Raw genomic sequence first — 72,089 nt, forward strand, 5'->3', positions numbered from 1 at the left:
TGCAACACAATGAAAAACAGATGGATCGTTAAAAGTGCTGTAAAAAAAGAAAACAACAAAACAGACAAAAATTCTAAGTCACAAGATCGTTCAGAAAACAAACTGTGGGATTTCTTTTCAGAATTTAAACTGTTTTCTTTAAAACATTTCTTGGATTTATGTTGTTTTTTTCTGTTTTTCATAGCTGTGTTTTGCACCGCTGCACCACCACAGATAGGAGATAACAAGATTTAGAAAAAGACAAAACACAGTAAAGTGAAATAAAGAGATGTGATAAGGGAAGAGAACGAACAATAAGTGACCATGGGAACGATAAACAAGTGTGGGATTGAGGATGACAGGCTGCAGGAAAAACTGAACGAAGCACAAATAATCTTATATCCCTTGGTCACTTGAAAACAGCAGCTGGAACAGGTGTGCTTTTACTGATGTGTGCAGCGAGCTAACTCCCTCCCTGTAAGCTTTCCGTGTATGTGTTGTAGATGCTGATGCACACTTTTTGCACACTTTGTGCTAGCCTAGGCCTTGCTGTTTGTAATTATGGTGAAAACATTATAGATCGGAGGTTGTCCTTAAAGATATATGCATGTTAATGCACATTCTGTGTTAGTAATGGGATCTAGTCTGAGTTTTTCTGAGACACAACATACTGCACAGATAAAGTTTGTAAGACACATTTTAAAGGGATCTGTTTGTGTGTGTGTGTGTGTGTTTAAAGGGGCATCAGGAAACAGAGGGATCCTGTTTTGAAGGTTCTCATTGTTTAGCTACTTATCCTCCCCAAGACCCACCTCACACACACACGCACATATGTCCAACAATCTTCAAGAGGTCCTAGTATTGACTTTCAATTATTTCCCATCCATTTCTATGGACTAACCCAGACCCTAAGCCTAACCATTACCAACATATACCGCACCTAAACTCAGTTCATACCTTATGCCTAAACTTAACTCCCAACCCAAGATCAGAACAGTTTTCCATGGGGATCAGTTAACTGGTCCCCAAAAGTACCTGTGAGGCCCCACAAAGTAGCATATTCCTGGGAAGTTAGCCTTACACTGTCCCCACAAGGTAACAAAAACCTGGCTATACACCAACACATACACATCTGTAGTCACAAACTGGCTGTGGACCAAAGACGTGCACTGATCTGCGTAAAGACTGCTCTTTGATTTCCTGTCCAACACTTAGCATGCCGTCTCTTCAGAACAAAGTCACGCTGTCTGATGAGGGGAGGGTCTGAGCAGTCTATCTGTCTCCTGTGGTATTGTCCCTCCGACATCAATGATCCTTATCTCTGTTCACCAGAGAAAGAAGCACAATCAACTCGCCTTTATCTTCTCCAGGGCTCATCATTAGCTGATTTTACACAGCTACACCTCCTTTCCTTTTCCTTCTTAACGACTAATTTCTTCTTACAAACCTCCTCATAGAAATCCTAGCTCTGACTTAGCCATCTGCATCATCATGCCCCATCTTGTTTATCCCCCTGCTAGGTTTTAGTTTTTTCCAGACCTTTTTTTAACTAAGCTATCAGCTTGACCTATATTTGGAAAACAAAATGTCACATTAGAAGAACGGTCTTAAATCCAGTCTTTATGATGATGTTTATAAAGTAATTTTAGTTGTGATATTTGATGTTTACCAGTAAAAGATACAAGCAGGGGCGGTCTTACCATTAGGCAAACATAGGCAGTTTCCTAGGGCCCCAAGTTCCTTGGAGGCCCCATAAAACTTATTTTAAATGTATGGTTAACATAGCTATTACTTTTTTGTGTACATTAATTATGGTTTTGATAAAATTCTTTTTGCATTAGAATGCTTATATTAAGTGTGTCTTGGGGTCCCCCTCTTGAGTGTCCAACACATTGGATCGGTCCATTTGCCGCGCATGTACAGAAAAGGTCCAGACCCATGAAGCAAACCAATTGTAAACAGACTGCACACAGAGACAAGACAAGCAGAGAAGAGCAGAGAGGAAAAGAAAAGAAAGATGAAACGAAGCTACCCTAGCAGTGCTGAAAAGCAGAGAAAAAAGGAGGAGCGCAGGAAGCTGCTTTCAAAGTTACCGACAATGACTGATTTCGGCTTCTTCACTGCGGCAGCAGCTAACATCAGCAGCAGCAGCAATCTCAGCGGTGACGTTGGCACCTGTGGAGGAGGGTCTGTCGTGTGTAGATGAACTACTGGTGCGTATTAAACCGTCGTAGGGGACGTCCTCTCTGTATTGATAAGTATTGTTTGACCTTATTGAAAATGGGTCATTTTAAAGTAAGTTTTGAATTTCATTTGTATTTGCTAGTCCAGCATCATCCACTCAGCTAGTAAGCAGTGTACTTCTGGAAGATGCGTATTTTGCAATAAACGATGAAAAATCTATTTAGGTGTCTTTGGTGTTTTTTCATGTTAAACTTCAGGAAAACCTCAAGCTTTTAGTTTTAGGTGTTTTAGTCCTTAATAATCTAAGTTATTCATTAAAAAACATAAGGAAGTTATTACCAACGTCTCCGTATTAGCTACAGTTTTGTATTAACATTGCTTTAATGTGTGTTATTGTGTACAGCTATGGATGTTGAGGGTGGAGTAAATTATAGATTAAATAATTTACTGTTCAGTAGTTTAAGCTATTGTCATATTTGTATGTGCCCTGTGACATTTATCATATATATGTGACTTACAATGACATAGACAAAATTCAAGTTCCATGACATTCTCAAATTTCTACTTTAGCAATTGAGTAAATATACTTATACTGTGTTTTATATGTGACTGTTTTCAGTATGAGACAGAGATAGGCTGCAACAGAGAAAATTACGGAATTTCCAGCCAAGCTTTCATATTGATGTTGTTCCACCAGACTGCGAGAGTCCAGCATCATCCACTCAGCTAGAGAGTAGTGTACTTCTGAAATATGACTCAGCACTCTGGCCAAAGAAGCTGTCTGATCGAGCACGCAGGTCAATACTGCGGAGAGGACCACTCCAGGTGAAGGACAGGATCTTTCCAAAAAATCGAAACAGGCGCAGATTTATTTCCAGCTATTATTTTATTCAAATGAAAAATGGAGAACAGATAAGCAGATCATGGCTTGTCTATAGTGAAAAGAAGGACTGGGTTATTTACTTTTGCCGTCACCTTTTTGGAAACACAGGAAGGAGCAATCAGCTAAGTGAGCTTAGTGCTTGGAAAAAATTGTCATTCCTTTTGACACAGCATGAAAAGTCAGCTGAGTAAAAAACATAGAGAGGAAAACAACAAGAAGAGAGGGACACAACCTAGAACAAATAATGTATGTCCATTCTATTAAAATTTCTCTATCTATATAATGGGTCTGTGTTATGTGTTGTCAATTCAGAGGGCCCCCTGCCTGCCCAAATTTCCTAAATTCGCCTCTGGATATAAGTCTTGTTTTTCCTTAGATATAAAAGGTTTCACCAATCTGACTGTATTATCTGATTGAATTGTTTTTGTAAAGTTCCTTGAGATGACATGTGTTTATTAACTAGTGCTTTATATATAAACCGATTTGAAATGTAATAGAATTGAAGAGACTTAAAAACCCTAATTCATCAATCTGTTTCAAATTTTCTTTCATCCATCCATCCATCCATCCATCCATCCATCCATCCATCCATCCATCCATCCATCCATCCATCCATCCATCTTCTTCCGCTTATCCAAGGTTGGGTTGCGGGGGTAGCTGCTTCAGTAGGGAGGTCCAGACATCCCTCTCCCCAGCCACTTGGGCCAGTTCCTACGTAGGAAAACCAAGGCGTTCCCAAGCAAGCCAAGAAACAGTCCCCCCAGCGTGTCCTAAGACTCCCCCTGAATCTTCTAACCAGATGCACGAACTACCTCAACTGGCTCCTCTCGACGTGGAGGATCAGCGGTTCTACTCCGGATCCTCCTCAGATGACTGAGCTCTTCACCCTCTCTAAGGAAGAGCCCATACACACTGCGGAGAAAACTAATTTCGGCCACTTGTATACGGAAGCCTGTTGATCCCCTACTCCATCTTCACCTCACCCATGAACAAGACCCCAAGATACTTAAACTCCCCGACTAAGGACAGAAGATCCTCCCGAACCCAGAGAAGGCACTCTACCCTTTTCCGGCTCAAGACCATCGTCTCGGACTTGCAGGCACTGACTCTCATCCCTTCTGCTTCACACTCGGCTGCAAACCGCTCGGGTGAGAGCAGTAGATCACGCCCTGATGAAGCCAATAGAACCACATCATCTGCAAACAAAAGGGACGCAATCTTAAGGCCACCTAAACGGATCCCCTAAACATCTTGGCTGCGACTAGAAATTCTGTCGATAAAAGTTATGAAAAGAATAGGTGACAAAGGGTAACCTTGGCGGAGTCCAACCCTCACCAGAAACGAGTTTGACTTACTGCCGGCAATGCGGAACAGGCTCTGACACCGGTCATGCAAAGACCTAACAGCCCTTATTAAAGGGCCCGGTACTCCATACTCCCAGAGTACCCCCCACAGGACCCCCCAAGGGATATGTCAGAATGCCTTCCCAGATCCCCAAAACACATTTAGACTGTTTTTGGCAACCTCCAGGATCCTGCTGAGGGTGTAGAGCTGATCCAGTGTGCACAGCCAGGAAAACCACACTGCTCCTCCTGAATCCGAGATTCGACTATCCAATAGACCCTCTTTTCCAGAATCCCGGAATAGACCTTACCAGGTAGGCTTAAGAGTGTGATTCCTCTGTAGTTGGAACACACCCTCCAGTCTCCTTTTTCAAATAGGGGGATCACCACCCCAGTCTGCCAATCCAGGGGACCTGCCCCAAATGTCCATGCAATGTTGCAGAGTGGCTTTAACCAACACAGCCCCACAACAGTTACTCAGGGCGAATCTCATCCACCCCTGGGGCCTAGCCACAGAGGAGCTTTTTAACCAACTCTGTGACCTCAGCATCAGAGAAGGGACAACCCAACCAAACCCTTCCCCTTGGACCCCTTGGAAGACATGTTGGTGGGATTACGGAGGTCTTTGAAGTACTCCGCCCACCGACACACACAATGTCCTGAGTCAAGGCACACCACCCCCACTATAAATAGTGTTGGTACTGCACACCGGATTGTGGACCAGAATTGCTTTAAAGCCGTATGGAAATCTTTCTTCGTGGCCTCTCCAAACTCTTCCTACGCCAGAGTTTTTGACTTAGAGACCAACGGAGACACCCGCCGCTTTGACTGCTGGTACACATCAGCTGCTTCTGGAGTCCCGCCTAATAAGACTCCTTCTTCAGCATGACAGCTTCTCACTTGACAGTGTCCACCCCTGGTACTTATCAAGAATCACAACTGAGTGGTGAGTTGGCACCATCGAGCCAACTCACCACAAGGTAGTTGTCGGTGGAGAGCTCCAACCCTGTCTTTACCCAAGTGTCCAAGACAGGCGGCCGCAGGTCAGATGAAACAACTACAATCAAACTAATTTTTTGACAGGAAGCGTGGGCTGTCTGCCTTGGTCTTGATCTTGCCTTTGTCTTGATCGTTCTTGACTCAGGTTAGGTCGTTACGTAGGTAGTCTTGACTACAACACTGGCACAAACTATCATTACTCAACACTGCTTGATAAGATAAATTATATACTAGTCTGAGCATTATTCACAAAACCTCTCAACTGTGCTTTTATTTTTCTTTCAGGTGCAACAGCCCTATCCATTCTTGTTCTGTCAAGTTCTAGCTGGAACTAGTCAAACGAGCCAAACTTGTCCAGTTTCTTTGTTATCTCCATCATTACTATCTCCCACTGACAGCAAATGTTGCAATTTCACACTTTGCAGTGTGACCTTTAGGATTAGCTATGGTTTTTAATAGGTTTTTGCTTAAATATATATTTTTTTATTTAAGTTTGATTTGACTTTGAATCAACTTTTACCTTTTCCAAATCAACTGGCAGTAACAGGTGCTTATCGAGATCACGCACTCTGATGTTTTTCTTCCTTGTTGTTTTGTTAGAAATCACCTGAATGCTGCAGACGATCAAAGCACCAAAACTTTTGCTTTCATTGACGTGATCATACTTGTTACTCATTTGGCCAGCCACATGTACCTGTTATTCACCTTCTAACCCTTTTGAAGCAGTAAGAACAGACTGTTTTTGTTGTAAAGATAAGTACACTGTAATATCTATCATTTAGTTCATCTTAGTTCTGCAGCCAATGTCAAGCAATAGTCATGCTACAGACATGTTCTTTTTATTAGAGAAATAAAAATATTATTTTAAAATCTTTTGTTTGACTTTCATTACAAACATTTTGACTATTTGTGTATTTTTTTTTTGCAGGATAAAAAAACTGTAAGACTGTATTCTCACCCTCTGTAAAAACTATAACAAAGACATAAAATGTATTCTGAAGCTACCAAAAAAGTCACATATAAAATCTTAAATTGTGATGTAGAAATCACAAAATATTTGTTGTTTATAAGTTATTGCTAATGCTAAACTGCAAGTATCACAGCAAGGTAGCATTAAAGGGTTGGTTTCTATTACTGAGAAAATCCATCAATTTCAATTAAACAAAAATGAAAAGAGTAAAAGTGGAGAAAAAAGAAAACTGCTGAGACCTGTGGTTTAAATCCAAGGTCAAGTAAAGTGAAGCAAGATAAAACAATGTCTGTAAAACCTGGATCTCCAGAGTTAAAGTCTTCTATTCCGGCAAAGTTTTAAGCATACAGGTAGGTGGTTTAGTGTTTTTTTTTAACCTCTCAAATCCCCCCCGATCATCCGTGACAGTTTTTATAGCATTTATGACAAATAACTCAGAATGCATGAAAATTACAACGGTAACATTTTTACCAAAATGGACATGTTAGACATCGTTGGAAAGCTTAGTTTCTTAACCAATCAACCAAGTTCCTTTTATGGACACAGCGAGCACCAAAGCACTATTAACACAGATATAGCAGCATGTCAAAATGTAAACATTACAAAAAGCTGCCATAACAACATACATTTTAAGGCGCCCAGAAGCCGTTTTATAAATCCAGTCTTAAATTGTTTATATTCCATTGCTCCATAAGTGTCCACAGATTATAAGTAATCCAAAATATTTATAATAAAAATATTTCATGATGAGAAAATCACCACATAACATCTGTTTTTTGACATCAGAAAAGTAAGCTGGTCAGAGCTAATGACTTTTTTCCTCAAATGCTTGTCTGCGATGTTTGGTATGTTTCTTTACATCATCTTCTTACCAACAAGACAAAAGTGTCCGCGTCTTTGTATGACTCTATTTGAGTCAGGGACAGCTGATGAAGTCTCACAAGCGCTCCTTGCTTGTCAGCCAGTGACGGACCAAGTAGAGTGATATCACGCCTCATAGAGTCCTGCTGTTATTGGTTAAGACCAATAACAGCAGCAATCATCTAAGTGGCTTTGTAGCCAATGAAATAAGGTTTCAAACATGGCTGGGCTGCATAAAGCAGAGCTGTGTTACAGGCTTGCATAAGAAATACACTGCTGAGACTGGATCAGTGAGCACAGCTCGAAGCTGTTTACTAACAACGATATTTTTGAAGTTGGGACAGTGATTTTGTGTTGTTACAGTGTCAATGCTGTAAAAACAAACAAAATACAGCTCAGAAAAAGCACTGGAGCTAATTTTAGCTTGAAAAACAGCAGTTTCACCATTCTTTATAGATTTTGATGTTATTTTAGGTTTATATTTTACATTTTGTTATGTAGACTGATTCTGAAAAAAGTGTAAAAATACTTGCTTTATTAATCTTTTGTGGCCATCAAAATGCTTTAGTGCTATTCTATAGGTCAAATAGTTATGTTAACGCATTTGGCACAATTTGGCAAATTTGGAGAGATTTGGAGACACTGGTGACACCAAAAGTTAAAAGCCCCCCAGCTCTGGAACTGTTGAAGCTAGAGGTCTGAAATCTTCAGCATTTGTTGTTGACATGAAGTAGAATACATTTAACAAAATGAGACATGCCTATTCTCAAGCATGTCTTTATTACTGCTATTCAAAAACTACCTATTATTTTCGAGAAGAAAAAAAGTACTCTGACTAATGTTTGAACTGATGCAGCTTAGGTTTTGTATTACTCACTATTTTCATATATATATCCAGAACCTAAAAGATGTTAGGTTTCAAATTATGTATCACACATGAGTTTCTCGGTTATTTGCTTTTCCATTTGGGTATGCAAAATCGGCGAGGATTACTTCAAATTAGCTGATCAAACAATAAAGTAATACATCTGGTCATTTTATTGTAAATTATGGGTTATAGCATATCACAGTGTAATGGTAATAAGTATGATACCTGAACAAATAAATAATTAGGTAAAGAACCATGAACCTGTATTATCCAACTGCTTCTCACTCAAAATTATTTATTATCTCTATGTTTTACTGTTAAGATCAAAGGCAGTTACAAGTGAGCCAAATCAGAAAACAAAGAAACAAAATGAAGAGAAAGACTAAAAGGTGCATATGAGATAAGCTCTTTAGAGGATCACAGTTGGTCTTTTTTATTTGTGTCAAATCATTTTCAGGAGTTAGTATTCATTTTTTTATTACAAGAGAATATAAGATTAGGGAATATCCCCAATATAAGTAACTATTTCCATTAAATAAAATTCTTTATTTAAAATGTGCTAAGCTGCTTACTTGACTTTAGGAGAGTTTAAAACGCAAAAAATTATCTGTGATATACACGGGCCCTCCTTTTGTACAATTAATGTGTAACAGGACAAAACTTGTAAAAGTTGAGAAATGTCCAATGCACTATGCTGTGATAGATCTGTAAGCTTCTTGATGTTGAATCAGGTTATTTGTGTTATTGACTTCTAAATTGACAAAGCAATGTAAACATAAGAGATAAGTTGCTATGGAGGTTAGAAAGGGCCATAGTGTTTACTTTAAATTCTGCTTTTGTCACTTTTCTTTGCAAGCAGGATTTATGTTAGGTTCTTTAGATGTAAACTAAACAAGATTATAATACCGTAGGGTATAATCAAATAGGCCCTGTACCAAGCAATCTGTTAAGAATATTTGTTCATAATTAGATGTATTTATTTAAATCAAATAAATACAAAAGGCCACTCACACTGAGCCTGGTTCTGTTGGAGGTTTCTTTCTGTTAAAATGGGAGTTTTCCTCTCCACTGTCGCTACAAGCATGCTTGTTGTGAGGGATTGCTGAAGAGTCAGTGAGTCGATGCAATTAGCTGATTTTCCTTAGATAGAAAAATTTAAACCAATCGAACACCATGATCTGGTTAAATTGTCTCTGTAAAGTGCCTTGAGATGACGTGTTGTGAATAGGCGATATATACATTGAATGGAATTGAAAGGAAAACATTTCCTCAGTGACCTCTAGTGGTGCCTGATATGTAAATTCTTGGTGTCCCTCTTCTGATGAAAGAAAACCCACAATACTAACAGAAATAACATGAATCTGGCAAAGCTAATAAATCAAGAAGTTGATGAAAATTAGTAAATTAAGTCAGACATTACTTTCCAACTACATAATTACAATAAAATCATGAAAAAGGCATGGACAAAAATGATGGCACCCATAACTTACTATTTTGTTGCACAACTATTTGAGGCAATCACTGCAATCAAACAATTCCTTTAACTGTCAATGTGACCTGTGCTCCATTAAGTATTTTGTTTCATTCCTCATGATTAAACAGCTCCAGTTGTCTGAGGTTTTGAGGGTGCTTTTTCCAGACCGCATGTTTCAGCTCTTTTCAAAAATGCTCAATAGGATTTATGTAGAGCTGGTGTGCCTTAGAAAAAAGTTCAAATTTTTGTCTCATCTGTCCATAGAACATTCTCCCAGAAGCTTCATGGCATGTAAACATGTTGCTGGACCAGTCTGGCTTTTTAATTATTTGTTTTCAAAAATGCTGTCCTCCTTGCTCATCTCCCTTTAAGTTAATTTGGCTCAAACAACAATGTATGATGCAACCTGACACTGATGGTCCTTGAGCTTGAAGTTCACCTTTAATCTCTTAAGAAGTTGTAACAAGCTCCCTTGTTACAATTCATATTGTACATCTTTTTGGTTTGTTATCAATTTGTTTCCTTCAGCCAAGTCCAAGGTGGTTGAAAGAGGAGGCTCCATGGAACTTAAATGTCTGAATAAAATGTGCAGCTTTAGTCAGAGGAACATCAAGGTCTTATAGCTTTCACCTTTATGCTTCTTCTCAATAATTTTCTTTGTACTCTCCTGAGGCCTAGTTCCTTCACTTCCTCTGATACATGTTGAGTGTGGTACACACCAAATTGCACAGTGCCTACCTGTAGCCCTATATAAAGGCCCACTGATTGATTACAATATTGTAGACACCTGTGATGCTATGTAGTTGATACTTAGGCATCAATGAGTTGGGATATTTCCAAGTCGACTATTTGGCAGTGAAAGTCGAGTCAATGTATCTTTCTATGACTGCACCACCTTAAGTCAAGGGGGATGACAATTACTTACGGTACACCGTTTCTTGCTGCAGCGACAGTCTTGATTACCTAAGGTGGGACTAACCCAGCTTTTATTGCCAACTGTAGCGTCTGCTTCATGAGTATGTTTTTGAAAACCATGTTATTGAAGCAGGGTTAAAAAAGCAATCTTTTATTTGTTAATTTTCACAGATTTTTTTATTTTTGATTACTTTTGTCAGATTAAAGTGATTTCTGTGCCCATTGTGGGTTTTTCTTTTATAATACGATGGGTACTAAGAATTTTGTTCACTTGTGTAGCTTTTTCTTTAAACATTAGAAAATGTCCCTTCTTCCTCCACTTTTCTCCTAGATAACAGCAAACAGTTCCAGGACAAGGCTAAGCAATCTGTGTGTACTTTTTGTCTGGCTTTTAAACTCAGGAAGGGAGCCCAGTATAACACACACACACACACACACACACACATATGAGATGAGAACCTCTGGCGTGGCCTTTCCCACCGCTTCCCTCTCTGTATCAACACACTCACACAAACAAGCCTCCCTGCACTGCTCCACAATCAAAGGGCCTTTGTCTCCATTGTATAGCCGCTCCAAAAACACACATACTTATCTCCACACATGTGCATGGACGCTCATCACATCAGGCAAAACAAAAATGACCAAAACAAGGCACACATCCTCTTAATTAAAAGGTCAAGTGCAACTGTATTAGGTGGACTTTTGATGAATCTTTTATAACAATGTTAGGGATCAGCCTTATATTAATAATGCATTAAAAAGTATCCATCCAACACTAATTCTTCTACAAAGGAGATCATTGCTGTGGCAATGTGATTCATGGTTTATGTTTTGACAAATGTCAATCTAAAAACTGTTGTGTGCATTATAGATGCTGTGTAGAGCCACTATTCACTCCAATTTAATCTGCAAGTCTTTTGCGGCCTTTATCTACCAACCACCCTGTACTGGTATACGTTTTATTTTTAAAAACATAGCACTCCGCAAAAAAGCCAGAAGCTCAATCTTAGCCTTTGCTCACACGATCCTTCTCTTTCAAACCTTTGCTATTCTCAACACAATTTGTCCTTCTTCACGTCAATCCACTATAAAGGCTACTTGGGCAGAGTGTGCCACAAATAGCTGACATGCCAACAGATCCTCCCAGGTGTCTGGTACTCCTAAAGAGTTACCATGGACCACTTAGCTGTCTGAAAAAGGGACAAACCATTTTCATACCTCTCCATGTTTTTTCCTGACCTCCCCGTTATATTTCTCGAGCTTCTTGGCGCCATTTGTTTACTAATGCCCCCCCCCAGTCCTTGGGAGAACTGCTCCAATTACTCTGAGATAATATCGAACACAATATATACGAGTTAGCTAAGTGTTTGGATGAAGGCAGCTTCAAGTAATGGAAGGTATGTAAGGGACCAGAGTAAAAGGCAGACGTTAAAACTGATTAGAAGAAATTATAAACTCAATCCTCTAAGGTGTTGTATTGAACAAACAAGGACGCCATTACAGTCATCAGAAAAAAAAAAAAAAAAATATATATATATATATATATATATATATATATATATATATATATATATATAAATAATCTCCAGAAAAAAAGCCAACTAAAACATCCAAATTGAGTCAAATGTGTCAGAAAGTTTATTAAATTCCATATACAAACCATAAAAATATACCAAAAAATATTTGTAAACTATTTGGCCTTAAAGAATGTGCTCAATAAGCACTTATAAGGGTCTTATAGAACTTATAAGGGTATATATATATATATATAAGTTTAGGTCCAAATATTTAGAAAAGAGTCCTGGACAAATATCATTGCCACAATAGAGATAGAATCTATATACATGGTTACATAAAAAGAAAGGCACAAATATAAAGTCTGAAGAGATACAAACTCATCTCGACAAGCTGTGCAGGAAAATATGCAGCAATATATTCCATAATGGTCCCGAAATAAGTACCAGGGTACAAACACAAAAATATACATAAATATGTATATATTAAAAATAAAAGTCAAGAAGGCAGAACTACTTTAAATCTTTGGCTATAATTAAATGATGCTGAAATCAGATATTTAGATTGTTTCACAACAAGACAAAAGGTCGGCGAGTGCCGGTAATACTTATCAGCATACACAACCATGTGAGACTTGCTTAAAGGCAAAAAGCAAAGAAAAGCATCACTGAATGAAAATAACAGTTGAACCCCATGTAAAACATACAAATTATTTGTTATTACTACTTCATAATTGGTGTCACTCCATGTATAAGATTCCCTCTCCTCCAGCAGGAATGAGAAAATATGTAAAACCTCTTCTTTCACAAACTGACATGTTTGAACTGTCTTTCTCCCTATTTTCCCCACCTCATATATGCAAAGGCTTATAGGAGGGTGAACTTTGACCAGTGGATTCAAATTTCCAGAACAGATAAAATCTGATCAGGCTGGTGAAGATTCCTGGCATGTTTGGAACCTGGAATGAACAGAAAGAACACGAAGCAACACAACATGTTATTTTTAGCCATAAAATAGGATGAACACTGTGGATATAATACCGTAATGTAGTAGTCGTTCAGCTGCAGGCCATAGAGAACCCAGGCAGTTGAAGTAAAGAAGGTGGCAACAGTTAGAGGGAAGGATAAGACCTGCACGTTACCACTGCGGATTATTGCTACCTAGAAACAAGAACAGGAGGAAACATTTGATTAAACCAATTTAAATACTGTGGGGGTAAAAGTGTCTGAAAGGGACATTCAAGTAGGTTATTTGTTCTTTTCCACGACTACCAAGTTTAGATCTTTATTCTAAAAGCACCTTGCTTTAGACCTATGACGTTGTGATCCATAGACTGCTAATGGGGTAAAGAGGCAATGTAATCATTCAGTCTGTTTGTTTAGAAATTAGGTTCCTAAAATTATAGATGAGAGGAAAAAAAAACTCTGAAACTGGATTACCAAGTGTGGGAATTAAACCAATTTCAATCAAGGCCTTGTGTATAACTACTATTATTATAAAGTTAACTTTTTTTCTCAGTTAGAATTATAGTTCAGCAATTCTTCTATTATTTGTTTAAGATTTACTGTGGGCTGAGAGTGGGAGTGAAGCCATGCAGCAAAGGTCCCAAGGTCAAGAACAGAAGAACTGCCCACTGGCTGCATCAAGGACTAATAGCTTCCATATATGGCCCACTCTACCTCTAAGCCAAACTCGCTTCCATTTATCAGGACTTCTGTTTGCATCACATTTTGCTTTTCTATCTTCTGATTTTGTCTCTACATTAGCAAAATGCAGTGAAATACATTCTCACCAACTTCCACTGTCACATAATGATAAGCCATTTAGGAGGTTTTCCTAATGAGAACAATGTCTTGCTACTCTACCCATCTCTAGTAGCTTTACTGATTCATGAACAAATGTTTTCACCAAAACTTTGAGACTTCTTTTTTGTATGCATCCGTTTTGTTTTTAATGTGGATTTTTGTCTACTGAGACATTTGGAAATTAATTTTCAAATACATTTTATGGTCTTACTTTCAAAAACATTGTAGAAGGGACATTTTTAATTCAACTCAAATACAGTTATAGTGAGGTGGTGCTACTCTAAATTGGGTACAATTTTGGCTTCTCTACTGACCTGTTAAGGGCCATCAGTGGTTGCTGGTTAATCTTTCCCTTCTCTATCCCCTGCCTTTATTGTTTTCTAATTTGTAGGGAAGGCTGGTTTGTTCCCTATAAACTGAAGAGGACATTTATTTTTTTCTCATTATTTCTCATTATCTTAGCATAGAATACAAAGTCAAAGTGTCCCGAATCATACTGAATTTATGGACCAATGTTTGCATCCTAAACATTAAAGCTTTCGTTAATACTTTGACGTCTTTCTACGTGTCCTTTCAAAGCCTTTTAAATGGGACAATGAAACTAAAAACTTGCTCCATCATCTCCATAATGAACTTTTATCCTGATAGATTTGTGTAATATCATTCAGTGTTCTGATTTTAAAAGTCATACAGACGATTCCTGTCTGTCTGATGTTTGTTTGGATGAGAGAAGTTTAGGTGTGAAAAAAATGGAGTGGGTCGCTACTATTAGAGCGTCAGGAACAAACAGAACGTAACTAACTGGAAGAGGCACAAAAACAGAGGAGACTCAGCATAACAGGAAGGCAGATGAAGGAATGAAAGGCAGGAAACTGACTGGGGGTCATTCCACAGCTCAGAGGCAGATGGATGGAAGGAGACAAACAGGATGGAGGACAAGCAAATGACATGACATGAAGGGAAAAGAGGAAAGACGGAGCAGGAGATTTATTCCTTCAATTGTGCTGATGCACACATGAGCTGATTTGAATGATAGGATACAAGCTGAGCTGATGCCACTTGGTGTTAATTATCAGGGTGAAGAATTGCTTTTGACAAAACTTTTTAAATATGATAAATTTCTCAAGTTTATTTTCTTTACTAAAAACTTAATATTTTCAGGCTTCATAATCTGAAATCCTTAAATATAGATATAGATTAAGAATTAAATCCTTAGTGGAATAAACTTTATTCTATTATTTAATGATTTTACAGTGTAGCAGTGTTGCAGTGGATATAAAAACCACCGCTCATACCTAGTGGTTTCCACCTTTACAGATGTCTCGTGTTTTTTGCTTTTCTGTTATAATCAAAGGCGTTACATCTTAAAACAGATTTATACAGATCGAACTAAGCTGAGAAAACACACCATGGAATGTCCATTCTTGTCTTTGACTAATTTTTTAGACCATAAATTTGAACCCTTAGACTAACAACACCTGGAAAGGTTGGCCACTGTTCCATATTTCCCCATCTCTTCAATATGGCTTATACTGTAGTTCACTAGAGCCCAAAACGCCTTGGAAATACCTTTATGATTAATTCCAGAACAAATTAAGGAACTGGTCTTTATCGAAATAAGTCTCCATGCTTTTCTGCAAAACTTGATAAGGAGAAGGATGTTTAAAAGTCAGCTGCAAGACTCGCCACGCAAGGTAGCCACCCTTTCAAGAATGATGCAGTTATAACATAATGTTTATGTGACGACTCACCAAGAACTTGAAATAATTTCCCAACTGAGGGGTTGGGGTATAAAAAGTGAAATGTAGAATTTTATTTAAAGCATTCTTTTCCTGGCAACAGGAACATTTGGCTGAGTTTGTGTATCGTTTAGAAAGGAATGGTATGAGACCTTCATGCTAAGGATTTCCATATATGCTCGGTATGCAAACCATGCATAGCATATTAGCATATGATAAAAAAGAGCAACTGTGAAGAATGAAGCACTGCAGCTTTGTGAAGGTGCAGCCGACATAAAGATCACATGCAGTACAAAAGAACAACATGCATTAAGAATAGAGTTTACTGAAAAACACTGCTAAACATTTTAAAACTGGACTTCTGAGGGACGAGCTGGAGACGTTTGGAGTGGATACCCCATTACTTTACTGGCTAACTACAGTATGTAAAATCATGGGGCTGCATGTCGGACACCCTGGTCTGTAGTATAGGAGCTCCGCTCCACAGAGAACGGTGCCTCATTACAGATAAGGACTCTGAGCACAAACAAGGCAAACAGAACCTTCCGGACTGGTACCAGCAAAGCCACTGTTAAAGATCCAGGGAAAGTATATTGATATTATGGACTTTTATACATATCTGTCTGTAATCCTAAAAAAACAAGCTGGATTATAGTGACACCATTATCAGTCTTTACTGGACTGAGACTGAGGTATTGGGGGTGATGGGTGGACACCAGAAGACCTTATCTAACTATGTGATGGCATCAGACATCTTTTATTTTGTAGTACAGTGCAGGTGATGGAAGAAAAAAATTATTGTTGGACAATGTGGCCAATGGTTGCAGAGCTGCTCCGTTAAGGGCTGGTTATACTCCCTGAAGCAGTGTGTCGCAGTGAGATTTTCGCAGATATTTTTGATTTATGCCCAATATTGAAGCGTGGTCCACGCCACAACACAAGAGGGTCAATCACGAACTAGCTGTGGGTCTAGATAGGCCCGAGGCGGTGAGGAAGTGGGGGCAAGTTTGTGTGATAACAGAGGGACATGAGGGCAAAAAATAGCAGGGATCCAGGAGTCCCAGCGTTCTCGCGCACCTCGCTCTTCTAGCTGGTCGAACTTCATGAGTCATTTTCCACAATGGCGGTCATACAAACAAACCAGCCGGTAAGGTACCAAACAGGAAATACGCATAGTGTAGAGCAGATGTAGATTTGACCAATCAGAGGCCTTGTGTCTGCGGTCACCTACAATTTGGGAGTGTCTGCGGAATGGGTGGGGCCACATAGGCGTTCACTGGGACTCAAACGGTAAAGCTGCCTGTCTGCTTCAGGATCCCCAATCAGCATTCTAAATGATCTAGGTTTTTTTTCTTACCAATCCCTCTTTTGCCTCCACCATGACCAGAGAGAGCACCTGACTTTAAGGCCATTAATACCTGACAAAGTTCACTATTCTGGGTCTTCCTATGAAGAAGCGGCAAAAAAAACCCAACAACCACGGCAGGTGATGATGCAGAGAGTAGCATTTTTTTTAACCATCTTGAAAATATTGAGGTTTTAAGGTTTCGAAAAATCGCAAGATGCACCCCAGCCCTACATCCATGTTTACTTCCATAAACACGAAGTACCCTGACATATGATGTCATTGCACTGCGCATGCAGGACACATAAGCTGTATGAATAAAGTTTACACAGATCACATACAAGTCGCATATATTTGGAAATATGGACGGCAATGCAAAAAAAACAAATTAAAATCGGATTTCACAAAAACAAAATCGGAATTGAGCATTTAGGCCTGCAGTGGGAACTTAGCCTAAAGCATACCACATATGGATGCAAAAGCTGCATCCGCTTCTCCTGTTTGGGTTTAATAAATAGCTTTGTGGGTGCAAAGTATTTATATTTGCATATTCTCTGCTCAGAAATGTGCAACGTTTTGTCATTAGAATACTATCTAAAAATAACAAAAAAGCTAAACAGGCATATGACATAAACAGGCAACACAGGATATGGTTGCATTTATAATATTCTTTCATCAAATTTCAATGGATTTAAGGTAAGAAAAAAAGAAATATAAATGGATGTTTAATGTGAGTGCTGTACCAGGTCTGTGAGTGGAGACATGTACATGCTGACGGTGACCACACTGCAGGTGAGACCAAGCTGATTAAGTCGAGCCTCCCCCTTTGTTAAAAAGGTGGTGAAGTATAACCATCCACAGATCAACACTGCTACTGCAGCCAGAGTCTGGAGCATCACTTGCCGCTGGAAAAAACAAAGTGATAACAACAAAGCACATGTTAATCACAACTGCAAATAAGGTCCTATACATACAGTGTTAAGTACAGCTCAAAACATATCAATAAAAGATTTTTATTAAAGTAACTTGGTATGAAAAAAGAAATATTATATGCATGTATAGTTTATACTTTCATTACCAATAAGGGCTCCTTTTGCATGATTTATTACATCAGCATGGAGGCAGACAGCCTGTTGCTGAGGCATCATGGAAGCCTCAATTCATTTAATAACTGCCTTCAACTCATCTACATGGTTGAGTCTGGTTGCTTTTGTTTTTCAGTTGATAATGCCTCATAATTTCTCTGTGAGATCTGGGTCAAAGGAATTTGCCAGTAGAAATTGCATTTCCATGTTCATTAAAGCAGGTAGTCCACAATCACCATCCTCAAACAGCTTGTTAGGGAGGCATGAAGTGTGCTAAACCTGATACTTTTAAATGGCTGCACTGGCTACGGACATAACAGACTTTGTGACCTGTTCTCCAGGCTATGGGCCCTTAATTTCTAAATGAAAACCAAAACTTTATTTCTTTGCCTGCTAAGATTAACTTATACTGTCCCCTGCTTGGTAGTATTCCTCCATATAATGCAACCACTGTAGCCTATGTGTTGGATATGTCTGTGGTGGCTCGGGACTAATCTCTCTTATAAACCTGTTTCCTTTTCAGCTACACCTTTTTTTCTTTATACACTACTTTCCAACAATACTACTGCCTGTTGGCAACAGCTGGATTTTTTTCAGCAATGACTTTCCTGGCTTAACCTAGAAGTGGAGGGTGTCAAGTCAGGAGTCTCTCCTATGATTATACAGGCCAAAGCATGTCTCTATTTTATAACTAAATAAAATGTTTGTTTTCTAATATTGCCATCTGAATTTTCACTGCAAGGTATAGACCTCACAATAAACAAACACAAGAAATATCATGTGTATATGTGACATAAATCTATATGACTTTGTATAGTTATTATTTAATTAAATAAATTAACCTTTCGATTAAATCTTACTTATTTGGATGCACCTGTATCTAATTTATAGTCAACTTTAAGTTTTTTCAAAGTAAATCCAGTTTGGTGATTTGTCTATAGACTAAATACTGTGGAAGTTTATTTTCTTCTGGCAGCTTTTTTTAAGAAGAAGGGGACCACTGTTACATTTCTCAGTATTTCACTGGGCAATTAAATAAAAAAAGTCTATTTTGATCTCTGGTCTACTTATACAATTTCTCAGCATATTGTGTTTTACCTTGTGTTTAGTGTAGATGAAGTACATTACAATATAGAGGATTTGGAGAAGTGCTCCAATGATGTTCACTACGACAATGGTGTTATCCCTCTTCAGGGTACCATAAAACAGCCAGCCCAGGTTACTGTGGAAACAGGAGCAGGGTTAGACTTGATGAACTAAGCTGATTAGTGCAGAGGATGGAAAAAAGAAAAGAAAAACAAATTTACTTTAGACAAGTGGTAAGGAAGGGCAAAAACTGGATGTTGTCTGCACTTTTGGATTCTCGCATCTTCTTTAGGTCGGTCCTAGAAGCAGAAACAAACACTTGAATGCAACAGTTTAAATCAGAACAGCAGGTGTAACAAGAAATAATCAAACTAATGTGGTTCCCTTAAAAAAAGGGAAAACAAGCAAAAAAGTTGGCAACGTCCATCACAAAATCAATAATCTGGGAGACATTGCTGAAGCAAACTTACAGTCCTGTGGAGAACATCCCGACTGTGAACACGATGCAGGCCCATGACAGAAGCTGAGTCAAATCCATAAAGCGGAAAGCAAATATCTACAGCACCTGTCACGCTGTTTTAATATGATCAACAAAAAATATCAAAATACAGGACAAAAAAAAAGAAGAAGAAACGTCTGCAGACAACTACCAGGATGCTGAACTGTATTTCCGTATTTGTAATCACTATGCTTGGCATTTCTAGCATCTGATTGGCTGTGCCACCAGAGGGGAGAACCGGAGCTGACCAATGAGGTCTTGAAACGATTCGATACGTCACGCAGCTTTAAAGCAGTCTTTCGACAGCAGAAGATGGCCGTGAAATGATATCAAATACTACAAATAACTGTAACAAAAAAAAAAAAAAAAAGCATTAAATCTAAATAACGAATATTAAACAAGAATTATTTCACTTAGAAAGAAAGCACTGATCTATCCTAAATACCATGTTTACTATTGGCCTGGGGTCTCATTTATAAAGCTTGCATATGCACACACAAAAAAATAAAAATAAAGTAAAATTAAATAACAAAAAACAAACTCTGACCCATCCAGATGGGGTACACATGTTCTAGAGGAAGGGCAAATTAGTGACACAGATAGTGAGGTTAGGAATTAATGCCAGATTGCATCATAAGTCTTTTTAGACTTTTCTGTTTCATGACATATGAAACTATAATCGTAGATTGACTTTATGAAATCCAAAACTGAGTCATAGCTAAACATCATAACCAGCCACATAAATAACAGGTGTTCTTAAGCCATTCTAAATCAAAGTCTGCACAATCTCTAAGCATTTTCTTACTATCACATACCCCTCTCCCCTATGAATAAAATAGTTATGGGTATCACAGATTAATCCATAAGTTGTAATTAAGGTGTGTAACAGTAGCACTGACTTCTGTAAACATTTAAATATTGTTATGACATTTTTGCACCATAGATGCATTGTCACTGATGGGGAGAATTGGGAGGGGACACACTCTGAGGCATCACAGAGGTTTCCTGGCCTATATTGATGACTGGCTTATGACTAGTCTCCCTAGATCACATTGCTCTTGGCTCTCTGTGCTGTACAGGGTCCAGTGTTGGAGAGATAACCTTATAGACCCACGACATCCCTGTTCATCAAAAGATGATAAACTAAAGAAATCCAGTGCACACAACTCCTATGTAAATGGCTGCATGCTTCAAAAGAAACAGAATTAAATAACAAAAAATGAGCACTTTGTATAGGGTATAAGAAAATTTGTTTATCTAATATGGGAGAACAAACATAACATGTTTTGGCTACATGCCACTGGCAGTGTTTCCATTCAAATGAAAGTATTAAGCAAAAAATTTAAAAGTTTGACAAAAAGGAAATCCGTATTTGTGGTATTTCCATTTGGTTTGTAGTAAATTAACCAAGCACCGCAAAGTATACTGCTGTGATAAGTTGTTCTCCAAATTACGCTGCATGGTATCATGGAAGATGTCCTTACATTAGCATGTGGTGTTCTAGTAATGGCGATGCTGCTTCCAGCCAGGTTTACCTGTGTAATAGGAACATAAGGTGGTGATCAGTCATGTAAGGTAAAAGATTTCTATGTGATGATTTGAAAAAAGGGTTTCCATCTCCTGTTTTGTGCATTAATACTTTCTTGCAAAGGCCAAAGACTCCTCAAGCGGGCAATTTTTTATTTTTTTTTGTAAATGTAAGGGAGTTTATTCAAATACTTAAAATTGTGTATCAGAGAAAGCTGATGAAAATGTACCTAATATTCACTTAATAAACATCTGAGATACTTTGACTATCTATAGAAAGATCAGTAAACATCTGAATATAAAGAGCTCATAAAGCTGAACTGCAACAATTTTCTTTCCCAATTTAAATCTTTTAGATAGCAACCTTTTCCCTTTTTTTTTTTTTTTTAAGAATTACCACTTTGGTGTTAGTCCCCAGATATAAAACAATTATTTACTTGATAATTCTGCGAAATTATTTCTTTAACTGAGACAATACAGCGACTACTAAACGCACTTCTACCTGCCATCTCAGAAGACACTGTTATTATTACCAGTCCATATGTCACACTGTGAACATGTTGCCATTCTTAATATTTCATTTTATTTGTCACACGACTGCTGTGGTTACCAAAACAATCTTTTCCACTTTTCACCTCACTCACCAACTCATCAATCTCTGTCTTGGTTAAACTGATTTTTTTAAACTCTCTTCTCCATGGCTGCCATAGTCAAACATGGCATAGCATTCTTCAGCTGGCTCATTTAAACACACATTAACATTCTTGAGGGGCTTCACATTGACTATGGTTAAATGTGGACATGAGGGCCGAACAATTGTAGGAACCTTTTATGCAAACTTTTTGAGATGCAGCTGTGAATAATAAGGGGACTTTTGGGCTTAGCTAAGAGAGCCCGTTATAATGAAATTATTAAGAATATTGTCATACTTGTGGCGTACATGGAGCCTACTCAGTGTTTTATGAATGAGACCCCAGATCTTAAACCTCAGATGTGGGATGTTTGGAAACTGACCAAACAAGAAACAAACATGTTGCATTGGAAAATAAAGACTGGGGCAAACCTTCTTCAGTGAATGATCCACAGCTGTTAGAAAACATCTCACTGCAGCTCTTATAGGGTGTTCTCCATTTATTTCCAGCCAGAAAAGTTTTTCTTTTGTTTACATAATTTGTTTCATAAATGAAAGAGAAATTAATAAAATACTCTGCCCCTCCTTATCTTAAATACATTATCATACCTAAATTTCTCAGAGGAGCACTTTACTTTGAGACAACTGGCTTAATTGTGGTCCCCTATTATTACAAACATAGACCAGGGGTAGATCCTTCGGCCATATGGCCTATTTTATGAGGAATCAGCTGCCAGCCTGCGTTCAGAAAGTTGAAACCCTCTCAGCCTTCAAGGTTAAAAAAAAATAGCTTTCTTTTTGAAAGAGTGTTTGAATAGTTTATCTGTTGTTTTTAGCATCTCATCAGTTGTTTTATGTCCAATGTGTTTTTCTTTTCTTTAAATTTGTTATGGTTTTAAAGTCTTTTAATATAAATATGAAGATTGGGTTTTATTATCAAAATGGGTCGTTTTTCTCCCTCAAAGCTAGAAGTAAATTGGTAGCATGAACATTCCTGCCACTTCTGGATTATGGAGATGTTTTATATATGAATGCTTCAACCAAATGTCTGAAATTGAATTGAATACTGTTTATCATTGTGCTTAAGGTTTATAACTGGTAGTAGACGTTTGATACATCATTGTGATTTGTATGCAAAAGCTGATTGGCTTCCTTTAAGTGTTCGGAGAAACAATCATTTGATGATCCTAATATATAAATTTCTTCTTGGACTAACACCCACATACTTACCATAAGCTCTCTTTTGCATAGATCTAGTAGTTTACATTTTTTACGCTCAAATGTCTTATTCTTCTACATGTTCCTCGTGTTCGAACTGATAAAAGAAAGAAAGCATTCAGTGTGTTGGCTCCTACAGTGTGGAATCAGCTCCAGTCTGAGCTCAAGATGTCAGACTCTATTTCATTGGACTTATTTCAAGCGGTTCTAAAAAATAGACAACAAGCTTTTATGAGACAGTCTCACAGCTTTTAAATAGTTTTTATTGTTTTATATTTGTGCATATTTATTAGTTGGTTTTATTTTTATAACCAGGTTGCAGTGTATTGTAGATCTCTGCCCAGGTCCCCCTTGAAAATGAGATCCAGATTTCAACAGGGTTTACCTGGTTAAATAAAGGAAATGAAAATGAAATGAAAGCACTTTGAGATACTCTTATGTTAAAAAGGTTCTATATAAATTTTCTTTTGTGTTACAAAATTCATTGTGTGGGCCACCAACAAACCAACAATGACGTTTACTTAAGTAGGATATGCTGAACTAACATGGGAAGAGTTGTTGGTCACCCTAAAGATATTTTTGCATATCTTTTCGGCCTAAATTAGTGCCTCAAGGTTATGAACTGTCTAACTCTAGACTTAAAAGCAAAATAAAATCCATAAAAAGATTTAGAAATGGATGTTCACCAAATCTGTTCATGGAGTCTAACCAAGTCTGAGTTCCTTCGAAAAGATGAAAAGACACAGATTTTAGCCTCTATAAGCGTAAAACCAATAGAAACAATTTCCAAACCAAAGTAAAATACCGGTATGCCGTTCTTCAAAGTATTGACAAAATGGCCCTAACTACAAATGCAGACCCCTCGTTTGAGAATTTTATTTGTCAAAAATAAATAAATCAAATTAATAAGCTAAAATGTAATAAAGTTAAAGCAGATATTAATACCTTTCCAATTAAGTATTTTCAATGTTTGTTCAGGACTTTTAGCATGTTGACTTCTGTGACTTCTGCTTTACACAAGATTTTTAAAGCTGTGATCCCGTATTGGATGTAGGCCATGACGTGATTATGGAAAAACTAACAGCTCTTTTTTTAAGCTCTGATTTTGTGTATGTATGCTGCATAGTTTTACAAGGAGTAGTGACTTTTGACAGTTTTCAGCGATTCCTTGAGGTTAGCAGGCCTGAGCCTCTGTGTACCTCATTCTAACACCCCGCTGTGTAGGAGGACATTCGACTTTACATCAGTGAAGGTGTGCAGAAGCTAGAACGAGGGGAAAAGTGCAAAAGACAGAGGGCAAGGACACAAACATGACACCTTTACACCTAGTTGTCAGTTAGCTTTCAGGCCCCAATCTTCCTGGACTCCTTGGTTTCCTTTCAAGCAACCTCTCCACACTCATGTTAGTTTTCAGACCATAACATTTAAGCCGGGTCATGCTGTAGAGTAGAGATAAAAGGAGAGGCGACAATAAACCCAGGGTTAGGAAAGACTTGAGGGTGGAAACTGGGAGAGGCTTCATCAGGCTGGAGACGGGACAGCTTTGCCAAAAATATTGTCATCCATCAAGATCTGTATGATCTCAGAGGGTTTTAGAGATCCAAGGTGGACTATTGCATTCAGATATTTCACAATGATAAAAAACAGAGAAATGTTAATCATCATAGCCTGTGTTTTATTTCATGAAAGATTTTTCACAGCTTTTATGAACTTTCTTTGTGTACAAATTTACATATATAAACATATACACATTTTATATATATATATATATATATATATATATATATATATATATATATATATATATATATACACACACATCAACAAAAATTAGTCAAGCATGTGTTGGGAAGCCCCTTCACTTTGAGGTTTGATGAATAGGACAAACACATTAACCAGTGTACCAGGTAAGGTTAAGAGTGGATAAATGAGCAAATAAAGTACTAATGAAAGCTCAGCTTCTGAACCAGAATTGCTGTTTCCTTTATTATTGATTCCCAGCCTTTTTGGAAAATATACCTTTTCATTATGGGTTTGGGGATTTTGACCAGAGGTCTGCAAACTGTGGCATGGAGATGTATTTTAAAGTCTCTCCAATTTACGTAGGCCAAACACAATATAGAACTCAGTGTTTTTAAGTTATAAACATTTAAAGCTTGTTTTATTTTTTATTTTCATTTACACAAATCATCTGCATATGGTCCTTTTGGCCATTTGCCATTTAAAACCACTATAGATTTATTATTCTCAAATCCAATAAATAAATTTCTCATAGGTAGGAAAGACCAAAATTGTGGTTTGAACGGGCAAAGGGGAAAAATAGACCCAGAATGACACCATTAGTACCTAAATCCTTACATTGATTAATGTAATTTTGACAAAAGTGCCATGGTTTTATCCCCTCCTTTTGTTTTAAACTCTTTAATGTAGTAGAAATTTATACAACTTTGACAATTGACCTATTCTTTGAAGAAAACAATGGCTTTAAGGCAAATTGTGTTACACTAAATGCTCTTTAGTTTGCAAAGGTCACTTACCCCTGCTCTTATAAATATTTCTTACGGGAAAACAAATATTTCATAAAAATTATTAGTTTGAAATGGGTATTTTAAAACCAAGTTAACATAAATTTCCATTTTTTTATTTTGACAGTTTGAAAAACTTTTTTTCAGATGAAACAAGCTGGATGAGGCTGAGCAAGGAGCTGAGTGCTACACATCTTTACAAATATCCTACATTAACATTGCCATTTTGGCAGCTGCTGACAACACAGACAAAAAAAGAACAACAATAATTTCTCTACATGTAGAGGAGGAAGAAAATAACTGACAATGTGCTAATACAATGCACGGCTGTACCAATGATATGAACATCTAAAAACACATGATCACAAAGGTCATTATGATTTTAAACTCATATTATGATCATTCTGCTTGTAGTTTTCTTTACGTTGACTGAAAAATGTGTGCATCCTAAATTGCCAAATTTGAGAATTTTTTTTATCCTCAAAAAATAAAAAAAGAATGCAAAGATAAAAAAGAAAAACATCCGTCTTTGAGGTCCGTTTCCACTTTTGAGCGATCCACGCTCCACATTCACTCAAACAGACACATCAAACACACACTGAACAATACATACTGTCCAAGCTTGTATAAAAAAACAACCTCATATATAGATATATAAAAATCTCAGTATTATTTCCCCGACAGCCTGCATCGGGTTCAAAATGTCTCTGTTTTGTGTAGAACTAGTGGGCCTCAGTGCAGCATAGCGGCTAATAAGACTGGGATCATGGAGAAAAAGAACGACAAAGACACCAGCTGTGGTGCAGAGCTGCCGATGCTCCTCTGAACATTTGGCTCCATAACAGCAGGGTCATCTAAAGGAGGGGAGAGAGAGAGAACATGGTTTCATCAGTCAGGAATGGTAAACACACCCAGATTGATCTGGTCTGAGACATGATTCCAGTTAGTGGGAATTAAGTCCTTACCTGCTGGGAGTCGGTTGGCTGGGTTATGAACTCCTCCTAGAGCATTAAACTTCATTTTTTCCTCCTCCTTCTCTCTCTCCTCCGATTTGGACTTATCTTGAGACTTTGCAGAGCCTTTATGTCCAACGACATCCACCCTTAGCCTTAAACAATCACTGCCGTGGTGATGCATTGGCTTAGCTATACATTTAGGAGAGAAGAGAAAATATTTAATAAAAAATAAAAGAAAAACTCTTTAAAATTACACAGAGATTTTAATTTCTTGTGAGACTTACATATATAGTAATAGCTCTCTCCCGCCCTGAACTCTTTTCCCAGCGTAAAGGGTGTGAAGCGCTGGAACTTCTCCGAGAATTTTTCTGGAGCGTGGGGAGCGAAGGGTCTCGAGCACTCCCAGCGGAGCTGATCGAATGAGTGAGGCTTGCAGACATCATAGTCATCCTTCTCCACCATATACAGCACGTAGCGCTCGGCCATATTTGGCAACACCTTCTCGTGGGTGTAGTGGGGGCAAATGATGTCCAGGTAGTCATTGATGTGCACCTCTACTCTGTAGTCATCCCACAGGAAGCTACCGAGAGAAGGGGAAAGAAGAGGTTAGTGACAAATGCTCCAGTTTTTCTGATGCCATCTGTTCCTAGATGTGTAGCAACTGAAAATAGGCTGACACAAACAACAAGTGTTAACAAACAGGTTAAATGTGCGGGACTCAATGTGCTCAATGTGGGGTGGTTATTGTTTCTGTATACCCGTGCAAACTCATTTGAGCAACAGAATTAGAAGGAGCCTGATCAGGCTTGACCTGTTTATGCTGTTTTTAGATGAGAAAACACACCCAGAATCCTACAAACGTCAAACACCATTACACAACTTTTTCCAACTTAAGCGGACTTTCCCCTTTTACCTGCCATCAAGTAGATTAAAACAAGGTTAGAAATGAAAAACAAACTTAAGCTCCGGGCATGTTTATCAGTGTTACAGATTGAAAACTTCTATACTGTTCCATTGTATCATTCCTATAGCTTTAAGTACTTCATTTAAAGTAAAGATATGGAAAAAGTTCCAACCACCAGTTGCTGCACACTGCTGGTTAGCAGGCTAAAATAATGCTGCAAAACCTTTACCTCAATTAGTAGATTACTCGCAAATGAGTTATTTCCTATTCATTTGAGATTGTACTTGTGACATTTATTCTTTAAAGCAGATTTAATGGGAGTGGGGGGGTATTAGTTCTCTTAGGCCTTGAAAGAAGGAGAGGAAGGCCTATTTCTACGTGGACACCCCGCCCATAACATCCTCAGAGGGTCGAAGAATGTTTTTTGAGAATGGAACATGTTAAGTGATTCCTGTAAAACTAAATGTCTGAAATACATTGAGGCAAAAGAAAGAGCAAGAATTATTGCAATTTTTTAAGTGATATCTGGGTTGGTGATTTTCATACATCAGTATAATAATAATCAGGCAATGCTTTACTTGTTGATGACATTTCATTGCTCAGTATATATAAATGTCTAAGACTACCCAAAAGTTTCCTTCTCTGGCTCCAACTAAACTGAAATAATTCCTCACTTAAAAAATCCTGAACCTTCCCTTTAAAAAGCTGTGTCTTTAAGCATGTGCGGTGTAAAAGTGATAAGAGAACAGCCCCTGCATTTCTACCTCTGTTTACGTCTGCTGTAACACTGTCATCAAAGCCTTAGACGTGCTGGCTTTGATCCCGTCCCGCCTTCCACCAACTCCTCTTAGCGTCCTGTTGTTGTGGCTCCTGTCAGGACCCCCCCCAACTAAGTCAGACACACAGGCTCCATGTGAGGGCCCCTAACCCCTCCTTCCTTCCCTCTCCTCCTTAAGCCTGTAATGCATCGGTTGGCTCCAACCTACCTGTCAAAACAAGTTTCTTAGCAGAGCACAGCACTGCACTTGTTATCCAGAGCTAATAGGCTGATTACTACCTTCTGATTATAATCACTCCTCCTCCTTCCCCTTTAAAATCTTTGTTTTGTAAATTTTTCTGCACAGGTGTGCACATATGCATGCATTTATAGATGTGGCAGCAAGTGTTTATACATAAAGAATAGCAGTGAAATTGCCCAGATAATCTCTGATCTCTTCTTGCTTCCCTCTGCCCAAACCATAATAACAGAACTGGAGCAAACAAGTCCTTTGGAGGCTTCAAGTGGTTCCATATGAAAGTAAAGAATAGTTTTAAATTGTATGGGATACACCTCTTTCTTTCCCTTCCCACACTGCATCCCTGTTAGTGGCCTGGCCCAGCTCTGCATTTAAACACGGGCTTGTCAAAAGCCAACTGAACAGACAGATTCTGTTGCCAATTTCATTCATGGTTCACGCATTAAAGAAAACTCTCCTTTATCCTTCTCTTCACCTCCTCCTTTTCCCCTCCTCCATTGGTCTAGCTAATTAAAAGCTGTTAGGGGTCTGGGACCAATGTGTTTTGTGCAAAAGCAGGGGAGGAGGAATGAATGGGGTGTAATTATACCCTCGGCCTCCCCAGAGACAGACTGCCTGAAGGCTACACGGCCCCTTCAACCTCTCTGCCTAAATCTCTGAGGAGATTTCACCACTCTGACTAATGTGGAGGTGTCCAATGTGTGCATCCATATGGCTGAGGGGGCTTTTGGCTGTATCATCTTGCTTGGCCAAGATGAATGTCACCACAGCATGAAAATCTTTTCAATTCCTCCATCCTCCTTTTACATGTTTGCTCATCTTCCCACATCTGTGCTCACCTCCAACTGGGATTTCTCAGGAGAGCGAGAGACGCAATAAACCTGATAGCTTTGTCCTTTGAGCGATTCAGAGCCAGGTGTGTGAGTCGTTGAAAGCCTACTTTACACAGTGCTTCCTCTTCCTACGTTCTGGGCTTCTGTGTGTGCTCTCCTTTGAGATTCTCTGAAGACCCTTATCCAGGGCGTCTGGTGCCCACGGCTCCTGAACACATCTGCTCATCAAGGCCTTGCGTAATCCCTGGTGTGTTCATGTCTTATATGAGTCTGAGATATGGGTAAACAGAGGAGGTTGAAGGTTGTTCCCCTCTGCATGTAATTTCTCACAGCGGAGCTACTCCAATTTTTGCATCATAATTTGGTGGTGGGGTGGCAAGGGCTTACCATTAGTTCAACTTCATCCAACCCAATACTCAAACATGCATTAGCCTCTTTGTTTTTTAGTGTGCAGTTAAGCATTTTGATCAAGAATGGAAATGAATGATGTATATTTCAATCTAAACATATATCATTACCTGAAAGCTGTATGTCATGCTCTTTTCCTTATTAAAGCTCCGATCCATGTTTAGACCAGTTTACTCTTCTTAATTATGACAACTAATAACTCATTATAAAAACCAAGTTACTACATACTGGTATATATCACTTATTAAAAAAACAAAATTTCAATGCAGCAGGGTCAGGTTTCATAGCGGATATGAAATGTTCTCTTCATACGTGTGAATTGATACACGGAGGGTACCAAACGGCTATTTAGTTTATTTAAACATTTAAAGTTGTAAAGATACAAAATGGCGAAGGGAAGAAAATGACCACCACCCTTTGCATGATTACAAGGGGGTCATAAAGTAGAAAACAGCTCCAATGATTGATACAGAAGGTGGCTTTTTCAACACTTGTCTCATTTGATGGAGGCTTTGAAGTCTTTCCATTGTCACTGAACTACTCTTCAGTTTTATCCTTTTCCTGTGATTCCTGTTTTCGTCTACCCTTTTCCCCTGACCGTCCCACCATTTACACCCCCCCAAAGCTCCCACTGGTTTTGTGCAAACTACAGACACAGGAACGTCTGTCTTTAACCACCTCTCCAGAGAGAGTTTCAAACTGCTGTTCGAGGTCGAGAGGTTAGAGTTCATAGTTACAACTGCTCACAGACACTACCCTCCGAGTCAGCATTGGTGATATACACCCCACATGCACAAAACATCCAAAGAGAAAGCTGGCACCCCCCCCCCCACCCCCCCCCCCCCCCCTCCCCTTGCATCTTGCATCTGTTGTGCAGGTACAGTAGTTAGTAGAAAGTGTGCACATTCTGGAATGTAACAAGCAGGCAGAGGTTGGGTGGGGGTCGGTTTGGGGTGGGGGGGTGGAGTTGTGGTTTGCAGGGTTTCTCATGAGGCATGCTCATCAAATTCCTTATCCCGCTTTATCACACTTTAACTGTGAGGTCTGAACTTAATATGCTATTAATTTGTTGCGGTATGACAGATTCACACCTCTTTTCACACAAGCTGTCAGAAGGCCTAATGGGTTTTAGTTGCTCATAGCATGCTGCCCAATAATAGCCAATCTAAAAAGTCTTTCTATATTAGCTTCCATCGTAATCTAACAGGAGGGAATTCTTCCTACACAACCCACCGCTGCAACTAGCTGCACCTTTTTTTTATTACATCTTTAAAAACACAATGTTGCAATTTGTAATTGAGCTGGTATCTTATTTATGCATAAAGAGAATTATGCAAGATGAGAACCTTCACCCATGTCAACAATAGTGTTTCTCTTCCCCTCCCTTCATCCATCACTGTCCACTCTCTCCTCCCTCAGTCTCCCTCTCTCTTTTATTATTCCACATCCAGCCCACCCCCACTCTTTTCCCTGCTTTGTCCTGTCTCTTAAGGCTGACATAATAAACTGAAGCTCTTCATCCAGGCTAATTTCTCAACACAAATCCATTTCTCACCTCAGCCTGTAGCCAGACTACTACCTCTCCCCCCACTTCATTCCCCTTCACTGTGACCCCAACAATCTTTTCAACCCCCCCCCCCCCCCCCCCCCCCCCCCCCCCCCCCGTTTTCAGGATCCTCCTGGTCCATAAGCATAGAATGGGTAAAAAAGGCCAAATGGTATAACGTGGGTTTAAAAGGATAGTTTAGAAGCAAGATTCTGTTCAAAATTTGGAAGTTACATCCTACCAGCTGTTAATATTCCTCTGAATTTCTTTATTTAGAGTGGAGATTAAAAAGGCCTGGGGCTAATGTTTTAAGTCAAGATCTTAACCCATTTGTGGTCTTTTAATTATTTGGTCTATAACCAGCAGCAAGTACTTTTACTGTTTTGTATCAAATGTTTGCTAAATGCAATTAACATAAAATCTCAGCTAAGAATCCAGGAACCCATTATTGTCCTCTTTTGGTGTTACTGCACCAAAATAGTAAAAATTAGAAAACTTAGGATAAGTAGGCAGAACACAAGAGAACCAAAAATTTGTATCACAGTATGTCCTGTGTGATATAGCTTTATATAAATGATAAAAAATCTAGTTAAAAAAACAAAACAAAACATTTATGTTCAAAAGGACAAAAACGAGATCCCTAAATGAGAGGATATGATGTCTTCTTTTCCCAAAACCGCCTTTAGGGGGCAACAGTGAACTTCCAGTAAACACCAGTTCCAAAGTATGCATGAAATGCCATGAATGACCAGTGTACACACAGCAAAGCTTGTTCACTACGGTGATAACATTTTGTGTAAAGTGGCCTCTCCAGTGTTAGCAGAGGGAAGCTTTGTCATTCTATGGTAGAATACTACATGGGGCCAAAACAGAGGACAGTCAGTGAGAATGAGGGGAAACAGAAGGAGTGGGGGTCTGGGTGTGTGGGAGAAGTCTGGACTATAGATAAGGAACTGAAGAGAAAGAGAGGAAGACAAATAACAGGGGTGGATGGATGCTCCGATGAAGGAAACATAAAAAAACAAAACAGTGCCATATTAGTTTATATTTACTAGTAATGAATGTACTAGACTTTATATATAAAAAAAAAAAAAAAAAGACAGTAATACCAGCTGGTCTTGATGCTAAAAATGGCCCATGATTCTGAATGAAAGCAGTGTGTATTTGATTGTTCTTATGCACGATAAATCTCATCAGGGGGATTATTCTAAAACTGACAGAACAGCAGTTACATCACCAGGTCTTAGATTATATAGCGACTAGATGATGATAATTTTGTGTCTGTGGGTTAGATGGTCAGATTTCAAACTCTGTAATCTGCCTGTTCGAATATGCGTTACTGTGAGTGTGTGCTCCAACTCCAGTGAGATAGAAGAAAAAGCAGATAGTACATGGCACTGGAGGTACTGCTGGATAGGTCATAATGTGTAAGAAATTAAATGGAAGGAAAGTAGTGCACAATGTATAAAATATGTACAAATAAAGGGCATTTTTTCAAGTTAAAGCACCGTACCTCAAAATCAAAATTCACCACAATAACAGCATTTCCATAATACTAGCTGCACTTACCACGATAATCACAAATATTAGATGCTAAAGCAAACTATAAAAATTGTATAAGAATCTCAGAAATACCCCAAAAAGGCATTATCTTAGCAATACATATGGAGACTAATGTTTCAATAACTCAAGCTGCACCAACCGGGCCAAATAAGGCAAAAATAAATGTTTAAAATCCAAACTCTAATTTTTTCCACACATTACAAAATAGAAGATTGGGGACTGGTCATAAACTTGTAATTGGCTGCATGGGGTTGATATGATTCCAGCCTGGAGCAATACCAACCACCTCCACTTGGGCTTTACTGCAGCAGCAGAAGGCATGCCTGCTCCTGATGAAGTATATCTGGAACATCCTGGCCATAGAAGATGGATAGTGGTGGTGTTTTAACAGAGATAAGGCAAATCTAACATTAATAAGTAAATGAAACAAAGAGGGCCTGGAGTCAGACTCAGAGGAGATCCAGCTAGTAGAGACAGGTACGGGGTGGCGGGTTGGGGGACAGCTGACGGGGCTGAGTATAGTAACAGTAAGCTGGTATGCTGTCTGTGACTAATATTAACGTCCCAGTCCTCCCCTTTTAGCCCCCCCAGCAGAGAGTGTGAGTCACACATTCGTCAAGTCTCGGAGAGGTTGCCTACGGGAGAAAGGCCACTCCCTTTCTCCCCCTGTGACGTTCAGGTGGAGTCGTGTGCTGTCAGCCAAAACAAAAATACGCCTGCTGCCAGTTAAACCCAGTTAAAGGCCAGCGTAAGTTCAACCTCTCCCCTACAAAGACTAATAAACGCTAACACAGGCCCAGACACGTAACAGATGAACAGGGCTTTACCTGTCACGTAAGGAAGAGTAGAACACACAGTTGCATATCAAGTTAACGTGAGGATTTAAGCCACTGTTGTTCAGGCTTGCTGACAAGATGGCAATTTATTCATGTCTGAATAGTCTCAGTCATGAATGAGCAGACTGCAGCCATCTGGTCACTGTCCTCCTCCTGTAAGATAAATCTGTGCCGTCTAACAGTCAGGCCAAGGATCAATTAGTACAATTATCCGTGGAGGGCACAGACGGATCAATAAAGCTTTACTAACAGGAGGCTGATTGATCATATGGGGATGGTTCTGGGCAGGTGGGATGCAGAAGAACAAAAAGAAGAGTTTGACAGCATAACAAAAAAAACAAAAAAACATCTAAAAAAAGATAAAGGGAGTAAAAGAAAAAAGGATAGCAAAGATTAATCTAATTTCCTAAGATTTGAGGCAAACCATAATAAGGTTTGATAGTAGATTCTCTGTTTATTCTAACTGTGTCAGAGACTATGTTTAGACATGCAGAAGAAAGGATTAGTGTTTTTCTATCATTTTTCCCCTGTTTTGGTTATGCAACTCCCATTTAACAGCAGAAGTAGTCCAGGGTCGGATTAGAGACGACACACAAGATCTGACTTTGCAACAGATTGGGCCATTCTTTCTTTCCCTAACCCTAACACACTCTCATCTTCATCTACCAGCCTCTCGATTCAATGGGCTACAGTGTCTATATTTCCTACAAGCTTTTTATACGAAGAAGACATCATTGTACACTTTGTTTGCTACCCACATAGTAAACTCAAGGTTGTTTTTTTACTGAGAGTATGTTTTTGGGGTTTTTTTAATCTATCAATACAGCACACATAAGTAGATCTTTGTATATTGTAAGGTTGAAAAAAGCAAATGCATAAGTGAAAACATTTATAACATTCAACATATTCACAACTCCCAAAAGCAGAAACTTGGTGTAATAAAGGAGATATGTAATATAAACCAAGTTAAACTGATCACTGTGAGTTAAAATAGGAAAATTACTTAAGGCTTATTTTCAACATCTCAAAATATAAAAAAAATGATTAACTTCTGGGTTATGATATCAGAGAATTCATTAACTTGTCTTGTTTGAATCTCTGGTCTCTGTTTTACCAGAACATAGAGTTCCAAATTTTCCCTCAGGTCTAACTGGATTTTCCCTCCACCTGCTCAGTCTGGCTGAGGTGACTCAGGTGGGTCAGATCACTGAATCACTACAAATGATACAAGCACTGCTCACTGCATTTGCCATTAGACTTCCAATTAAATTACGAAAGTCATTTTCTTTTTCTTACACCATACTCCTTTCTGTTGTTATTGGTAAAGGGCAATTAGAGAGTAACTAATGTAAATAAGAAAAGCCTTAAGGTCGATAATAGCACTGCCGATTGTATTTCTTTATAGTGGGTTCTAAATTGATTTCACATCAAGTGAAAAAAAAGGAAATAAATCGCCGACCGTCTTTATGTTTCAGCTCCATTTCCAAACAATACCCACTGAGATCTGTGAGATTTGTCCCCACGCTTAAAGCTCAATAAATCGCTCTCCGATCTGTCAAGTGTGATCGATCCCACTAAGTGGCCAGATATCATTACATTTCTGACCTCAAAACAATATCATCAGCACTATGGATGACTCAGCTAAACAGCTGGATGAACATCATCTTTGGAAAAACACTTTTTTTCTTTCTGTTAGGGAATTAACTCCCACTTACTATTAGACACGCCTTTTTCCAAGACTCACACAGGTGCAGAGCATGCAGACGGCATGGGCCAAGTTCATACTTGTCAGTCTATTTTCTACTATTAGAGTATGTCTGAGTCTATGTGTTACAGTTAAATATAGTGGTGAATGTGTCCATCTGTTAAGGAATCAACTCAATGGTCCAGCACACAATATTTAAAGCTGGCGGCCAGACATATCTATAAAATCACTTAAACTCACTTGAAATATACTTGATCACACACGGAACATCATCTCATACATACACATACATACTATATAATAATATAGAAAATACTCTCCTTTATACCAGCTTTTATGTATGCTTGCCTCTAATGACATCAAATAAGGTAACTGATCAGGGTTCTTTTCAAATAGGTGTCTTTTTTTTTCCCATTTTAATCTCTCTCCAAAAAATTTTATTTGATTTCCCTCCCCAAAGGTTTTCATCTGAATTCTGCGTGGCTGCAGGAAATTGTTTTATTTTGGAGACTTCTACATGGACTTCACAGATAAAACATAAGTGGTTTGTGAGGTCCATTTCAGACTGAAATGAAATGTAAATACTTCTAAATCTCTGCCATAAAATAAAATTCTAGGCTAATTATTGTGCCTTTTGTGATGTATTTGACCCACATGCATATAAAGGAGAATAGGAAGTGGAATTCTTTTGTTTTATAAAATTAATAAATCAATGTATTCTGTGAAATGTTCCAAACTTCATAGCCAGGTTTGGTTTTTGTTTTCAGTGCATTTTGGGTGCAAATAAACACACATCTGGATGGTTTCTTGAAAGCCACTTTTCTAAACATTAACCTTCTACATTGCATTTGCTGTAGTAAATTAAAAATGGCAAGTAAAAACAAACATGATTGGATGTTTACATATAGCCTACTGACGCATAACTGCAACGAAAAGTTTAAATCTACTTAGATCTTTGTAGAACAGTGTCTGATTTAAGTTAAAGGTTGTTCATATTTTATTGATTTATTTATTTATTTTAAATCCAGGCTGTCAAACCAAAAAGAGTAGCCGAGATCTGAGCACTTACTTTGGGTTTGAGCTGTTCCAATAGACGCTGTGTCGCTCCGCTGAAACGAACCAAGCACCGACGCTCAGCAGCAAATACACCAGGCACAGCACATCCATTGCCTCTCTTCTCTTGTCCTCAGCAAGTTGAATGGAAAATGTTGGAAAACTTCTTCAGTGAAAGATTTCAATGCGCGTAAAAAGGTTCGCAACCGCAGATTGCACCAATAACTGATGGGTATTTATCACAGAGAAGAAGCGCTTCTACTGACTTTGTTGTTATCTGTCTCATGCGAGCGAAACTTGCCTGTTTTGTCTCATCTAGGCTCCGCCCACTGGAGTAAAGAGCCAATAAGCAACTGCTTCAGTTTTTTTTTTTTTTCATCCCACACAATTCTCCAGCAGTTAGCGCTTCATTCCGGGAACACACTGAAATACAGTACTGCTCTAAGGCAAATGTAATGATTTTTCTCTTCCTTTGTAAGAGATATAACAAAATTGAGTCGAATGTATATAAAAAAATATATAAAAGTATATAAAAAAAACATTTTTCAAGAAAAGAATCAATTGTAACAAAAAAGAAGTAATTTTTAAATAAAGAAATACATATAAAAAAACAAGTGGGTCAAATATAAAGAGAAAATCTATCAAAATGAGGAAAGCTGCTGAATTTTGCTGTTACCCTGGTAACAATTATGTATGGGCGGAACAAAAGGTTATTTAGCCTCATAAACTGATATTCCACATTGGTCCTCCTTTTTCTTTTTTTAAAATCACTTTTTAAGTCACTTATTTATCTATTTATTTTTGATGTCGTGATTTTTTTTAGCTTAGAATATCACATATGTTGCTTTACATGTGTTTGAGTTTATCTGGTTTGAAAATATGTTATTTGACTTGATGTCCTTAAATACATTTTAACCTCTGGGTCAATAATAAAATACATAATCATGACCAGTAATAAAAATTAAATAGTTCAAGATTAGGCAATCCCATCATTTTTTATATGTATTTGTATACATTTTCTCTTGCCCGTAGACAGCTGGAAGCACCAGCACCCCTTGCGACCCCAGCAGGGATAAATGGAGTGATGGAAAATGGATGGATGGATGGATACATATTTGATCTTATCTCATATTTTTAATTCCTATTTTTATTATTATGTGTTTTCTGCAGGAAGATTACTGGTGCTGCACTTTTAGCTACACATAGTTCCCCTTTAAGTAAGGGATTGCTTCAAAAGAAAAAGAAAACAACCAACAATGCACACTTGACAAGTTTAAAGTAACACATATTAAGACTAGGTTTATTTCAAGATGGTAGTTTGCTTTGATTTTGCTTGGCCAATCAGAATAGTCATTAGCTTCAGTTTCTAGAATGCTCTTGATTTATATGGAGTCACATCAAACTATAACTGTAGTATTAATGTAAACAATACTGCAATCACCATAACCCATTTGGATGCAATATTACAAATAACATTAATTTACACGCTTTGTTTAAATATTGTATTTGGTTAGTTGGATTAACTCTTTATGCCCGAATGGCTAATACTGTTCGGGATTTGGAAAGAAAAAGTATTAAAGTTCATGAAAAGTGGAAGGAAAAATAGAAATGACAGGAAAAAAGATAAGGTCAGGAAAATCTTGATTGATTGCAACAGATATCATTGTTCTAACATTAAACAACAAGTTCTCCACTGCAGGTAGGAAAATAGTTACTGTATCCTTTTAACAGAAACTCAACTCGAAAAATTATGAAAGCTTTGGAACAAACCGTACAACACGTGACTGCAGTTTGTCATGAGAAATGGCTCCAGTCTGTGTTATACCATGAGGATGATGATTATCTCTGAGGGAACATGTAATTATCATTTTCATGTTGTTGCTGTTTTTACTTAACTCAATTACTTATATAAATGTATATAATATAAATATTTTCTACACAGTAAGTCTCTTGAAAACAAAAAACTAAGGACAAGTAAGGAGAGATTGACAGTTGAAGCAGCTAAAAAGCGTGTTTGAGTTTCTGTCCTTAGATAAAAATGCAAGCCTTTGCAGAAGAGCAATGCAGGAGGTTACTGCCTTGCACTTGACTAAACTAATCAAACACTTTTTAGCCAGATTCAAACAAAGGTGCAACAAACTAAGTACAATACAACATATATTGTGGTCTGTTAGTGTATTGTGTGGACAGCACATTTGTTTGCATGTGGTGTAACACTTTTCTTAGTTGCTTTAGGTTTTAACTGCGTACCTGCATGACGTACTGTGTTGCAATTAATTATATGTTGTGCTTACTTGTTATCATTGTCACGCAGCCTCATAATCAGGGTTAGGTTTTTTTGTTTGTCCTCTTTCTCTCCGGATTTTTGCAGCTCCACTGTCATTTTCTTTTTTTTTTTCTCCAATGTTTTGCACTAGTTGCATTAAAGTTCTATAAACCTATAAAGTGAAACATGTGTGTCCAACTTTCTTGCAGGTTGTTGTTGTTCAGGCATGCAGGTATAAAGATTATGCTTTGTCAGAAAGTAAAGAATTATTACAGTCTTATCAGTGAGTTTTATTTCATAGTCTCCACTTGCCTGTTGCACCAGACAGGTAAGTAGAGAAAACAAGTTGGAAGATGGTAAGGATAAAGTCCAGGCTGTTAAATGTCTGCAGGACTGTGGCCTCAGCAGAAGGGCTACCCTCGAGCAGTGATGGACATGAGCTATTGCAGACTTCTGTGTGCATTACAAGTAAAGTGTGTTTTTGTCCAAAGGCTTGGTTGGGCAAGCTCTCACATGATCAGGGTAGATAAGTTAAGGGTACCGCTGAGTGCTTTTCCATTCTATAATATCTCCCAGATAGGAGTGGCAACAGACAGAAAGCCGAGAAATATTATTAGTGAATATTAGGGATGTGGCACCACATCCAGAAATCAGCAACAATACACAATTTTTACTATTTTTACCTGGAACAGAATTTTCAAGCTGAAATTAAAGGAAAATTCCGGTTTTTAACACTTTTAGCCCATTTTCTGTAGTGTCCAGGATGAAATCGAATGATCGACACCAAAATTTTAACAATTGGTCCTGTCTCTGCTATTTGGCTCATGCAGAATGCCCCCCTGGGTGCTTCAGAATGGCTTCCATAGTGCATGTCCGATAATGTCCTTAAAACAACCTTAAACGTTCTTTTTTTAAAATATGCTACTCACCGGGTCGTCAGCGCTGTTCAATGACGTTCCAAAAAAAGTTTCGTAAAGAAAAAACGTTCCTGTAGTGTTTTATTTAGCATTTTGTAAGTCCCATTGAGTTCTGTTGGAATAGTCAATATCCCTCCGCCACCGGAAACGGAAATGGGGCCTGTTTACGCTTAGTTGTAGTCTTTTCGCAAGGCCCAAGTGTTTCTGCTTCACTCTGTGTACTCCGACGTCGAGGTGCTAACGTCTCTGTTAAACACTTTAAAAAACTCTGAAAATGGAATACGAAAGGTGGATTCTTGAGGAGGAGGACATATTGGACTTTGAGTTTGACGGTAGAGGATACCGTCGCCAACTAGTGGTCTGGAGTGTGCAACGCTTCAGATTCGAATGGGAAGCGGAAGTTTATAAGCGGTTGTGATGTATCGGAAAAAATTGTTCTGGGATTTACAAAATGCTAAATAAAACAAGACAGGAACGGTTTTTCTTCACGAAACTTTTTTTGGAACGTCATTGAACAGCGCTGACGACCCGGTGAGTAGCATATTTTAAAAAAAGGACGTTTAAGGTTGTTTTAAGGACATTATCGGACATGCACTATGGAAGCCATTCTGAAGCACCCAGGGGGGCATTCTGCATGAGCCAAAAAGCAGAGACAGGACCAATCGTCAAAATTTTGGTGTCGATCATTCGATTTCATCCTGGACACTACAGAAAATGGGCTAAAAGTGTTAAAAACCGGAATTTTCCTTTAATTTCAGCTTGAAAATTCTGTTCCAGGTAAAAATAGTAAAAATTGTGTATTGTTGCTGATTTCTGGATGTGGTGCCACATCCCTAATATTCACTAATAATATTTCTCGGCTTTCTGTCTGTTGCCACTCCTAAATGCAAAATGCAACTTACGCAAACTAATCACTTACAGCATTTTTTTTTCACACAAAGTAGATTCCACCTTTAAATCCCATGTAGGCCATTGCACTTTGGGCTACCACTGGATGCGCTATCACTGTTACTCCATTAGAAACAATAAGAGCACTCAGAAAGCACTTGAAATCCCAAATCAAAATGAACATTTAAAACAGATAAAGGGTTCTAAAATGCATCCACTGCTGGTGTACACTAAGCCTGCCAAACAAAGCCATTTTGACAATAGCTTGTTAGCTCTTTGTTTGATAGATGATATAATTAATGTAATATCAATTTATTGCTTTGTGCTAGTTGAGCAAAGTAAGATATTCAAAATCTTGCCCTCTGGTAACATTATATTTTCAACCTATGGATTGATTTCCTGAGAGGAACGTCAGAAATGAAAATACTGTCTCAGCATCACCAAAACTAGCCCGTGATTCACTGACCTCGGAGTACAAGCAACAAGATCCCAGTTCTCACTTTGAACACAACACTCAGAGAGAGGTGGCTGAGAGTCCCCTCACTGCCAGCAGACTTCCGCTGCTCATACATGGGCTATGCTCTCTATGCATCTAACTACAGCATCTCATGTAACAGAGGAATTTAGGATTCCACAGTCTATAAGTACAATTCCATTTGGATACTGCTGCAGCCAACAGTGAGGTATCTGTGCCAACTCTACACATCTGATTTCTATTAATGTACACAAACAGGAAAAGTCCTCTCTGCAGGCTTCTTTGACAGTGTTGTTGCCAATATAAACCACAGATGATACTCAGTCCTCCCACAGCCCATACAGGCACACTCAGACCGGGGCTTCTAACCAAAAAACAAAAAAAAAGTTGGCAGAAAAAAAGCGTTTGATGAGATGGAAAAACTCAGCAGTTCTAAAATCAGAGTATTAGAGGAAGTCGGGGGAAGGATTGACAGCCAAACAAACAGTTTGACAGGCGGAAACCAGGCTTGTTTACTTCCAAAGAACTTGACTCCAGGCGTCACAGGATCTGCCACAAGAAATTACGTATTATGTGGAAATGCCGAAGTTGAGTAACTATTTTGATTAGGGGAATCTAGTGGTGCTACCTGTTCCTGGTGATACTTAGTTGTCTTTGGACTAAATATATTGATATTTGTTTTATCAGGACACTAACCACAGAGTTTGGGTATTAATTAAAAAGTTAAAAAGAATAGAAAGAAAGGGCTTTCGAAACGTTGAACGCTTAAGCATAAAAAAAGAGACAGATTTCACCCCCAGCCTCTCAGGCTATTCCATTTTCAGTCTTGGCTCCGTCCTATACTCCTTAACTGGCTTCTTGTCAGCCCCAGGCAAAGATCAAATCTGGATAGGTCCCTGTCAAAAGATTTAGAGGGTTTTCTTCAGACACACACAGACTCTTAAATATCACATAGGAGAATTTATAAGGGAGGGGAGAAATCAATCAAAGCGAGGCAGAGTAAAACTTTTAAAAAAGAAACTTGTGAGCGAGGAGAGGCAAAATACAAGGTGTTAAGCCATATCAAACAATAACAAATACTATATAGAGATGGTGGAGACATTCTTGAAAGTTTTATAGGAGTACTCTAATTTCTAATTCTGCATTCAGGTTCTTCATTGAAGTGTACTTTATTTTCTACCTTTGTCCTTAACTTCGAAACGTTATGAAACTTAATCAAATAAGTTATGGAGATAGCGAAAGGAGATAAAAATGCTAAATATTTTAATTCAATAAGTTCCACCATACTTGCTAAAGTTGCCCTCTTATTACTTTTATTAGATATTTAATTAAGATTATAACCCTTGATCAAACCAAAATAACTTTAAAGCAGCTGATAGAAGATTACCCTTATGGAAGTAACACAAAAACATCTCCTTAAATATTGAGCACAAAGAACCGATGCTAGATATCAGGTCTTTTGGATTTTTATATCCTAAAAATAGTAATATGAAATAACTCAGTAGATTGGAAGGGAGCATGGCTTTGAAATTGTTTTGTCTTGTTTGTTGTTGTTTTTTTTGGTCCAGAGTAGAAGTAGCCAACTATTCAAGTTACATTTATTTTCTAGATGTTTCTTTCTTGTACAATTTATTTTTGTTATTGTATTTGTTGTTTCAATATTAAAATGTTATTTATGCTTGTAAAGTATTTCTATCTTTCTGTTTCATTGTGCTTTCAGATATTGTCTTTTCAACACAATGTGCTCCACTGCTCAGGGTCAGTTTTTCCCTATTGCAAATTTATTTCTCTATATTATGTGTTTCTCAAGGTTCTAAACTAAATCAAGCATGATTTAAAACCTGTATGAACAGTATTTTACAGGGTGATGCAGAACTTAAATTCGCTGTATTTGTTTTGGACAGCATTATGTACACATCTAGTACAACAACAGGTTGGTTAGCCATTTAATTAAGAAAACATTATTCCTCTATACTTTTAACTAACATTTCCAAACACCGTTGCAGCTCACATTACCTTGTTGGTTCTTGTTATCATTTTTTTTAACATGCGTGGTAGAGTTCAAAATTTCCAGATCATTGCACTAACCAGGGCTGCATCTAACGATTATTCTGCAAAATAGAATTTTTTTCGATTAATCTGTCTAATATTTTCTTGTTTAATCGATTGATAATCGGACAGCCAAAAGTCCCTTCAAGAAGACTTTTTTGCTAAATTAAACCAAGTCAAAATAAAACTTTTCCACTAAAAAGAGTTCTGGTTAGAGCAAACTGATAAAGAAACATGAAAAAGAACATGCAAAATGTTTGATAATTTTTCTACAATCTCTGTATAATTGCTGCTCTAAGTGGGTTTCTCTGTCACCTAAAAGCATGTTTTAGTCTCCAAACTCCAGTAAACGATTAATAGATTATTAAATAAGATAAAGATTATTTCAATAATCGATTAATCATGATTACTCTGATTAGTTGTTTCAGCCCAAGCAGTAATTACTAATTGTTTTTTGATGTTTAACTGCATTTTTTCAATGTTTTTCAATTTTTTTTTCATTGAGCTTGGAGGAGATTGTATTATTTCACTATGATCACTCTTTCCATATAATTATGCATTTTGAAAGATATTGCCATGTAAAAAAAATAATTATTATAATTCACGATTCTATCATTCACTACTGTTTTCTTTTAATTGCATTTATACATTATAAAAAAAGACTACGTTAAACTACGTACTTAATAAGAGTAAGAAGGTCAAGAGACTAAGGTGCACCAGAATTATAAGGACCTAATTTGGATTTGTAGTCAAGGTGATATAGAAGATCTACCTACACATATGCATTAAGGGGCTCAAGTGGGGGCAAATTAATGTAATATGCATCCTATTAACGCTAACTGATAACAGATTGCCTCTTAGAAACCTGACTTTTGTCCTCTAAGCTCTTGTATTACATTTGGACAGCTTGTCACCCATCTGCCCTCTGTCGTTTTTACCCCAGACTTTGTCCCTTTGGTCTATAGTGGCACACTTTTGCTTACAGGTGGTCATCCCCCCCCCCCCCTTTCTTTTTTTTTTTTTTTGGCAGTCACACTTCTTGCTGCTTAGCTACTGGTAGAAGGAACCATATGAGTTCTTGCTAGCTCTAAATGTGGTAATTCCGCTTTGAGCATCTATTGGAAAGCTGCCACGGATCCAGCTGAGCGGATTTTAAACATGCAGCACATAAAGAACTCGAACAAGCTATACACACACAAACTGCAGAGGTTTGTGTGTCTATAATGGTGGATTTGCGAGTCGGCAGGGGGTAAATGAGCCATCTCCCTCCTTCCAGGACTAACAACGGCTAACTATTCAGACCAGAGGAATCATTAACTCTCCCAGTCAACAGGCACACTCCGCTCGCTCGCTCTCAGTGCTCCTTCACACATACACACTCATACACCCACGTACGCACAAAGGCACAAACAGACCCCGGTGAAATATTTAACCACAGCTCTCATTCAGCTGCCATCATTTGTTATAGTGTATCTCCTTGTCTGTCTCCCTGTTTGTTCTCTCAGCTCATCTGCTGTCTCTGCTGTCTTTCCTTCCTTTCCTTTCTTCTGTTCATCTGTTCAGCTATTTCCATAAAGCTCTCATCTGCCCCTGGCGAGAACATACCAAGTACAGCTCGTAGTGACTCTGCTTTCTGTGTTTTGTTTCAGTTTTCCATCTCCCTGATTTATATCTGCTTACTGTTTCCTTCCTCACTTTTTGGAATCCCGTTGGTTGTACCCCTTCCTCTCTCATCCCCACCCCATCTTCTGGCCTCAGAAAACTCCAGAATTCTGAATTTTGTTAAGAGAAAATCTATCATTCTTCCAACCTCTATCCTCTTTATTCAACTCCATACAGCTTTTTTCCTTGCCTGTCATTTCCTCACATGATTTGGGACCCGGCCCTATATTCATTAACATACTGTAGCGTTAATGATCCCAGATGGACTGCCATGTACTAGACGGGGGCGAGGTGTGAGAGCCTTCTTCCAAGGGTTCCAAAGGCTTAGTGTGGGTGCATACATGTGCCTTTGTGTGGGCATGTATTGCTGGTGGGTACATGTGTCCATAAAAACTGTGTTTACAAATGAGCGTGCCTGTGTATGCATGTGCCATGTTGTCTGGTTTACATGCCTTCATGTAAGTGAGTAAAAACAGGGTAATCACTTGTTTTCCTTTCAGCAACAGATTTCTTTAATATGATGATTACGATACATGCCTAGTTGGATGTACAATGACTTTGGAGCTTATTTCAGTTGAAAGGTAATTTGTGACAGTATTTAACCTGTTTTCTTAATAAAGACAAATTCTTAAAACAATTGTAATCAAGAGAAGTTCCTTTAAATGTGTATCAATTGTATTATCTTGAGGTCAGAAAAGAATTCAGAATAATTTCAAGCCTTTAAATTAATCATTTTACGTTCAAAATTAAGCAAAAAGAAGAAAAAAAAAACGTGCATCCTCCTAGTGAAGCAAAGGTGTCTCGTCATTGTTCTTACATTGTTTGCTTATTCATTGTTAAATTACTTTATTGCCTGTATTTTACTATTTTTACACCTGGAAAGGTGCTACATTAATTACCTGAGTTATTCATTAAGACAATGATCTAAAAAAGGCAAACAAGTCCACAGATCAATGGTTCGAAAATTTAAAAAGTTGAGATTCTGCTGCAAGATCCTGTTGATGCTTAAGAGTGGATGAACAGGAAAAAAAGGAGAAGAAGACAAGGCCAATCATTTTGATGCCAGTGAATATAAAGGCTTCATAGCAGTTGCTGACACAAATACTGGAACAAACTGTTTTTAGGTTAAGTGGAAATGTACATGTTCATGTTATAACAGTTAGGCTTGGGTAGCTTTTCTATTAGTAAATAAAAAATGAATAGATTTTGAATAACAATTTGAAAACAGGTATTTGTTGTTTTTGGTATTTTTTTTTTGCATTTTACTGATACTATAATATATTAAGGTACACTTTTGATTCTCTGACATGATTAAAATAAGTTATTAATAGGAAGTATAATGTTGACCTACTCCTGCATCAATTAAGGTCTGGTCAATCTTTTGAGGCAAATGGTAAATTTAGAGAAATTTTGTTTAAAGCTCTCTACAGAACAATGGTTATTTGTCCAAAATGAGAAGTGAAAGAACAAGTCTAATTTATAGTGCTTCAACAAGCTATTTATGCTAAGATGTTAAAACCCTGCTGCTAAACAAGTTTAGGATCAAGTTGTCTCTGTAAAGTGCCTGTGTTGTAAGTTGGTGTTATATAAATAAAATTAATTGAAGTAAAATTAATTAAGCACTTTTCTTGCCCACACAATCATAACTTCTGCCTCATTTACTTCCACCAAGACATGGTGGATTACAGCGAGCCAGGTTTTATGATCTTAAACCAGAGATAGATTTCACTTCAATGTTCTTATGTCTGAACTTGAGAAAATCCCTTTAAATTAAGATTATAAAAATATTTGGAAGTTATACTTTCTCATACAGTATTAATCTGCTCTTGATTATGTATACATGTAAACAACTAATGATGGTATTTTCTTTTATTGTTTCACTTCTAAACTCACAAATATCTAAACTATGCTAAATGTTTCTACGGATGGACCAAAAGAATCAACAAGTCACAGAAGCCAAGACTTTAAAACCCTGCTGCTAAACAAGTTTAGGTGCAAGTAGTTCACAAGCACAAACAAACATATGGACACACATGCACTGTGTGCTAAGGTTACATCGTTACAGGTGCAAGGTCAAAGTGCATACATGCCATAGATACGCTGAGATTCTTCAAATGCGTACACACACTGGCTGACACCCCCTTCTTCCAAAAATAGTTTACTACTCTTTCACTTGTGCAGAAATCCACTTGTACAGCCTCTATAAAAACAAGCTCCCCCCAATGTCTCCCAAAAATCCTTTTGACAACTTTCAAATTGTTGCCTGCTATAAAACATTTATAAGTTTTGGTGCTTCCAATTCCTTTTTCAGGACTATTTCCTATCCTCTCATTCTGTCCTCTCTCTTTGTCAGCCTTCTGTTCCGTCTCTCTGTTCTTTCTTTTCCCATCATTTAGAATGGTCACGATCATTGCATAACTGCACAGATGCCTAATTGTGAAGAACACTCAGTCTAGCACTTACCATGTCAGAAGTCTGTCCTAATTCCTGGTCTACATGAAAAGACATAACCCAAGCCATCATGCACGCAAAACTGGTCAGTGCATTTAACTGAACATCATCTGTGCACCTGTTCTCTTGGGAAGAAGTAGGGCTTAAATATGATGATATGGCAGGAAAAAAAAAATACTCAACTGTAGATGCAATTACTGAAAACACAGCATGGCATGACAGCACCCTATTTACAGGCATTTAGAGACTCAGTCACACACAGACAGTCATTATGCACCTCTAGGGAATGTGAAGCCTTTTGTGTTTGCAGTTTTGTAGAGAACTGGACAATCATTGCATCCAAACAGTGAATAGCATAAAGGGTGCAGATAGAAATCACTAAATCGGAGCACAGATGTAAAACTTGTGGATATAGTCATTAGAGAAAGTGTGAATCAATTTAAAAAGTGTAGTGTTTCAATTATTGATGTGCTTTCTGGTCAAGCAGGTGTGTATATGTGTGTTTTTGTATGCAGCTCTGGGAAAAGAATGGTCACCATGGTGATCTTTTAAACCAGGGTCTTCTAAATGACACAAGTGGGCGGTAAGGTCTGACTATCAGACTTTCACACAAACACTTTTATTTTACATGTAGTTCTATGCTTTTGGGGTTTTGCAGCAGAATAGTTTTCTTAAGAAATTATATCCATAAATGTGGAAATGAATCAATAGTTTAGCAGAGCAAGGTCTTCATAATCTTTATTTTGGGTAAGAATTTCCTGAAAACCAAAATAAAGTCTAGATTTTATGTGGTTGAAGAAGGCTTTTTAGCTTATGGTGTCTTTAGAATTTCCATAATGATAATTTAGGATTTGTCCCTCTGTAGGAAATAATTTACTTGTATAAATTCCATCAAAAATGGATGCTCTATTGTTATGTTTTCTCCATAGTTCAGGTATTTGCTTTGCAATGAAAGGAGGAATTCTTAAGGCATACAACAGACTTTGTGTATGGTTTTTTCCCTATTTAACACTTTCCAAAAAGAAATACTGCTGGTCTGGTGCTTCTGCTTTTTACCATAAACCATTGACAGTCTACATTAACCAAGTGCAGCCCTTTTTCTATTTTCCAAGTTAGTACTATTGGATTAGTGTTTAAAATAATTCAAATATTCAGAAAAAAGTGTGGCTGTGATTAAAATAGTATGAATAGATTTTAGTTCAATGATTTCGACCAAGTGAAACTGAAATGAGGTGTTTAAAAAATTTACACAAATTAAACCTATTTTGCACCTTGATACAACCCTCTTTTTAATTAGAGCTTTTACTTTCATTTTTTTAAGCCTAAATTAATTCCTAACTGTCTTATGATATAATAATGAGTAACATAAATTAATATTGTTGACTGTTACAGTTATTAAGTGCAAAAAAGAGAGAAACTACATTAAAATCTTTGTCTACATTTATTTTATACCATACATTTGAACCACATTATGGTAAAGTAGACTTCCATTGATATGAGTTAATTAATACATTGCTTCAGCTGTAGGGCAACAACGTGTAATCTGTTTTGATAAATGTAATACGGCTTAATGCAGTACCTCTTGATTATCATACAACGACACATTTGGTGTACGTTATAGAAGAACATTTTACAATTTACCAGAACTTAAAGGTGTAGACTTACTACATAATGGAGCATGTAGTGAACAAGTGGGCAGCTTGAACAGTCTCTGCATTCAGAAGGGGAACTCAGAAATGTCCTCATCTGATCTCTGAACTAAGGTCAGTCCTCACAATATATTGCAGCTTAAGGAGGCCACACACAAGCAGACATACACACCCATGCTTGTCCTTGGCCAGTGGACACATGGACAGCATGTTCCTATGTGGATGTTTCAAACCACCACCAAAGCTGATCAACAGAGGGTCATTCATGCATTAAGACAAGCATGCTTAGCTTGAGTGATTTATTGTAATCTGAACACCAAAATGATGCAAATCTGATGGTGAGGACAGGTTGTGGGTCCAGTTTTCTGAGGACAGCTGGGTTGAGAGAGGTCAGGTCAGACTTTGAATGTTACTGGGAGTTAAAACAGGGTGTAAGAAAAGAGGATGGTGGTCTTCATCCAAATTCTTAATGGCTAACAGATGGTGTCCTTTACTAGAATGAGGCAAAGGAAAAAAACTTTCATAATTCACCAGGAAACAAGCAGAAACACATTCACACTGCCAGGGAAGAATTTTAAGACTAAAGGATGTTCTTTGTAAGAAACGATCACAGCAGCATGTTTTGGCAGCCGGAGAAGGAAGCTAACACAGGTGCAACATTGACAATTAAAGTAAAGCTGTCCATTATACCCAATAATTATATCTAATAATAATCAACGCATATAAGCTTAAAGTAATTTTTCAAAAAGAAACTCAAAATAGATGGGCATGCTCAGGCATAAAATTGACTTTGTGATCATATTTTGCTTTGATTGCCACCATCTGCACATAATCCCAAGCCAAACCCATTAAAATTTTGGAACAGTTTTCACACATGGATCTTACAAATCTGGGTGTTAGCTTTGCCTTAATATGAGATCATTGAAATGATTAATCTTTCAGCCATTAAATATAACTTAGTCATACAAATATTATGCTTACAATTGCCACATTTTCAACTAAAAAGAACTTATAGACGGTCCATTTAGATGAATTCATAGAATCTACATAGATGTTTACAGCAGAAGCATGAAGCCTTCCTTACAGCCAAGATCACATTAGTGTAGAACATTACACATGACCAGCTGGAAGAATAGCCCTTGGCTGGATTACAAAGTTCTTGGAAGTCTGTATTATTAGACTATTAACACCAATCTAATTACAGAGGCCCCATCTATAGAAAGCTGATATAGTGTGAAAAGAAAGCGCTCTAAGTCTAGTCTTTACCGGCTTACAGCTAAAGGCAATAGCGTCAAATCACCTTTGAAATAATGAAATGTGATACCATAATAGTATCTACTGTGTTCCTACAAACAGGTGTTCATGATTCTCTTAGCACATTTTACACCCTTCACTGCATGAAAAGTGAGATTTTCGTCCCCGTAAACCCCCGTAAACTCCCGCAGATCTGCCTGATTTTCGTCAGTTTCCGACAATTTGCAACCCGTGCTTGTCCGCGTTTGTCGTGCCACAAATTGTCGAAAACGTACCGTGACGTATGTGGAGAGCGATCAGCTGTACTAATGGCCCTAATTAGCATATAAATGCAGCAAACCCGCGCGGCTGGCCAGGTCTGGCTTGAATAACCATCTCAGTATTGGCTGAAACCACTATTCTCAAACAAATGAAATCGCTCGTGATTGGCAGCAAAACCACACGTGGCCACGCCAGGCTTTAATTTTCTTACTGAGTATTGGACGGAACCACTTCTTTTTAAACAAGTAAAGTCGCTCGTGATTGGTTGGCATATATATATATTTACATATATATATTTATTCATATATATATATATTTATTCATTCATATATTTATTCATTCATATGCTGTGTATTTATGTTATCCTACACTACTACACAATTATTAGGCTACCATCAAGGACATGAATGAATTTATACAGGAAATGAACATTTGCAGGAAGCTGTTTATGCAAAGAAAGAGCTTTATTAAAACACACACAACTATATACAATGCGTATCCAAACACATGCGTTTCTAAAAATTAAAAGTCCGTGAAGGGTCCGTTTGCTTCCTCGGGGTTGGAGGTAACTGGCAGCATTCCCTCCGAGGCAGGTCCGATGTGCAGACGCCTATTGTGCGTGGCCCTGTTCTTCGGCATCGCTTCTAACCGGGACTGCAGCTTAACACATAGTTCAGTGAGATCCGGCCTACGAAATGGCGGCGACCGTACAATCCATCCAGAGACACCGCCGAGGAACGCGGACTTCCAGAGTTCCACTTCCTCATCTGTTAGCACACTCTGCCTCGCTTTCAGCAGCTGAAAAAAAAAAAACAATGAATCAGCGCACTGCGCATGGACACAACACATCTATTAATGCACCTGAAAAATAGTCACCAAATAAAGTCTTACCCTCTTTCTTCTGGTCCGACTCCGAGCAGATAGCCTCCGCACGCAGCGTGTTGGCTGGCAGCGTATATCTGAAGCTCCTGCGTACCGTCTGAAAATACGTCTTACAGGCAGCTGGAAAACAATTAAATGAGAGTGGTATAAATAAAAAATCAAACGCAAGTCACAGTAACAAGGAAGGAGAAAACATTAAAACAAGTCACTTACACACAATGTCGTCTTTATCAACATCGTGCAAATCTGGACTTGCTGATTATGGCTCCGAGCAAATAGGAGGTCACCGCCTCATTGTGAGGCGACAGTAGTCTGTGAAAACAAAATGTAAAAGCTATGATCGGTATCTATCCGTATCCATTGCCTTTTACCGCAGAATGAAAGCATATTCTTTAAATCTTACCCTTGCTCCGGTTCATAGCGCCTGCAATTAGTCTCCGAGTTGTTAAGACGGCATACTGCTTCCTGTAATCACAAAAAATACACTTTAATAAAGCTTGTTCTTGCAAGGCTAGGCTAGATAGGCTAATAGTTAGGCTGCTATTAGCCGGTAGCTTAGGCTAGGCTGCTTTTAGCTTTGCAGGCAGTAATCGAACATATATTTACCGCTAGCATCTCTTCTTTGAGTTCTTCTTGTTCGATTCAGAGTCGCCATCGCGTCCAAGAGGAGTTTTACCCCGAAATCCAGACGCTCCAGACCGCCTGCACAAAGCAAAGCAGCATCCTCCATTGTGGATCCAGACCCCGCCGCCTTAATTGGCACTAAAATTATTTAAATATGTTTATCGAAGCATTTATAATTCTTTAATAAAAAATGCTTATAAAAACAATTTCGTCAGATATATTATATCGCTCCAGGCGGAGAAAAAGCTAGAGGATATATATATACGTATATATGTGTGTGTGTGTGTGTTTACATACATACAGGAGTCATGGAACTCTGCTTGCAGCTCCTTCATATTTCATGTACACTAATAACTTGTGTACATGATTCTTGTTGATGGTATTAAAATCATTTCTAATAGCATTTAAATAGCATTAAATTAGAGTCACTCATTCCTGTATGAACCCTGTGAGCGCTTAATTTAATATGACATATTAAAAAAATCCCACCATCATCCAGCATATGTTCAGTTTCTGCCCAAATATATATATATATTTTTGTAGATTTTTGTAACGGGGATAAGGATAATTCAAAACTGCTTTTTTTTTAATGAACTTGTTCACTATTTCCAAACTCAGCATCTCTTTTCATTCCTGTAATAAGAAGTTTCTTTTGAATGGATTTCATTAAAGTTTAAGTCCCTCGGTATGAAATAAATATTTTGATGGAGATGAGAAATCTGCTTCCTCGTTGGTGAATAACCAATAGTTTGGATCCAATCATTTAAATAAACGGTGTTAGTTTGTTTTTATATATATATATATATATATATATATATATATATATATATATATATATATATATATATATATATATATATATATATAGAATTGTGCTATAATTTCTAGTCACCGATCTGTTGCTGCTATATTTTAATTTGACGAACCGGAATTTGTCGATGTTCTTTTTCCTGTTTGGTGCAATTGCAATTGCGGATCTTGACCTGGCCGGACCTTATGACCACAGTGTACCAATCTTCTGATGGCTACTTCCAACAGGATAATGTGCCATGTTATAAAGTGAATCATCTCAGAATCATTTCTTGAAACTTTTCCACTTAAGTAATTGTGAATTGAGCATATTGACAGACAACATTTTATTTTTTATCTTAAATGCAAATTTTAAAAAAAATAATTACTGCTCTAAATGTATTGCTCTGTCGGCTAAAGATCTGTTTTGGTCTCTATACTTTAATTAAATAAATCAATTCAAGCTAAAATGTGAGAGGCTATACTAAGCCTGATCTCTTTGTATCAGAGATTTTCTTCCTCAGAAAGATGTCACTTGGGGTAAAACCCCCCCTGCAACCCTGGTTTGCATTTGTATAGCTCACAGCATGTTCATTTACATGTTAAAGCCTCCCCTAGAATTCCATGGGGGGGAGGCATGGGGGGAACACTGCCTAAGAAATTCCACGTCAATTTCTGACAAATTACGGGAGTTTTCGACGAAGCCTGCAAATTGCCGTAAACTGCCGCTAACCTGAAGTTCCACGACAATCTACAGTGCCGTATATTGACGAAAATCCCACTTTTCATGCAGTGCTTTTTCCGTTACCTTCATAAAAAGAATAAAAAGCTAATAAAAAGCTAATCCAAAAAAAAAAAACTGGTTGATAAAACTGATCATGCTCATTGAAGGAGAACTCAAATGTAGCTCACATATGGAATCCATCCATCCATGGATGGATGGATGAGCCTAGCAGGCCACTCCGCAGTGGAAGGGAGTTCAGCATCTTTTAAGATGCTGGGTTCCAAAGTACATTTTATGCACGGAAGTGAGCCCTACTCTTTCTAACAGGTATTGCAGGTATTGCTCCACCTCTGACAGATGGATCAGGTCACTGAGTCTGCAGCCCAATTGTCTCTGCACCGGTCCCTTATGTTTCCTACTGCAGGTGTTGGTCCTAATAGGGAAAGGCCTCTTCTCACGCTTCTCCTAAAAAAATCTGCCAATCGGGGTATGCTCCTTTAAAGAATAATTTAGATTATTATTCTATAATTATTTAAGCCTGCAGTAAAATTAGTTGTACTGCTTATCTAATTAAAACTATTCAATAAGAATATAATTCACTCTTTGTTGAAGATCAGAATGTCAATGTAAAGATTGAGACCATGAATGGTGTTCTATAGAGCAATGCATCGCTTGTTATGATAAAGTAAGAATGAGGGAAACACAATGGCTAATTCAGGGGTGTGTGTAAAAAAAAAAAACTAGAGGGAGCACAGTAACTGAATATATACAGTTACTGTGCAAATAGGGCCAAGTTCAAGTCAACTGACTTTGGTTTTTAAATTACATAGCACCAATTTTTGAAAGCAGTAATCTCAAGAGATTGTTCCAAAGAAGCAGACAAGCTCTGCATCAAGTCAGTGTGAAATGTTCTCCAAGTCTTTCTTTAAATCACTCTGCTAACTCTTGATGGGACTAACTGCTACCAGAAGGCCCTGTAGAATAAGTGAGATTGATCATTTTACAACAATGTTCTCTTAAGAAGGGGGAAAAAAAAAACATTAATTCATACTTTAATGAGAGCGATTACACTAAAGAGTGCTCTGCCTTCATTACACAGCTAAAAATGATTGTGCAAGGAGGTTTGCTTTTTGTTTAGTTATTTTATTTCATCACGTTGTCCACAGGGTGCTGAGTGTCCCAAAAAACAAAGTGAGGGTACTTTCCCCAGCTTTGGGAGGCTGCAGAGAGGAAGAGCCTTTGGGGTAGTCTTCAAAGCTGCAAAAAAAGCGTTAGTTCTGGGTAACATTAGGTGTTTTAAATGCACGACAAGACGGTACAGTATATGCTGTATATGCATTTATTTTCTGCTAGCTTTGTGTAAAATCACATTACATTAAGTCTAGTGCACCTTTTTTAATCTAAAGTGGCTAATACTTGGTTCTACCAAATATGCACATTTTGCTGTTACCAGAACCAAGCCAAACTGAGAATAAAACGTTTGTAAAGATAAAGATGTTTCAAACTTGCAACATGATTTAAGCAAAATTGGCGCATTATGTAGATATAAAATAAAATAAAATAAAAAAACAGACGAACCATGGACTCTGAAAGAGTTCTCAAGTCTGTTATGTTTCTCCCATTTATGGACTCTGAGATTTTAGTTTTCATTTATTAGTTATTCTGTTTTGTTCATCTTTGGTTAATTTTCCATTATATTTAAGCGGTCTTTAGTTACTCTCTGTTCCCCCTTTGTGCTTGTTTCCTTTCCCCTTGGCTTCCTTCTAGTTAGTTCCACTCACACCTGATCCTTATTTATTCGGCACATTAGTTCATCTTTTGTTCTGTTCCCCTTATATATTCGACCTCTGCAGTCACTCAGTGCTGGTTCCCTCGTCTCTGGCTTCCCATGTGATTTTTGGATTTTTGGTTCTTAGTAGCCAAATTGCTTCAATGAAGCCCACAGTTCATGAAGCTTCATGATACCATATCAGCAACCACTGGTGGAGTGCAGAATTACAGTTAGTACTATAATCTGTAATGTTTATGCAATTGTCTTTCTTGATCCCCCCCCCCTTTTAAGTTTCTTTTTCCTTTGAAATAGTTAATGATTGGTCTGTAATAGAATCTTTTGCAAGTTTTTTTGTATGTAAAATGTGTTAGAAGAGAGAATCCTTTAAGGTACACTGTTTTTCTGCCATTTTAGTGAAATAAGCTCAAGCAGAAAGTAAAAATGGGTTTGAAAATTGGGGAATGATGAGCAAAATGAAAGATGTTATTCATTTTATACAAACATAATAGCTTTTCCATAGTTTTTGGTTTTAATCAGGTTGGAAGTTATGTTCAACCAATCTTTTGGCTGAAACAACCAATCTAATTTGGCATATTTTTTACTCGGTCTGTATTTTTACTAGGGCAAACTAATACCAATTAGTCACATTAGCCAAAATACTTGTGTTTTATCGCAACTTTCAAAAGTCTGAGGTGGGCCTTGCACCATCAACCTCAGGAGTGGAAGTTCATCTCTTACAGCTAATGACCAGTAGTAAGGTGATAGTTGTTTAGAAAGCAACCGGTTACATCTGTAACCAGTGGCTTGCTCAGATTTTTATCATAACATTGTTTCTAACCAAACTAGTTTTAAACAAATAGATTGGTTGGAAAAACACCCAATCTATTTTCAGAATATATCCAAACTCCAAACTCAACAATCCTGCAAACTCCCACATCTTCACTGAACACGAAGGATGCATAAATGGCAGATGAGTTCTGAGCAAGCTGCATTACTTCCCGAAGTGGTCACGTGGTATGGTGGGGTAGCAAGGCTTCGGACGCCATCTATTTTTGGCTCCTCCCCCAAATGAAGCAAGCCTCAATACGTGCCTCACGGAAAACGGCCCCTCCAGTACTCGACACATGCTTCGAAGCCTCGGTTCATCTCATAACATCACTAGTTCTTAGTATTTTGGATTTTTGGTTGGCTGCCTCTGTTCTTCATTAAATCTACAAGATGCCCCTCTGCCTCCTGGTCTCTCCATTTGGGTCCTCAACCAACCTTCATACAAATCGTGACAAAGGCATGCTCTCTCAAGACGGTTAAAGCTTCGAGTTTGCTGATAAGAAAACACATGTACAGTACATATATTTATTTTTATGCATGTTTGATGCAAGACTTTTTGCACATCACAAAATGTAATGATTCATATTGTATAAAGTGTATTTTAACTTTTTCTTTAGCATTCTCTAAAAAATCTTAATTACAGCCTTTCCTGGCGGTTTGCAAAATGTGGTTTTCTCTATTCACTCTGTCCAACACACACACATTGCTACATATAATCAAGGTCATGGGTTCAGTCCCTGTAGTTTTATATCACCTCTTTCTGGCCTCCTCTTCATCACAACCACACTGAATTCCCTTACTGCCCATGACTGCCAGTGGGATTGCCGTTTTAACTCCCACCAGCTGTTTGTCTTGTTTGTCTAAGCAGAAGCAGGTCAGAGAAACACGCAATGGTACACAAAAGGTTACGTATAATATTTCTAATTAAAGAACAGGGCATGGTGGGTAGGGAGAATGAGAGAAAGCGAGGCTTTTAATGCACTGTGGTCTACTCAGACCGCCCGCTGTAATAATGAGCTGCCTGGACTCAGCCTGGCACAGCAACGCTTTTGCTGTCTATAGGGCCAAGGTGTTAAACCACCCATGGTGCTCATTAGAGGACATGGGCTAATGAGTGCACCACACACATATGCAATGGCAATACAATGAAACACATTCAACCCATGTCAGGAGTTCACTGCACTTTTACTACTCTCTTGCAAGCTTAATTTCATACCTCTGCCCTTGGTAACACACAAGTGCCTGGGCCCTGATATTATTGGTGGTTTAAATGCCACTATTACGACTGGTGCTACAAAACAGGGAATTAAAAGTTCATGATTCTAATTATTTCATCTGTTTTTACTATGTGGAAACCACACAGTGCAAGTAATGAGCACAGGGGATGTATTTAAAAAACGCAAATACTCTGATCGTAATATATGAAAGAAAGGAAACATTTGAAGGACAAATGGGAGAGATTATAGAAGAGATAGATGGGTCACTGAGAGAGCAATGAAAAGGAAAGAGAGCTGGATAGTGGGAAAGGGTGAGGTTTGTAACCTGATCCTTTTCCTGATAGAGCAATTTTTATTTTTAAGGGGGGCAGAAACAGCTCATAGTTACTATGCAGATTAACAGAGAAATAAACAAGTGGACAAGTGAGTAGGACTTTAATGATTACACATGGACTGGTACAAGAGTCTTAGAGTGCATTAACCCTAAATGAAAAGATTATTGTTTCTTGGTATTTATAAAGATATTACAGATATTTTTAAAATTATGTAACTTTTTTTAAAACAGAAAATGAACAATTATTCCTACTCTGTCTGAAATAATATAAAGGGAATCCTTGGAATGGAAATATTTTAGTACTGCCATTTTTTTTCTTTATTGTAACCAAAAGAGTCTAGTCTTCTTTTAACTGGAAAACAGATGCTGCACAGCAACATGTGCAGGTGGGGGTGTGGAGGGTACAATAAGCAGGGTACACCAATCTTACGTGCCTTCAGACATTGCAAGACAAAATAGCTGAGTGTTTTGAAAACCATTTAACCAAAATCTCAGAATATTTCATCTCATAAACTTGGATGTTTGTCATGTACATACATAATAATATTATGTCAACAACACAAAAGAAAATGTAAGAATATTGAGCAAAGGTGTTTAAATTCAGAAGATGTGCTTTAGATTATCTCTTGACCATATAGATATATCCAGTTTCAGCAGTTCAGGTAATTTTGTTGTAAAAAAAAAAAAAAGCATTTTTTAGCATATGTTCTTTAAACAGGCCCAGCCATGAACTATAACTACGAATCCATAAAGCAGCAGCTCCCCCTGGTTACATACAAAGGTCTTCCGACCTTACTTATGGCACCCTCTTGATTTATTATATTCTATTTCTTTGTTTTATTCATTCACTTTCTTCCATTTATTAGTAAACAAGGCACTTTTATGTCAATCTACCATAACAAGACTGTGTAACAGAATATATGATATTGTGCATGCATGCAATGAAAAACAAGTGAGTCACCAATGGCCAGTGATCTGAAAGGACAGAGCAAAAGTCCAAGATCAGGTGTGAAGAAACTGGAAAGAATATTTGATGCCAGGAGCGACAAGCCTTGAGTAACAATCTGAACATCGCTGTTCAATGAAAGAGAAAATTAAGTGTTGGAAGGATTCAGATTTTACTGCCAAGTTGATAGGTGATTAACTGGATTACCAATGTTGCTAGTACAGCTAGCAATACTATTCTTTGGCCAAGAGTTATACTGATAGAAAAGTTAATAAGATGACTGGTTGGTGTTTAAACTTAAAAATTGTGCACTATATTTCACAACTGTTGATAGTTTCACAATACTGCTTAAAGATGGTACACAACAATGTTTAATTCTTTCATCTTTTTGATGTAATTTTTGTAGATATATGTTTTTTGTGTAAATGTCCCTACACACAAAATTCATAAATGGTGCAGACTTTGTAAGTGCTACTGTTATCTAGAGCTCTTAATCAGTCCAGTTAGTTGTTTTTATTCATAATCTCTCCCAGATAAGTAAGACAAATAAAGATTTACTATTTCTTACTTCAAAACAGGATTCTAAAACATAATTACAAGGTGTATAGCACAAAGTAAAAAAAAAAAATGGTATGTGTGAATGTAATGGCTTACTGATATTTGGGACAGCTAAAAACAAGCTAAACAAGAGTCCTTCATGTGACAAATTCACGTGATCAGAAGAAACGTAATCTTCAATGAGTTCTAATTACAGCCTCATTAAGATCCAGGACTGTAGCCGGATTTCAGAGAAATATTCATGTCAGACTTTCCAACAAATTTTGAGGGATGCCTAGTAGATCCCAGGCCACCAACGCTAAACCTAAGAAGGAAGTAATTCCCTTAAAATCTCCACTGACTCCTTTTCAGCTGGAGGAGTGGAGTACTCAGAACTTTACACAGATATCAATGCTCGACCTACTTTTAAGAGTGCACATAGTCAACCTAGAGAGAAATTGTTCATGGATTGTATCCTATAGGTATTTGTATCATATTATTCATTAATACATGTTATGTCTATATCTTCTGATCATAAGCGAGGAATGCCTTCTAGAAATAGGAAAAAGGTTAAAGTATCAAAAAGGGAGGGCAGAAAAATGTGAAGGAAGCAAGTTAGGTATTATTGGGTTGCATGTTAAGAACAAGCAAATTGCTTATCACTATGTGGCGTGCACCACAATTATTTATATTCAAGTCCCCTGAAAAACTGGTTAGAAAACATAAATAAAAAAGAATATGGGTGCACATAGAACAATTTTACTTGGTGATGTCAGTTCAAAAAACACCCTGTAGATGAGGTCATAATTTGCTCAAACGCACATTCATGGGTCTCAGGGGCTTTGGGTGTTGTGTTTCAAAATGTTTAAGGTGGGCTCCAAGGGTGTTAACATTAGGCTGCTGTGTTTCTGTTGACTCTAAGCTGCTGTTGACTTTTTTGGGTTACATGACGAAATCTTCAGCTGAACTAGACGAACATTACTCAGATTGCCTGTCTGACCCAGTAAAGGATAGAACAGATTTAAACTTATAAACATAAGCTGTTTATTCAAATTGTCAGCCTTCTTTCAAACGGATTGCCTTGACCTACATCCAACTGTCCGTATTGGATCAGACAGTTAAAGGTAGGCTAAATCCTACTTATGCATATCTTTGCACCTAAGAATGCTTTATGGATCTTGTTTCACCATCATAAGTACAGTGTTCATTCAAAAAACAAATGCTCCACTTTTGGTTTGTGAATAAAGCTGAATGATTGCCACAGGACAAGCTTTATTTGGGTCAGGTTTTTCAGTCATTCAGCTCTGATCCCTATGCCCTTAATGAAGGGTCAAGTCTATTGGAGCTTCAGTGAACAGTCGTAGTTATTAGAGTCCAAGCTATATTGGCCTCCATGGTCCATAGAGGTAAGGGGGATCAGACAGATTCAGACTGAATGAATTTAATTGACAGATACAGACAGTACACCCTGAGTCAAATTGCAATAAAACGGTTGTTTTTGTCAAGCTAAGAATCCTGGAGATAAAAGGATAAGAATGGATTCTCAGAGCAAGGAAAAAGTGTGAAGGGACAAAAGTGTGGAGATCAAGCCAGGGGTAAAACGTTGCAATTAGGGTTTTCTTTCAATGTGTGATTAATGTAGTAAAATCTAATGGATAGAGGTCTATTTAGACTTGGAGTTTGAGATGCATAAATAAAGTTGAAATGCTAATGCTAGCAATGCTAACAACAGTAACCCACTTATAGTGTTTACCTATACACTGTGATAATATCAGTCATTTAAAAAAAAAAGATTACATCACTCAAAACATCACTCTTGCTCTAACCATACTTTAAAAAAGTTTTACGCAATCAGTATTCTGCTCAGTGTTAATTTTACATTTTTTACTCAAATATCTTGCAAGCTTTGCTTGACCAAGAAAAAAATTTAACAACCGTCCGTTTCTTCTTTTTTTGCCACGTAAAAAAAAAATAAAAATAAAAGACTTATGTAAAACTTTTTACAAATGATTTTCAAATATCTCTCAGTAATGTAAATAAATACATTAATCTAAAACATTGTACAAAATAATGAAATATTTCTCTTAATAAACATAGGGGACATGTATGCATAATTACCATCCTTAATTATCCATTGTAGATCATAAAAAATTTTTGTCAATGGTGGCTTATAAAGTAAACCCCATACAGGTTCCTCCTCAGAATCAACTTCAAAATATTTTTTAGCTTTTCATTTCACTTTGTTCAAAGTCTTAACACATTTCAAGTATAATATTTTTCCATTCACAGAATCCAAAGGTGTCCATTCAAATTTTCCTTTCTCTTAAGTAAGTCCAGAACATTCAAGATCTTTCATTTGTGGCTTAAAACTAATCTTAAAGAAGGGATCTGTCATAATTGGCTAATGGAATTAACCCACATGCAGAACACCAGACTGGAGGCAGAGGGAAAGTTAACAATGTTTATTAAAAGGGAGACACACAGAATAACATGGACTGGTTCTGGTACAGGTCTGGGTCTGGGGATCACTGAAATCTGGAGAGATGGAGAGTTTGATTAGCCAGGTAGTTAGATGGATTGATGAGTGGGTAATTTCTAAATGTACCTTGAAGAGGTCCTGACAGATCCTTGAGGTGGGGAACCGGTTGAGTCCAGAGATTGTGGAAGTAACAGAGAGCTCAGCAGCAGCAGCGTCTAGCTTCTGGCTAGTGAGCCTCAGACGTGGGTCTTGTTCCTAGCTCTTCCCTGAGAGCTGAGGGAGGAATCCAGACTGAGATCTTCAGGTTTAGTTTCCTAGCTCTCCCCTGAGAGCTGAAGGAGGAATCCAGACTGAGATCTTCATGTTTAACTTCCTAGCTCTTCCCTGGAGCTGAAGGAGGAATCCAGACTAAGACCTTCAGGTTTGACTTCCTTGAGCAGGCAGGCAGGTTTCCAGGTAAAGCTCACCCAGAGCTTCAGACTTCAGTCAGGCTTTCTGTGAGCAAAGAAAACAGAGGCAGGTTAGAATTCAGTTTCTCTCTAGAGCCTACTGAAATTCACCAGATAAACAGGGGCTTGGGTTTGCTAACCAAACTTGGTCAAAAACTCCGGCGTCGAAGGAAGGTCTGATTGCTGCTTATGAAGGAAGGTCTCCTGATGGGCTGATGAGATTTAGGTGTGCTGGAAGCTCCAGCCCAGAAGACCCACAGCGCTCTCTGCTGGAGACAGATGGTAGATCTCCAGATCCCAACAGTAACCCCAGTCCTTAACAGAAAACATAAAAACAGAAGAGGATCCTCGGCGCCTTCTGGTGGGCAAGCCTCAGGATCCCAACAGGATCTGCTTTATGAGGTGTTAGAATTCTAACAAACCATGCCTTTATGAGTCTTTTGTCATCTTCTGATAACATTTGCTTAAATGCTGCCAACATAATGTCTCCAGTTTCTAAAGAGTGAATCTCCAATCTTCGAGCTAATTTAACAACATCATCCATTTCAGTACCAACAAGTTCAAGCAGATGTTTCAACGTAACTACCCCAACTTTTTATCAACAGTTCAGAAATCATAGCCATATTGACCCAAGCTAAACTCAAACGAGATCCCTGAAGGATAGGTTCAAATAATAACCAATTTAAAGATGTGAATCTTCCTACTCTCTTCATTTCCATGATGTTCCAAGATTAACACACTAACATAAAAAGATGACAAAAATGTATATTATATTTTGAAAGGTTAACAATAAGCAAAGTTTTACCAAAACCTAAATGACCAATTTTTGAAAAAAACAAAAACATTCTGTAACTCGTCTTCCATAGTTATATGACCACCTCAGTGACTGTATGATGAACAAGTCCAGTGTCACTGTCTTTTTCCACATGGACACTGAATTTCCCTGCAGAATAATGGAATCCCAGAGAGGGGCACTTTCCAACACCCTACCCCCATGGTATGCTAAGAAGGTCTGGTAGTGTTCAGCCTATAGGCCGCGACAACATGTGGGTGCTAGACGAACCTCAACCCCATGCCTGGCTCTACGGTAAGACCCAGCCTGTGCTGTACTGGGTAAGGTTGTGTGCCCTTAATTTTTGGTCATCATTTGGACTTTGTGATGTGCTCTTTGACTGACTCGTCACCCAGTGCCTGTTTGCCTTTGGGAGACTCTACCAGGCATTTAAACCCTTGATAACACCCTCTGGAAAAATCCAAGTACTGAAACGCCTCCATCACATTAAATACATGGTTTGAAGAGAGGAATTTCAAAAAATGTCTCCATTCCTTTTAATCTTGCGCAATTCAATTGAAAGACAAATCACTTCGTTTAAAATTTAGAATATGTAAGCTTTGACAACTCAATTGCATAATTGTACTTGCCATTAACTAAAACCTTCATTGTAAGCTTTGTGATTCAAGTCCAGCATTCTATTGTCTCCGGTTGGATCCCAGTTTAAATTGTTAATATTTGTCCAGTCTACCTTTTCAAAAGTTCATACAATTCCTCAAGTGATTTCGTTTTCACTCTTATGTTTGAAATTAAAACTATCTCTATATCTGAAGCTTTCTACCAGCCACTTGAGTGTTTTTAGTCAAATGCTTATGCTGGAAATGTTCAGAATTTAATTCACCTTCACAAAAAATCTATATATATCTGAAGATAACCAACCCTGAAGACAATACCTAAAAATGTTTAACAGTGGGTAAAATCTTGCATTACCATTGTGCCAAATGCAGCTTTTGGAACTGTGGCCTAAAATTTCAAGGTTAGCTTCCAAAGGCAAATTTTTCATGAAGATTTGAAGGGATTTTCATCAGGTGTTGCTGCCTTCTTTAGAAGAAAGGATTATGTCTGGTAACCATTCTCCTCATAGACATATGCATTATATCATAGTCACACGTAGATTGCAACTAGTTCCTTTTAAAAATTCCAGCAGTTTCATCACTTATATTAAAGTTTCTATTTGTGTTAATAACGTTGAACAACTATTTATTACAATGTCCCAAATTTTCTAGAGATATGGATACAGTTTATATCGTTTACTTGACTGATAGTTTTGTACAATGAGCTCTGTTATCGTCGCTTCAAAATATGAATGTAGCCAAATATGAAAAAAATTTGCAAAAATCCAACTAGAGCTGATTAATCTTTCCAGCTTACGTAAGAGTAAATGTTGAGTGTTAATTATAGAGTACTTGAAGATTGTATTAGTGTATTGTATTACTTATACAAACACTACATTGAAAGTGGAAATTTTTTAAATGATTCATCTTGGACTCATTTTCTGGCTCTTCTTTACCACACCATACCCAACCAGTGTCAATATCACTGCAGACTGTTTTATTCTTCTCCAATTTCATCCAAGTGGCAAATGCAAACAAGACACCCAGATATTCCTACCTCTAAAACTGTTAATACCTTGTTTTAGTGCTGGCTGCAGCTACACAACGTTTATTCTAACAAGGTCAATTAAATCTATTTTGAAGTTGCAGCAAAGCGAACCTTGAACGTGACAAATCGCTCGCATTATGAAGTTATGTGACATATTCAACACTGATATGCTTAGTCACTAAAAATAGTGTACGTGCGTTAGGTCATGTTAGACTGTATTCAGTGACAGAAATTATAAAGGTGTGTGTGTGAGCATGCACTTTGCACCAGAGTAGATAAGAATGTTGTGTAGAGAAAGAGTTGTAAAATAATAGCCAGACAACTTGTTAACTGATATCATGTACTGACAAACTTTATTACGTAAGTGTTTGTCCAAAGTCCAGCCATGTTTCTGAGGAAAGACTGTAAAAGCTGGTTTATTTTGGCCAAACAATTGAGGAACATAAAACTCAGCTATGAAACCTTTCCTCTGTGTAGCTGTCGAATAAATTAAACACCCACTGAAACAGGCATGGCAATTCTCTCTAGGCTCACACAGGACGTATTGTACCAGAGACAAACACTATGGTCTCTGTTTATGTATAGATGTGCATTTTGCATTGTCCCCCAGGGCATGGAAGATGTCTATTAGTATATGTAAGGCTGTGAATCTATGCATGTGTGCATTATGGCTCACAGAAATTGTTTTGCAGTAAGAGTCAATAAACTTAGTTACCTCCCAGTGGTAATTTGTCTTATCAGCCATTAAGCAGGTTGACATCATAAGTGCCAGTAAGGTGGACCAATGATGATACACCATTTACATCACCAGAAACACTACTCTACTTTACCTTACCACCCTCTCTGTGTTCCCCCACATGACTCAGCCTCAAAGCTGCTATCTTATGCTACTTGATGTTGCGATGTGCTCAGCATTATTCCCAGCCATGCAATCTGAAACCCCCTATTTGGAGTTATTGTCTCTAAGGCCAGTTTAGTATAGGCACTCTGCTGTGCATAAATGCTGCTTGACTCTTTGTGTTTGCTTGGGCAGAGTTACCGTAAATTTAGTGTGGTTTCAGGAGACCAACACCAAGAAAAAGCAAAAAGGTAAATGCATGAAATTGGTAAAACAATGCAATCTCAAAACCGTGTGAAAAAAAAACAAGTTTCCCATGGTAGACACAAGAACACACACACACAAAAAAATACTAAATTAAAGACAAATCCCTCTGAGCACTTCATACTAGTGCCAAACATAAATGTGATCCAATCCTAAATACAACCATTTACATCCTGATACACAGACTTAAATACAACTTTCAGGTTACTACCTTTTCTGGGAGTGCATTTACTTGAGGCAAAAGAAAAATTAAAAACAAAAACTTACAGACTGCAAAACTAGAACTATTTTCACTGATGTATAGTTGATACCTCTCTGCATTTTTTGCTCAGAGATGCTGTTGATCGTCTGAAGCGGATATTGATATTTCCCAGCCATGTTGTGAAAGCCTTGGAGGGCACAAGCACTTCAGGAATGGGTTATTAGTCAAGTGCAGCTCCAATACCTTTTTAATAATTTCTTACTTGTTCAGTCCATAAGGACTGTTATCTGCTTTCCTTCTGTCACATAAGTCCAAATCCCCTCTGATAAGGGGATCTTCTTTAAGTTTTCATTTATCATTGAAAACTGCTTTTGTCACAGTCAATCCCTGGCCCTGGATCCTTTCTAACTTTCAAACATAACAATTGGTTGTGTTTGCACAGACAAAAACTTAGTATACATTGGATTAAGCATGATTTGATTTGTTATGTCTTTGGCTAGCTTTTGGCTAGGATTATACATTTCGGGCAAGAGAGAAATAACTTTCCACAAAAGATTTGAAATTCCTGTTTGGCCCATGTTTTTCCTTTTTGTAACATAACATTTTGACCACAGTCTAAATCTCCTCAAATGGTGCTAAAGGAAAAGCATTTTGGGATCCAGCGGCCAATCTAGTGAGTTTAGCTCATGTAGGTTTGACAATGCCTCTCTGTTAATGAAGAACAGCTTTTGTTTGACGCATTGTGGTGGCAAGAGGCAGCATCTCCTTCACCAGAAAAGAGGGTTTTCCATCATTACAGACAATCTAAATACAGAGTCAATTAAAGATCAAAATGTTGCGTATTGGGCTTTATGATCATCTAAAAGGGAAGACAGTTTAACATGGACTTAGCTGAACAATGAGGGATCTTATTTCAAACAGGCCCATATCAAAAATTATGGCTCTATGTATTGATGTTGGGGTAATCAAAGCCAATAATAAAAATTCTAAAACACACACAGCCTCTTTTATACTCTTCCAGACATTACATATACAGTACTATTTAGTGTCATTACATCTAAGCATAGAGCTTAGACTGTAAGCTCATCTTTACCTCATGCACACACTTTCCCATGTTTGGTAATTCCAAGCATGGTGGAAACTAGTAAATGTGCCTCAGTTCCCTCTACCCTCAGGATGTCATAACCACTTATCATGGAGAACCATTTGTACGCATGCTTGGTTCAACACGACCATTCAGAAATCTGTTATGTTATGGCAAAAGGTTAAACATGTGGTCAAAATCTTTAGTATGCCTTGTTTAATGATAGAAAAACCCACAATGATCACATAAATAACTTGTATCTGTCAAAAGTAATAATAAAAAAAATGAAAGGAAATCAGGTAACTAAATACAGATATTGCTTTTCAACAATGCAAAATAAAATAAGAGAAATTAATGAAAAAAGCACTATAAAAAATCAAGGAAATGAATTAGATTTTTTATATACATGCTCTTTTTACATACCAAACTCCTGGGCTGCATGGTATTGTGGTATTGCTTTACAACTAGAAGATTCGGGGTTCGATTCCTGGCCCAGGTCTTTCTGCATATTTGGGTTCTCTCCTGGTCCTCCCACAGTCCAAAAACAATACTGTTAGGTTAATTGGCATTGAAAGAATTGGCAGAGAAAGAAGATGGTCTGTACGCCCTTTGAATTCACACAACGATGGACGTCGGAGCCTACAGACTTGAGAGCGTCGGTGAAGTGTTCAAGGGGAGTGCCTTCGGGTCCTTGCTCCTCAATCACGAGCTAAACCTGCCCCACCAGATGAACTTCCCGGAACCTTGGTGAAGACACCCCATGTTTTTGTGGGACGCCACTTTCCCCCTCCACTGCAACCTCTTGCGACCGTAGCCCTGTATGTTTTGGATTCATTTTGATACATGGGATGGTTTCAATTCATTAAGGTTTAATAGCGTAAATATGTTACAATATTTAAAAATATGTTTTAAATGCAATTCCAAACACTAGTAATATTCCTATGTCTAATGTTTGTGTTTTATACATATTTGTATTTTATTTCTGCTTGTAATACTTGCTAAATCACTTTACTTGTTTCTGATTGAGTCAATATTTACAGAATTCTTACAAGGGTGCTCATAACCAAACAGATAAGAATGACAGCAGTTTTATCACCTTTTAATGATAGGAACTCAACGTGCACCATATTTAGTTGGCTTGCCAGCAAGGTAGGCAAGGGTAGCCTGGGTGCCATTCCGAACTTAGTCCCGCCCACAAGGTTTGAGGTCGGGAAGTTCGGTCTGGCTCTGCTCCATAGTAGCGCGAGTATTATCGCCCACTGTCAGGTGATCCAATCAAATTGTCAGGGCGGGCTTTATACTATGATGGACAGATGATCAACAGTAACGTAATCAACCACGTGACCAAAGCGCGCTTGGGTGACAACAACAATGACTGCCGCCGGAGAGTTGAGGTGAGTAGATTCTGCTATTAGGTCTGTTCTAGACGATATCGACAGCAATTTGATTTTAATAGAGGAACAGAGAAACGCGATCAAGGCTCATCTTCTTATTCTAGGCGTGAACCTGCAGGCTTTGATTTTTGTTGACAACAACTATGCGTTGCTTAACATACGTCACGCACTCCGTTGCTCTTATTGGTTGTACGTCTGTCCAATTGAGTGCAGAGGCATTTTTTTCCTGGTTCGTTCAAAACACGCCCCATAATCACAGCTCTATGGAGCAGTATCAGACTCATATTCTGACTAGAATTGAGTAGGACTACGTCAGGCTAAGGCAAGGGGGCACTACAAAGGTATGTAGGTGATCTACAAGTCTTGAAGTCGCTTCGGATCAAAGCATATACGCAAAATGTAATGTAATGTAATGTAAAATAATGAACGATGTGCTGCATACAGGTGCTGGTCATAAAATTAGAATATCATGAAAAAGTAGATTGATTTCAGTAATTCCATTTAAAAAGTGAAACTTGTATATTATATTCATACATTACATACAAACTCATATATTTCAGATGTTTATTTTGTTTAATTTTGATGATTACAAATGACAACAAATGAAAATCTCAAATTCATCATATCAGAAAATTAGAATATTGTGAAAAGGTTCAAAATTGATGGCCCCTGGTGCCACACTCTAATCAGCTAATTAACTCAAACCACCTGCAAAAGCCTTTAAATGGTCTTTCAGTCTAGTTCTATAGGCTACACAATCATGGGGAAGACTGCTGACTTGACAGTTGTCCAAAAGACGACCATCGACACCTTGCACAAGGAGGGCAAGACACAAAAGGTCATCGCTAAAGAGGCTGGCTGTTCACAGAGCTCAGTGTCCAAGCACATTAATAGAGAGGCGAAGGGAAGGAAAAGATGTGGTCGAAAAAAGTGTACAAGCAAGAGAGATAACCGCACCCTGGAGAGGATTGTGAAACAAAACCCCTTCAAAAATGTGGGGGAGATTCACAAAGAGTGGACTGCAGCTGGAGTGAGTGCTTCAAGAACCACCACACACAGACGTATGAAAGACATGGGTTTCTGCTGTCGCATTCCTTGTGTCAAGCCACTCTTGAACCACAGACAGCGTCAGAAGCGTCTTGCCTGGGCTAAAGAGAAACAGGACTGGACTGCTGGTGAGTGGTCCAAAGTCATGTTCTCTGATGAAAGTAAATTTTGCATTTCCTTTGGAAATCAAGGTCCCAGAGTCTGGAGGAAAAGAAGAGAGGCACTTCATCCACGTTGCTTGAAGTCCAGTGTAAAGTTTCCACAGTCAGTGATGGTTTGGGGTGCCATGTCATCTGCTGGTGTTGGTCCATTGTGTTTTCTGAGGTCCAGGGTCAACGCAGCCACATACCAGGAAGTTTTAGAGCACTTCATGCTTCCTGCAGCTGACCAACTTTTTGGAGATGCAGATTTCATTTTCCAACAGGACTTGGCACCTGCACACAGTGCCAAAGCTACCAGTACATGGTTGAAGGACCATGGTATCCCTGTTCTTAATTGGCCAGCAAACTCTCCTGACCTTAACCCCATAGAAAATCTATGGGGTATTGTGAAGAAGAAGATGCAATACACCAGACCCAACAATTCAGAAGAGCTAAAAGCCACTTTTAGAGCAACCTGGGCTATCATAACACCTGAGCAGTGCCACAGACTGATCGACTCCATGCCACGCCGCATTGCTGCAGTAATACAGGCCAAAGGAGGCCCAACTAAATACTGAGTGCTGTACATGCTCATACTTTTCATGTTCATACTTTTCAGTTGGCCAACATTTCTATAAATCCTTTGTTTTTATTGGTCTTCAGTAATATTCTAATTTTCTGATATGATGAATTTGAGATTTTCATTTGTTGTCATTTGTAATCATCAAAATTAAACAAAATAAACATCTGAAATATATGAGTTTGTATGTAATGTATGAATATAATATACAAGTTTCACTTTTTAAATGGAATTACTGAAATCAATCTACTTTTTCATGATATTCTAATTTTATGACCAGCACCTGTATGTTCAGTGGAAATGCTAAAAATATGTTAAGTATAGCCGTGATGCAACACTCACACCTAAGGAGAATTTAGAGAAGCCAGTTAACCCAGGGGCGTTGCTAGGCACAAAGCTTTACTGGTGCACTGGCCCCCTAATGCATATGCCCCTCCTTCATACACAAATACAGACAAGCACACTGCCCAACCCTGATACATTCCTACCAAAATTACCAGTTGAGATATTAATAAGTGTAAGAGCATATTTGTTTTAACGAACATGAACATTTTCAACATTGCAGCTATAAAAAATAAGACATCAACAACTTTGACAAATAAAAAGTTTCCTTATACACATTCTGAAGTAATCATTAATTCCTAGGTTACAGAGTTTTAGTTCGGGGGAAATTTTAACTCATCCTGAGCTAAGTTTTCCTTTTATTTTTTGAGCATTAAAGTGTACCTCCTATTTATCATTTTTGCAAAGCGGTCAATCACTTGACTGTGACTCAGCTTAGAAAGTTCTTCCTTTTCAACTGATAAAAAAGCAAGATGATGGAGCCTGTCTTGTCATTTGTGCACCTCAGCCAAGTGTGGATCCTTCTCAACACACTGAATGACCTTTCACAACTCCAGCTGTAGACTGGGATTGTGAGGGAGATCTGGATGACCTGCGTTAGTGTTGGGAACATGATGTTACCAAGCAAGTTGAAAACACACTGCATATCTTTGATGACAAGGCTTTCTTTTTTAACCAGGAAAAGCTCAAACCATTTTGAATTAAATGAAAGTTTTTTTTACTCCAAATTTGTGCTGTGGCTGGTCGGACAACTTCACTTGTTTAGGATCATCATGCTTTCCCCCTAAGTCACTAATGTCCCCTTCTTGTTTGTGGACGCTGGTTGTTGCTCCCTAATCACCTTCATGGTCCTTTCTCTCCTGTCCTTCACCTGTCTCTTGCCTGTCAGTCTCGCCTCCTCCTCCCTTTCCTACTCCAGCACCTGCATTCTCATTCTCTACAGCAAACATTAAAAAAACGTAAATTTATAATTATGTAAATATCTATCATATTGCTTATAACGTCCCTAATGTAACTGCTTAGCTTAAATCACTAATTCATTACGGGACCTTACCTCCCTCTCTCATCTTGTTTTACTGCTTCCCTGTCTCTGCTTCGTGTGAGGAATTTCCTGATATCCATCTACAAACCAATGCATTAATTTTCAGTTAGTAGCCTATAAATCATGTGGTTTCACTCGGAAAATAATAAAATTGACAGGTAAGAAACGTTACCAGAACTAAAAATGTGTCGTGGCCGCACAGTGTCCCATCCAACTCAGTTGAGAGCAGCGTGTTAATATACCTGCAGTTCATGCAGTGACATGCGCTGACGTGGGGGCGCTAATACATCCTCAATTTGGAGTTACCAACACACTTGCTGCGCATTTGAGTAGAAATATACGTCTCCTTCCGTTGGAATTATCTAAATTGATGCATTAAAAAAATGTAATACTGTTGCAAATATTCATGAGATTTATACTGGGGCACAGCTCATTTATACTGGGGCACGTGCCCCAGTAAATGGGGTCTGGCGACGCCGATGAGTTAACCTAACAGTCATCTTTTGGACTGTTTGAAGGAAGCTGGGGTACCCGGAGAGAACCTACGCATGTTCAAGGAGAACATCCAAACTCCATGCAGAAAGACCCCGGAACCTTTTGCTGCAAGGCAGCAGTGCTACCCACTGTTCCACTGTGCAGCCAATCCAAGCCAGATATGGCTTAGAGATAGGGAATAGAGTTACTGATTTTTTGTAATTAGATTTTTCTAAAGTAATGTGTAACAAAACTTGACCTATTATTTGACCTTTTTTAGGTATATAATCAGGCTTGGACTAGGAACGATTTAAAGCCCTGGCATTTTTTCATTCACTCCGGCCCATTTATGGAGCGCCACCACCATTATCACCATTGTACCGTTTTTGTTGTACAACTAATGTGATCCAGCTCCCTGTTTAAGGTTAGATGAGATCAAAGGTTTTCCTCTGTCTTCCTTGTGGCCTGAATCATTTTTTTTTATTAATTACACAATCTTCAGATTTCCTTGTTGAACAAAGCTCC

General features: G+C 38.0%; 2 protein-coding genes across 2 annotated transcripts; both read right to left on the reverse strand.

Moving 5' to 3' along the window:
• Positions 1-12,091: 12,091 nt before the first annotated feature.
• On the reverse strand, positions 12,092-19,737 carry slc50a1 (solute carrier family 50 member 1). The gene is made up of 6 exons (XM_038290163.1): positions 19,522-19,737; positions 19,273-19,350; positions 19,064-19,187; positions 17,624-17,785; positions 13,032-13,151; positions 12,092-12,949 (listed from the first exon to the last, which is right to left on the reverse strand). The coding sequence occupies exons 1-6, from the start codon at positions 19,587-19,589 to the stop codon at positions 12,842-12,844; spliced, it is 660 nt and encodes a 219-aa protein (XP_038146091.1). The 5' UTR covers positions 19,590-19,737; the 3' UTR covers positions 12,092-12,841.
• A 5,148-nt stretch (positions 19,738-24,885) lies between these two features.
• efna1b (ephrin-A1b) lies at positions 24,886-36,559 on the reverse strand. Its single transcript, XM_038290231.1, has 4 exons — positions 36,288-36,559; positions 26,692-26,987; positions 26,417-26,596; positions 24,886-26,305 (listed from the first exon to the last, which is right to left on the reverse strand). Exons 1-4 carry the CDS (start codon positions 36,383-36,385, stop codon positions 26,184-26,186), a joined length of 696 nt encoding a protein of 231 aa, XP_038146159.1. The 5' UTR covers positions 36,386-36,559; the 3' UTR covers positions 24,886-26,183.
• Between the last annotated feature and the right edge of the window lie 35,530 nt (positions 36,560-72,089).

Source organism: Cyprinodon tularosa, unplaced genomic scaffold (assembly GCF_016077235.1).
Source record: "Cyprinodon tularosa strain WSP-4 unplaced genomic scaffold, ASM1607723v1 ctg277, whole genome shotgun sequence".
NCBI classification, from domain to species: domain Eukaryota; kingdom Metazoa; phylum Chordata; class Actinopteri; order Cyprinodontiformes; family Cyprinodontidae; genus Cyprinodon; species Cyprinodon tularosa.

What these genes read in the sequence shown, in the direction of transcription:
- slc50a1 (XM_038290163.1), bottom strand. Translation starts at nt 19,589, where the DNA reads ATGGATTTGACTCAGCTTCTGTCATGGGCCTGCATCGTGTTCACAGTC. An exon ending in TTCCTTACCACTTGTCTAAA is followed by an intron (nt 19,188 to 19,272) that starts GTAAATTTGTTT and finishes CTGTTTCCACAG; the next exon opens with TAACCTGGGCTGGCTGTTTT. An exon ending in TCATCTACACTAAACACAAG is followed by an intron (nt 17,786 to 19,063) that starts GTAAAACACAAT and finishes TGTTTTTTCCAG; the next exon opens with CGGCAAGTGATGCTCCAGAC.
- efna1b (XM_038290231.1), bottom strand. Translation starts at nt 36,385, where the DNA reads ATGGATGTGCTGTGCCTGGTGTATTTGCTGCTGAGCGTCGGTGCTTGG. An exon ending in TGGAACAGCTCAAACCCAAA is followed by an intron (nt 26,988 to 36,287) that starts GTAAGTGCTCAG and finishes TTCTCTCGGTAG; the next exon opens with CTTCCTGTGGGATGACTACA. An exon ending in AGAGAGCTATTACTATATAT is followed by an intron (nt 26,597 to 26,691) that starts GTAAGTCTCACA and finishes CTAAATGTATAG; the next exon opens with CTAAGCCAATGCATCACCAC.